Source organism: Anastrepha ludens, chromosome 3 (assembly GCF_028408465.1).
Source record: "Anastrepha ludens isolate Willacy chromosome 3, idAnaLude1.1, whole genome shotgun sequence".
In the NCBI taxonomy this organism is placed as follows: Eukaryota; Metazoa; Arthropoda; class Insecta; order Diptera; family Tephritidae; genus Anastrepha; species Anastrepha ludens.
This window is the reverse complement of record NC_071499.1, coordinates 108,303,837-108,375,925: the sequence shown is the minus strand read 5'-3', so window position 1 is coordinate 108,375,925 and position 72,089 is coordinate 108,303,837. Positions and strand designations below refer to the sequence as shown.

At 37.7% G+C, this 72,089-nt stretch overlaps 1 protein-coding gene across 1 annotated transcript; it reads left to right on the top strand.

Moving 5' to 3' along the window:
- Nucleotides 1–15,519: 15,519 nt before the first annotated feature.
- Nucleotides 15,520–52,183, top strand: LOC128857652 (uncharacterized). The gene is made up of 3 exons (XM_054093399.1): nucleotides 15,520–15,600; nucleotides 15,684–16,247; nucleotides 52,082–52,183. Exons 1-3 carry the CDS (start codon nucleotides 15,592–15,594, stop codon nucleotides 52,181–52,183), a joined length of 675 nt encoding a protein of 224 aa, XP_053949374.1. The 5' UTR covers nucleotides 15,520–15,591.
- Nucleotides 52,184–72,089: the final 19,906 nt, after the last annotated feature.

Sequence of the window (72,089 nt, the reverse complement as noted above, 5' to 3'; positions counted from 1 at the left end):
GAATATACCGTTGAATCGGAAGGATATTCCCAGTAAAGCCTAAAAAATTTAAATATCGGTTTTCATTTTTTTATTGTAAAAAAAACTTCTGAAAATACCCTAACTTTTCGAGCTCTAGACCACCGGGACCCCTACTCTTAAGAAGCCATTTTGAAGATTTTTTTAACAGTGGATCTAAAAAATGTATTGAAATTAGTGATGATTATGTGAAGAAGATAAAAAATTATGAAGATTAGAAACAAAAATGTATCCTTTTTCAATGCAATTTACCGAACGTTTGGTGTTTCCCCCATATAGTTCATTCCATAACATAACCCACATAGATCATAGTTTAAAACTTTCAAAAAAAATTCTAGAAAATTTAACGAATTAAACAATCGCCGTATCCATTTTTCCCCTATACCGGAAACTCAAAATGTTTTTATATGGGCCCAATACCGTGAGCAAAAAAAATTCTAAAAAACGAACGCGATAGACTCGCCCTAAAATAAAAAAGAACAAATTCCCTACATTTTCAGAGCCACTATTGCCAATATTAAAAGGCGGAGCAGGCAGCCAAACAAATCTGTGCACTTTATGGACCCAACAAAGTATCGAGTGCGACAGCATAGCGTTGATTCCAATAATTCCGTTCTAGAAATATGGACATTGGAAGACGAGGACTTGCTTCAGGGCCCCACAGAAATTGATGCAAAATAACCTTTTGAAGCGAAAAAAGGTCTGCGATTCTTTGCTGAAATCTAACTAAGTTGACCAGTTTTTAAAGCGAATGATACTGACGGCGAAAAATAAGCCACATACTAGAGCAACATCCGAAAAAGATCGTGGTCAAATCGCGGTCAGTCGGCCAAAACGATCATCAAGCCCAGATTAATAGTCACGGAGGTTTTGTTGTGTTTTTGATGAGATTGAAAGCGAATTATCATTTGTAAGCTGTTCTATTTAATTGAGTCAATCACTCAATTCGGACTACTGCTGTCGACAAATCATCAGATTCGGATGTGGTTGCAAATAGATAATAGTAAGACCAATTAAATCGATTACGAGCTATCGGAACGAGCCGGATTTATATCTGGCTAAGGACTGTCGCTCCATAAGCACTCACCACACATTCATGGGGAATGTTTATGTTACAACAACAAGAGCATTTACAATAGCATCATTTACAACAACAATAATAATAATAATAATGCTACGCGCCAGAAACTTCGAGATCTTGGTTGTAAGGTTTTATGGCATCCGCCATGTCAATTCCAATTCCATCGCCCAAATAAAGCGAATAAACGCACAAAATTTTTTAATTGACTTAATATCAATAAAGCCAAATATAGTGTACCCTGACTCTAATTCAAACTTAAATAAATTAAATGATTTTTACTTCATTTTTTATTTTAGAAAAACAAGGAATGCCTACTCAAGTCCCCACGTAATGTTTTTAGTCCAGCGAAGCCATTAGACTTGTTCCAATTCGCAGTGCAACTTTTTTATATTTGCCTACATCTGACGGGATCTTTTATCTATTTTCCACTTCGAGCGACTTTCTGTGATTGCGCATAATTTTCGTCCCACTCGTTTTCGCCAGCTATGCGTTAAATTTTACTCTAAAGTAACTTTAAGTTTAAAGCTTAAACTAATTGCATGCATCTATTTTAACACCCTATATCACGCAAACCAATCAAATGTGTGCAATCCGAGCACGTGACTCTTAATTAAAATGCATGCACTGACAATTAAGGAATTTTTTTAAAGGGTTCGCTGATTGTATTGTATAAGTTAGCATATGTAGATATGGTTTTATGTATATAGATATGCATTCATACAAACAAAAACAAATGAAAAGTACCAGTTGTAGCAATACTCATACGAGTATACCGCCACCACTTGCTGCAATGACAGCCGGAACATTTTGATATCGTCACGTTGACAAGTGAACGCTGCACAACAATTTATCATGTGGTGAATAGTAGGGGAGAGGGCAACAAAAAAAAAACACCATCACAAACATTTACATAACCTGGGAGAGTTGCGGAATTTCTCAGTATTGTAAGGAGTCGCAATTGTTTCTATTTATTTCTGTATGGAAGGCTAAAACCCTTCCAAGTAAAAGCAAAGGCAATCGTAGTAATCGTAGCAACTGAAGTAGTTCTTCTTAGACAAAAGTAATGACAAAAGAGTTAGGTCTTAAGGCGGTACAAAACAAGATAGACAGAGAGAGAGCGCCGAATGAAAAAGCATTGTGAGTTATTAAGGAAAATGCAAAATAAGGCAGGCTTATCTCAGCGATTTGTTTTGCGAAAGCAGTGTACATTTTTTTACTAAACTGGAGATACAACTAAGCAAAATGTGGGGAATATTTCTGTAAAAAAAAACAAAGCTTTGAAGGGGATAATTGAAAATTTAATTTGATGCAACTTTTAAGCTGTAAATTAAACTACATCTGCATCTGTGTTATAGTCGGTCGTATGAAGTTGAGCGCGTCCGCATCTAACATAAACAGCTGCTTTGAGTATTCGGCTCCTGTCTTAGCTTTGATTTTGCTGTTACCATCTATTTTGTCGCTGTTCTTCTCCTTATTTGTAATGCTATAATTTTATCTTTTTTATTTTCTTATTTTCCACTTTTTTGCTATTGTATTTGCCCATTTCTCACGTAAATGTCGTTGCGTCACGTACGTGCGTCTGTTTTTAAACTTCCTCATTCGACTTCTTTTATTTGCAAGGGACTTAATAATCAACTGGTTATCAATTTGATCAAGTTCAAAAACACAAATTTCTTTTTTTTATAGTTCAGGTACAAATTTATGTTGTATGCGAATGCGGAAATTTTGCTGTTCGCTTTAAATTTTTCAACACTTAAAAGTTTAATTCGTGGAAAGTCATGCAGCCAAATTGTTGGGACTTTTATTACTGTTGCAATTTTAAAAGATTTATGTTACTTATGAGCATGCAATTTCCTTACTCGACTTCAATGCAGATAGAAAGAAGATGAAAGAAATAATTGCAAATAGTTTAAATGAAAAAAAAAGAAAAATAAAATATTAAGCAGAAATTACAAAAAAGCTGAAAATTCAAGGAAATAAAAAATATAACATATAACCGCAGTGAAGTAAAAAAAGAAATGTTATTAAATAAAGCAAAGTTAAAATATATAAAATGAAATAAGCTAAAAATAAATAAAACAAAAATAAACTAAAATAGATTAATTTAATAAAAACCAAATAAACAAGCTGGTACGAAAAAAACATAACTAAATAAATAAAAAAAGAGAAAAAAAACACAAAATTTAAAACATTAACTCTAAATAAAAGCCTCAAAAAATGAATATAAAAAAACTAAAATATAAATAAGCAAAAAATTAGAAACAAAAAAAATTATATTAAAATATAAATAAACAAATATAGAAACGAAAATAAATAAAACTAAAACAAATTAAACTAAAAAAGATTAATAAAATTAAATTAAAATTAAACTTAAAATGAGTAAAATTGAAAAAAAAAACAAATAATGAAATAAAAATAGGATTTATAAACATAGAAATAAAGCAAAAAAAAAAAATTAAATAAATTAAATTTAAAATATATAAAATGACATAAACTTAAAATAAATCAAACCAAAAATAAACTAAAATAAAATAATTTAATAAAAACCAAATAAACACGCTGCTATGAAAGAAAAAAACAATAAATAAAAAAATAATAATAACCAAATAAAATATCATACAAATTTAAAACAAAAAAAATTAAATAAAATATAAATAAATAATATGGAAATGAAAATAAACAAAATAAACAAAATTAAAATGTAAAAATTTAAAAATTAAAAAAATTTTATAAAATAAATTTAATTTAAAATATACATCTATACTAATATTATAAAGAGGAAAACTTTGTTTGTTTGTTTGTTTGTTTGCTTGTTTGTTTGTAACGAATAGGCTCAAAAACTACTGGACCGATTTTAAAAATTCTTTCACCATTCGAAAGCTACATCATCCTCGAGTAACACGGATTACATTTTATTTTGGAAAAAATAGGGTTCCGTAAGATATTTGGATTTTTCGGACACAAACTGAAAAAAATCTTATATATAAAATAAAGTCAACTTTTTGTGTGTGTTCGCTAACCGGCCGCGTCTGCACCGAATTAAACCAAACTTACCCACATTGTTAAGAAGGTATTGAAGATGGTTTCCGTATAGTTTGGATACCTATTGGTGGATAGGGCTCGAGATATAGGTCAAAACGTGGACCCGGGTAACCTTCGGATGTGTATGTACAATATGGGTATCAAATTGAATCTGTTGGTGAATGCTTTAGTACAGAGTATTTTTCATGCCGCTCCGTGACTAGGGTCTCGAGATAGAGACCAAAACGTGGACCCTAGAATGTGTTTGTACAATATGGATATCAAATTGAAGCTGTTGGCGAATGCTTTAGTACAGAGTATTTTTCATACCGGTCCGTGACTGGGGTCTCGAGATATAGGTCAAAACATGGACCCGGGTAACCTTTGGTTGTGTATGTACAATATGGGTATCAAATGAAAGCTGTTGATAAGTTCTTTAATACGGGGTAATTTTCATACCTATTGATGACTAGGGTCTCAAAATATATGCCAAAACGTGGACCCGCCGTGTCTTTGAACCGAATTAAACCAAACTTACACACATTGTTAAGTAGGTAATGAAGATGATTTCCGTATAGTTTGAATACCTATTGGTAGATAGGGTATCGAGATATAGGTCAAAACGTGGGCCCGGGTAACCTTCGGACGGGTATGTACAATATGGGTATCAAATGGAAGCTGTTGGTGAATGCTTTAGTACAGAGTATTTTTCATGCCGCTCCGTGACTAGGGTCTCGAGATAGAGACCAAAACGTGGACCCTAGAATATGTTTGTACAATATGGATATCAAATTGAAGCTGTTGGCGAATGCTTTAGTACGGAGTATTTTTCATACCGGTCCGTGACTGGGGTCTCGAGGTATAGGTCAAAACGTGGACCCGGGTAACCTTTGGTTGTGTATGTACAATATGGGTATCAAATGAAAGCTGTTGATAAGTTCTTTAATACGGGGTAATTTCCATACCTATTGATGACTAGGGTCTCAAAATATATGCCAAAACGTGGACCCGCCGTGTCTTTGAACCGAATTAAACCAAACTTACACACATTGTTAAGTAGGTAATGAAGATGATTTCCGTATAGTTTGAATACCTATTGGTAGATAGGGTCTCGAGATATAGGTCAAAACGTGGACCCGGGTAACCTTCGGATGTGTATGTACAATATGGGTATCAAATGGAAGCTGTTGGTGAATGCTTTAGTACAGAGTATTTTTCATGCCGCTCCGTGACTAGGGTCTCGAGATAGAGACCAAAACGTGGACCCTAGAATGTTTTTGTACAATATGGATATCAAATTGAAGCTGTTGGCGAATGCTTTAGTACAGAGTATTTTTCATACCGGTCCGTGACTGGGGTCTCGAGATATAGGTCAAAACGTGGACCCGGGTAACCTTTGGTTGTGTATGTACAATATGGGTATCAAATGAAAGCTGTTGATAAGTTCTTTAATACGGCGTAATTTTCACACCTATTGATGACTAGGGTCTGGAAATATATGCCAAAACGTGGACCCGCCGTGTCTTTGCACCGAATTAAACCAAACTTACACACATTGTTAAGTAAGTATTGAAAATGGGTTTCGTAAAGTTTGATTGGAGCACTGGCAACGGGTACAGCGTTCTTTTGAACCAGCCATAATGTCGCTTACTTTTTTAACGCTTGGGGCGGAACTGAACTGTCAAATTGACAGTGTGAGTTACAATGGGTCAATATTTCTTTCTGATTTGGATGCCATAAGGAAAAAACGTAAGTGCAACATGTAAAAATTGTTTGTGAATTTTTTTGGAGTGGATTTTGGAACAGTGAATAATTTCTTACGAAATTTGAGAATTTAATGTGAAATCCGAATGAAATTATGTGTTCGTGAAAAAAAAATTTTTTTCGTTTTTTTTTTTTGAAAAATATAAATGGATAATGGTTAAAAAAGCTCCAATGCTTAATAAAACATATAAATTGAAACGAAAAATTCATGGATGATCAGGAAAAAAGACGATTGTTTATTCATATGCGTTGATTTGAAATTTAAAAACAATCTTCTTTTTTCCTGATTTTCAATTTATATTTTATATTTACTCAAAAACAAATAGAAAAACAAAAAATATTGTTTATGCCAAAGCGCTTGAATAAAGAATAAAGAAATAAATAATACGAAAATCATATATTTTCTGTTCTAAACCATATCTATTCTATTTTAGTGTGCCCAGCGAAGGGGGCCGGGTTTGCTAGTATTGTATAAAGTAAAATAAGCTAGAAATAAACAAAATTAAAAACAGAAAATATAAAGTAAAATAAAATCTTCTATATATAAGGTTGTCAAAAAAGTCTTCCGGTATTTCGCATCGGTTCACGCTAGAGCTTTTTGGAAAGCTCTTTTCATGTGCTAACACGTGTTTGATTAATTGTTGTTTGCTGTCGTCGAGAATTGCCATAAAATCATCAAACCGTTATAAACCATTTGAAGAAGCTTGGATTCAAAAGGAAGCTCGAAGTATGGGTGCCACACAACTTGACGCAAAAAAACATTTTTGCCCGTATGGATGCATGCGAATCGCTTCTGAATCGCAACAAAATCGATCCGTTTTTGAAGCGGATGGTGACTGGCGATGAAAAGTGGGTCACTTACGACAACGTGAAGCGCAAACGGTCGTGGTCGAAAAGCGGTGAAGCTGCCCAGATGGTGGCCAAGCCTGGATTGACGGCCAGGAAGGTTCTTCTGTGTGTTTGGTGGGATTGGCAGGGAATCATCCACTATGAGCCGCTCCCCTATGGCCAAACGCTCAATTCGGACCTGTACTGCCAACAACTGGACCGCTTGAATGCAGCACTCATGCAGAAGAGGCCATCTTTGATCAACAGAGGCCGAATTGTCTTCCATCAGGACAACGCCAGGCCACACACATCTTTGGTGACGCGCCAAAAGCTCCGGGAGCTTTTGCATCCACCGTATAGTCCGGATCTCGCACCAAGTGATTACCACTTATTTCTGTCTATGGCGAACGAGCTTGGTAGTCCGAAGTTGTCCACAAGAGAGTCCTGTGAAAATTGGCACTCCGAGTTTTTTGACAATAGGGAAGCGAGCTTCTATAAGAGGGGCATTATGAAGTTGGCATCTCGTTGCGAACTCGTCATCGAACAAAACGGCGCATATTTGACTTAAATCGCATTATTATAACCAATTTTCTGAACAATTGAAAATTCAATAAAAATACCGCAAGCCTTTTTGGTATAAAAATAAAATAAGCTTAAAAAAGAAGAGAAAAATAAGTAAAAACTAAAAATACAAAAACTGACAAAAATTATTTTGCTCAGAGAAAAAATAATAATAATTAAATAAAATAAGATAAAGTAAAAATGGTCGTGAGTAAAACAAAATAGTTTTTATAGTAATATACATAATTTAAATTTGATTTCGCATATGTTAAAATTCTGCTTTTAAAATTCCCAAACAATTAAAGAAACAATTTTAAATGTGAAAAAATTTCGAACTTGAAAAAATTTCGAGTTCGAAATTATTTCGAATTTGTCAACTCTGGCCACAGATTTTCATTTAGCACATCACCAACAAACCATAATAAATATTTACAATTTTTTCTAATCTGTTTGTTTAGAGTTTGTGGAGCCGTTAAAGGGTTAAAAAGTGTTCGCTAACGCAGTTTTAACCACATCACACTAAGGTAAATTCATTCAGAATTTGGTCAAATCACATTGTAGTTACAATTTGCTAGATTAGTATAAAAAAAATACAAAAACACTAACCATCTCGACTGCAGTTCTTTCTTCTCAGTGTAGAACTGAGTGCTTCCGCAGCAACAACGGGCAACGAAGAAAAAGGCAGTCATTTACGAATAAATAATTTAAATTTTATCAACGCCAATTACGAAATGCGACATAATTAAGCAACTAAATACGTCATTTTCGAGCACACATAATCCCAGGGATCAAGTAAATACTGGAAAATACGACGCGCATGCGCAATTGCACAATGTTCGCAGCATATAGCACAACAACCAAGAGGTAAAGAAAACTGAAGTAATTTGAGGCAATTTGAAATGCGCCAAGTAATGGGCGCTGCCCACTTAAGGCTATTTGTTGCGTTTTTTTTGTTTTTGTATGTTTTGATGGCTCACATTACAAACGTAAATGGACTGAAGTGACTTTGTCGCACGCTGGCAGTGGTGAAGCGACTTTAGTTTTATAAGACAGATATGAGTATGTGTATGTGTGCGTGTACGTGTACGTAAACTTGAGCGCACACTTGGGCGTATGAGTGATTCAATTTGTGTTGTATTTTTTGTGATTTTCACCCTTTTTTAATTACCAGCACAGCCTTTAATCGCCTCCCAAGGAACGTGCTCTGCCATCTTGCTTGCTCGTTTATGCAAATGCAGCCAAGCAAAAACAAAAACAAAATCAAACAAAGCAAAAAATTACTTTATTACCTTGTTACAATGGCACTTAATCCGGTGGCAGCAGCGTGGCGCGTTGACATGTTGTCACTAATCGGTTCGACATGCCGTGCGCATGCGCATATGGCATGCGGCATGCGGTATGCATTTGTAAGCATATGCACAATGGTATGTATATAAGTATGTAATAAAAATTCCAAAATAAAAAATGTGCATATAAAATATTTTTATGTTTTAGTGGGAATGCGCAAATAAAGTTATGTAGAAGCCTAAGTATGTTTATATGTAAAAATTCAGCCACATGAATGCCAATTGACGCCGATAACACCTTATCGCCATTGCAATGTGCAGCTGCTTGCTCAGTTCGAATATAAAATATTTTTCGTGTGAAACTATTGAAGGCCCCTGTTTCGCAATATAGAGAACACCTGGCAACATCGACGATTTATTTAATAGATGAAGAAAATCGAGCTTTTACCATCAGCCGTGACTGTTGGACCAATGCTCGGCAATTTTTTGTTCTCAAAAGTTCGAATACCATAACTTTTATCAACGACAGAACTTCCTTTTCGGTAGGAAAGTGTCACAAGCCAACCTAGGAATTTCTCCACAAATGGAACAACCCGTATATCAGCCACCAAACTCAAGTGTTCTAGACATAGAAGAGTCACAGGACATGACGGTTAGGTTAAATGGCTGCTCACGCGAGAGGCCACGTGGACAAAGAATCAAAATTCGTCCATTTTGATGTCATGCAGAGGAAAAATAACCAAACAGGAGGAAAAAAGAAGTGGCTTTGGACTGAAGGTTAAAGACAAACGGTGGCTAACTACATTTGCATTAACCCCTTCAGGCTGCTGACGGAATTCACCAGCTGTATGATATTTAACCCTCCGGTGGACAGCTTCTTTCTTGCCCCTTCGTTTGGGCACGTGGGTCTGGCCTTGTTTCGTCCGCTTCGAGGATGCTTTTTAAAAGGATATATCCATAAATCGATGGAAAATTTAACTCCAGGAAGCTACCTTGAAGCTCAAGTCGTTAGCTTTAATAGAAATAAGTTAAATTCACGTCCAAAGACGAAAAGCCAGTCTGACCTGACCCGGGTGCGCACCGGAGGGTTAAACCTGTTATATCAGCAGCTGAAACAAAAAAGTTTAAGTCCAGAAGTCTGAATCTTAGCCCGACATGACCAGTGCAGCTGAGAAGAACGTGCTGGGATCTTTCTACTCATCTTCCAAACAGCTTCTGCAGAAGCGCGATTGAAGCAATCCCAAATCTCACCGCATGGATACCTAACGGACAATGCCCAGTAAGAACACCCACCAAATTTGAAAGCTTCGGCTTTGTTAGCTTTAGAAACTCCCTCGAGCGCACCCGATCTACCCGTGCCCACCAGGATCTCACGGCTCATCCTTTCGGAAGTAGACCAAGTATTCTGAAGGGAATCAAAATCCTCTCATTTCGCGTTGAAACACATGGCGGTGTATCGACAAGTCATGAACAACTGCGCGAAAGCCAACATCGGAGACCACCTTTGATAGTTTGCTATCCTTCTCGGCGCCCACAACCGCAATTAGTACTAAGATCCAAAATCGCAACAAGGTCCTCAAACCGCTAGCCGGCAGCACTACGGCCGGTCGGTTCTGAATTAAGCTGCGCCCATTTGTCAGCTGTCAGAACAAGGCAGGCTATCAGGACAGCCACGCTGCAGGCACATGCTGGAGGGCGAGCTACCTCCTAGGCGACTCTGGAAACATCGCTTTAACTACACTGACGAGATCCAGGATCAAACACAACTACAACCTCTGGACCACACAAGCATTAAACGACATTCATTGGGAGTCTCTTACGACCTGCCAAAGCTACCGACCTCTCCGAGTGCAGTCATAGGAGAGCAACCACCACCCAACGCAGACGAAGAACTGCAGCTGCCTCGTGAGACCCGCGCAACTTTGACTCAATTACGTTCACGTTAAACTCGACCTCGATACTCGATAGATCCGGCATGTGAAGGTACTCCCCACGATACTAACCATCTATTCACAGTATCAACAACCATAAGCACCATTTACCAACTCTCAACAATTGACCTAAACAGTGGATGGCAACAAGCAAATGCTACTTTTGACATATTGCATCAGGATAGTAACGAACGTCGAGTCAGTGCTCAAACCGTTTCCCGACGAAATACTTAAAGGTAGGGGATCGGTACTTTGACGGTAGATGGTTTAGTTCCGGTTAAATGCCCACACTGGCGGGGTTAGGCTTTCGATGCTTCCTCTTTAAAAAAAACCACCTATTGCAGGCGGTCTGAGTGCTGCTAAGTGACCTCTAGCGTTACACTGAACTCGAAGTCAAAGGACTTATTTTTCCTCACTAAATTAATAACAGCTACAAAGGCATCTTATTTCAACTAAAAACTGAAAGAATTGCATAACTCTATTAAACAGTGGTAAATGAACCCTTGAGAATGCGATATAGCAACTATGAAAAGGAAGAGCTGCAGAGTATTAGACCACCTACCACTTTGTCCCTAAACGTCGCCACCCCTTACGAGAATACTCAGGATCAAGCTTCCGCAGAAAGGTAGAAAAATGAACGCTTACCAGTGAACGACCTACGATTTGGTGACATATTGGGATGCTCGGAGCATCTAAGATGGTAATGAAACAAATAAACTGACTGTGAGTTAGCATTTTGATATGCTTTCGAGAGAAACTTCCTTACTTAAGATACTTTGCTGGTATTTAACGACCAACTCTCCACCCGAGAAAGATCACTGTTTTATGGTAGATGACAGGTTGGTAACACACTACCAACTCTCTATGCGAGAAATGGCCTCAGAGACCATAAAAGTGTCATCCAAAGATGCTTGAGCTCTCCGAAGATCACAGTGATGTAACGTTATAACAATATTTCCACGATACTCACCTAATTCTCATCACTTGTCTCACTACTCAGATCTTGCTTCGACGTTAATATATCAGAGCTCGATCAAAAATCTCGAACGAGCACCATTCTGCGTTGTTTGAGATGTTGTAGCGGCTTTAAAAAGTACTTGAGCCCACTACTCCAGGTATCTTCAGGTTCTTCAACCTTGACTACCGAAGTCGTCATGGATCATATCAAGTACGTCGATATTTTGCTGGCTCAGGGCTCACAACTTCGCTAATTTGTTGCAAGAGCCCTACGCATCCAATCTGATTAACACTCTAAGACAGTTGATTCCTCATAGAAATTGAAATGCTTTGCGGTCAGCCATCCTTCTTCAGGATGCATCAGATCTTCAACGCAGCTCCTTTCTTCGGGCTATCGGTGTATTTTTTACGGCGGAATGAGAATTTTAGTTTGTACTGTTTGCGAATATGCTCAACAACAATGGAAAGTGTGAATTTCCAAGTGTATGAAAGATGCTCCTCACAACCGCTCCATTGCATCATTGCAAGTGTCATTCCTCTTCATGAACATCTAACAAAACCAGCGGGAAAACAAAAAGAAAAAACCTTTTTCGCTGCATTTTTGGCATATTTTCAAAAGCCATTCCATTTTATTTGTTTGGTGACTTGAATAACTCCATTGAATTGTCCACAAATAAACCACCGGATGGATTTCCTGTTGATTATTTCGGTGCGCCAACAAATCGGACGTATTTCATAGAAAGTTTTACTACTAAAAATTCTTTGTTTGATGCCGCGCAGCGCACCACACCGCGCCACAGACCATTCAAATTCTTTTCGGCTAATTTACGCCTGACAACAGGCAAATTCAAATACACAAACAAAACAAAAAAAAGCACATGCGCCGGGCATTCAGATGTCCATCACAAACAAAGCAATGGAATTTCTGTTGTTAAACGCGACAGAGCCTTGGGCATTTGTAAGCTATGAGATGTACGCTCGCACTTATGCGACTATCACAACGCAGCCAGCGAAGAAATAATAAAGAAAGTGAAGTGGAGTGGAGTGGAGCGAAGAAAAGCGACAGATTTGTCAGCGCATTCGCATCGCGTATTCTGGATGCGCGTCTGCAAAGAAGCCAAGTCATATCTTAAAATATATGTTTGTAGTTATATCTGGAGCAGAAGTCGCGCTGATTGTGCGTGTCCATTGTGTGTAGCCGACAGTCCACAATTACTTACATTCATATCTGTGTATGGATATCCCATAGGCCGCCCGTGTACGCGCTGACGAGTCTGGCAGTATTTAGTGCCCGTATTGTTGAGATGCGTCGTACAGACCGGTCAGCGGTCGACGGTCGGTCAGCGACGATGCCATAAACACTATGCCAGTGCGCGCTGGAATTCGGGCAACGCCTCAAATACCGCAGAAAAGTACACACATGCTTACATAAAAACATATTTATGTAGACATGCATGCAAAACCCCAACTTAATGCACACACATACATACCTAGCGCACAGCTCACTCACTTATTTCTGTGCAAATGATTCTTTTATGCAATAATTCAGTAGCATTTTTTTTCAAATAGTTTTTATATTTTTTTCACTGCTGGCCCACTGCAAGCAAACACTGTAGCGTTGCTGAGCTGTGAAATTCCAGCGCAATTATTGAAATCGTGCGTGGCGCAGCAACAACGAGCGTATTGTTTGTGACTTATACTCGTTATTGATAAGAAGTTATAAATAAAATTCGCAAAGTTTTTATTTTCTTTCTTGCTGAAGTATACATGGTACAGTGTCTTTCGAGCGCGATTTTATTTTTTAGCAATGTTTGGTTTCGTCAGCCGTAATTTGTTGTGTTGCGCCTCTTTTGACTAAACTTAACTCGCGAAAAGTTGATTGATTGGTTAGTAGAGGTACTGTCTGAGTGATACATCCTAGACTCAATTAGTCCAAAAGGTGTCATTTAGGTACACCACTAGTAGAAAATATGCCACTGCAGTTATTTAGTCAAACCATCTTGATTTGACTATACCTGTAAATCTACCTATGTCATCTATTTTCTTTCCTGCTGACATTTACAAGGGGAGGCTTTCTCTCAAACCTTCGTCACATACAGCTGCTGATGGTCTTTCAGCTATTTCGCTTAAGAATTGTCCAGCGTTAGCAATTCCTCTTCTTCTTAGCTTCACAAGTGTTAGGGGTTAAGTGTGTTTTGGTTCTATTATAGAGGTAGGGCACACAGAGGCGACTGGCAGGAGCTGCCTAAAGCCTAAAGACCGACCATTGTGGTAATATTCCACTCCTGCACGAGGTGCCCCTGCTTTCGACCGAAAATGGCGGATCTAGAGAGGCAAACTCGAAAAAACCCGTAATCACAGGTGTTATTCGTACCGTGCCTAAGTGATGAATGACACTACGTCAATGTGTCTTTCAACGGTGACCTCCAGATACCGGGCGCCCTCTGGTTGTAATTAGCCTTACCGCAACACCGGGGCACTGTTGCGGCTCGACCTCCATTCCCCTTTACTCGTGGGATTCACTTATGTCTGAAACTAACGATAAAAACGAAAACAAAGAAAAGGCAACAATGCCTTCTACAAACCAGGTCAGCAGTGACCTTTCGGCAGCTACTGTCGAACAACAACAACTGCCGCAGGCAACAAAAGGCAGCGAATGCCCGACCTCTGCCATAGCGCAATTAGAGATGGAAGTAGACGAAATGGACCTAGGGCCCATCGGGAAAACTTCCGCTTTATCACCAGAGGAAGAGGAGAAACTCTTAACTTCTCCCTCAAAAAACACAAGTTCGGCTAAGAATGGAGCTGAAATGGAAGTGAAGCTGCGGCTCAGCGGTGCCGCCAGAAAGCGACTCAGGTACCACCTGGGTAAAGGTCACTCCATTGAAGAAGCGCGACAACTAGCACAGCAGCCAATGAACTTAAAGCGTCAGCGCTCCAGCAGCACCACCCCTAAGCAAAGATCTCCCAAAAGAGCTAACTTAGTGGAAAGGACAACTGACCCATCAGAAGCCGAAGGGCAAAGGCAGCAGTGCCTAACCTGGAGGTGAAAGAAGGGACGGCTAAAATGTCCTACAAAGATGCTGCATGTAGCACCAAGCTGGGTATCATACCACCTGATTATCCGGCAACGATATGGCCTACAGATAAACTAAAGGCCATTCAACACGCTATCCTGGACAGCATAAGGAAAAAGCAGACTGGTGGTGCCAAGCCAATCTTTAACAGCTGCACCTTCCGCGCAGGATACATAGTTGTCTCATGTGGCAACGATGAAACAACCGACTGGTTAAAGGCAGCAATGCCTAAACTTGAACCATGGAAAGATGCGCAAATTAAGATCGTTTTAGAAGAGGACATACCAAGGCCTTTGATCTTCACATGCCACTTTCCAGAACTGAACAGCACATCCACAGAGGACATCCTCAACCTCCTGGATGGGCAAAACTCTGGCCTGAACGTTCAGGCATGGCGGGTACTACGTAGAGTACAAAAGGGTAAGGTGACGGAGCTAACCATCGCAATCGACCCCATCTCCGCCATTGTGATCAAAAAACATCACTACTGGTTGAACTATGGGTTTAGCACAGTTCAACTTAGAACTAAGGCCAAAACCCCGGAGAAGGATGCTGAACCAGAAGCGCCCAAGCCTCCCGCATTGCAGCGGACCGAGGAACAACCCTGCACTTCGGCATCGGCGATCGCAGCAACCGCAGTGAGCGTAACGCAAACTGATGAGCAGCCATGTTGCTCTAAAGATGCGCCACACGCCACCAAGCCTGCACCAATGTCAAGTGCTCAAAGGGTAGAGGAAGGCATAAGAATGCGACCCCCGCTTCGTGCCGACAAGAAAAATAATGGTCCAAAGAGGACCAAAAAAGGCGAGCGTCACTCTGCTGAGGAAGCGGCCTTGCTGGGTAGCAACAGAGGCAAGAAAAAGGCAGCCAGTGCCAAAAAACAGAGGCGATAATGCCACACGCTATCCTAAGCAACAATAGAAGGCAACTCGGATGCCTTCAATTAAACCTCCACCATGCAAAGGCTGCCTCGGCTGAACTAGCAAGGAGGTTTAACAAACAAAACTTGGATATAGCTCTAATCCAAGAACCGTGGGTACGTGACAGAGTCATTGAGGGACTCCAAGATGTTAATGGTAAGTTAATCTATGCCAACAATGATCGCCCTAGAGCGGCAATCTTAATTAGCAATAATTTAACTTTCATTCCCATTTCGCAGTTCACTACCACCGATCTCGTTGCGATCTGGACCAAGGTGCCAACAGACAAAGGCGAGCACGAGGTAATCATTGCCTCTGCCTACCTTCCAGGAGATGAGGAAACTGCTCCAACAAGGGAACTTGTAGCCCTAGTCAACTACTGCAAGGAGAACCACCTACGCTGGATAATAGGATGCGATGCGAATGCCCATCATACGATATGGGGCAGCACAAACATCAATGCGAGAGGTGAGTGCCTTCTTGAATTCTTACTTAGATATAATGTATCAATAGTAAACCGAGGCAATGAACCAACATTTAGGAATGCAATAAGGGAGGAAGTACTTGATCTTACCCTATGCAGTCCAAATGTACTATCAGAAGTCTCAAATTGGCATGTGTCCGGGGAAGCATCAATGTCGGACCACAGTCTTATCAGGTTTGACTTAGGTGCTACCTTACCGCACATAACAATTTACAGAAATCCAAGGAATATAAATTGGAATGTCTTTCACTTTAACTTAGAACAAAGTGCTAACTACTCTAAGCATCACCTGGTGCTTAAATCTGAGCTTGAGATGGAGGCAAATGAACTCCACTCAAACATTACGTCTGCATTTCATGAGAGCTGTCAGGAAAAAGTGAAAAAACCACGAAGGGATGTCCCCTGGTGGAATAGTACGCTTTCAAGACTACGCCATGAAACCAGAGTATTATGGAATAGAGCTAAACAAACAGGGGACTGGGTCTCCTACTCAAGAACTCTAACCAACTTCAACAAAGAATTGAGGAAATCTAAGAGAGCTTCCTGGAGGGATCACTGTGATAAGATTTCAAATCTTCCTAATGCTATCCGCCTCCAGAAAGCCTTATCAAAGGATCACTCAAACGGCATATGTACCCTGAAAAAGCCAGATGGTAGCTACACTAAAAACCCAGAAGAAACTAGCCAACTTCTACTGGACACCCATTTCCCGGGATGCCATGCTTTACATGAGTCCACAATGTTGGTAGAACCTACCACTTATGCTGACAGGGAGGACCTAAAGCTGGCAAATAAGCTATTCCATGAAAATCGGGTACAATGGGCTATATCTACATTTAGCCCATACAAATCTCCTGGACCTGATGGGATATTCCCTTGCCTTCTGCAAAAGGGAAGCCAATACATTGTCCCTACTTTGTCCAGACTATATAAAGCAAGCCTATTGCTAGGTTATATTCCTACGAAATGGGCTGAGGTAAAGGTCGTATTCATTCCAAAGGTAGGGAAAAAACCCGAACAATTGCCTAAGTCATACAGACCGATTAGCCTTAGCTCATTTTTCCTAAAAACAATGGAAAAAATATTGGATCAGCACATACGGGAGAATAACTTGGTTAATTTCCCACTGCACCAACTTCAATTTGCCTACCAACAAGGTAAATCTACTGAGACTGCAATACACAGTCTGGTAACCATTATTGAAAAAGCTATTGAGTCAAAACAAATCGCACTTTGCGCTTTTATTGACATAACAGGAGCTTTCGATAATACGTCCTATGAGGCAATCAACAATGCCCTATCTCAAAAGGACGTACCTAAACCCATCAGACGATGGACTATATCGATGCTGAAATCCAGAACGATCAGTACAGAAGTAGGAGGAAGAATAAAGTCTATCAAGGCCACAAGAGGTTGCCCGCAAGGGGGAGTACTCTCTCCTCTTCTGTGGACACTAGTAATAGATGAACTTCTCCACAAACTGAACAACCTAGGATTCCACACCCAGGGCTATGCTGATGACCTGGTAGTATATATAGTGGGCTGGCATGAAGAGACCATCTCTAACCGCATGCAACAAGCCCTCAACATAATAAACAAATGGTGCACTGACAAAGGGCTCTCTATCAACCCATCTAAAACTGCGCTAGTGCCGTTCACCAGGAAAAGGAATATCAACATCAAATGTCCTGTCCTGAATGAATCGACTCTACAACTCTCCACAGAGGCGAACTACCTTGGTATCAACCTTGAAAAAGCGCTTACCTGGAACTCGCATCTTGAGAAAGTTACTGTAAAAGCCACAAGGGCATTCTATGCCTGCACAAGGCTTTTTGGTAAAACATGGGGGCTCAGCCCCAGAATGACCTACTGGACATTCACTACAGTTGTTAAGCCTATAGTCACTTATGCTTCCATAGCATGGTGGCCCAAAGTTAAGCAACGAAAGGCGGCAAGCGATCTCAACAAATTGTACCGCCTCATCTGCATCGGTATAACAGGAGCAATGAAAACATGCCCAACTGACGCTTTGGGCGTGCTCCTAGGTATACCACCGCTTCCCATCTTAATTGAAAAAGAAGCAAGATTGAGTGCCTTAAGACTAAAAGGCAACGCCGATCTTAAAAGTGGAGATATGAGAGGACATCTAAAGATCTTAGAAGACTTTCGACACACTCCTATACTACACAGGGTGGATACAATATCTCCCAAACCCATTCTCTACAGAAACTTCCGAATTATTATTAATGAACGAACAACTTGGAGAACTAATTCTATCAATTTCAAGCCTGGATCTCAATTATGGTTCACTGATGGGTCCAAGCTGGAAGATGGTAGAGCAGGGGCAGGAATCAATGGGCCTAAATTTAAAAAATCGATTCCGATGGGACTCTACCCAACAATATTCCAGGCAGAAATACATGCCATTGAAATATGTGTGAGAGAATGCCTTCGCAGGAAAATGAGAGGTACTCACATCTACATACTCTCAGATAGTCAAGCGGCTCTAAAAGCCCTTCTATCAACAACTATCACCTCTAAATTGGTAAATGATTGCCTAAACCTTCTCAACATGTTAGGAAACCTCAACACAGTAACTCTAGTCTGGATTCCGGGACATGAAGGGCATGAGGGGAATGAAATGGCTGATGACCTCGCAAAACAAGGAGCAAATATGCAACTTACTGGTCCTGAGCCTTTCTGTGGACTCACGAAAAGCCACATTAATGAATTCCTCAGGAAATGGGAAGAAAGGAAATTTGCTGCACACTGGCTAAATTGTGCCGGTCAGCGTCAAGCCAAACAATTTCTTAGTCCCAACAAAGGAATATCAGACAAGCTACTCTCACTAAACAGAGTAGATCTGCGTCTTTTAACAGGATACCTCACAGGTCACTGCAGCCTGAGGTATCATTTAAATAACATTGGTCTATCAGAGACCAATGTCTGCCGCTTTTGCGAAATGGATATAGAAAGCTCAGAACATGTGCTTTGTGAATGTCCTGCGCTGGGCAGACAAAGACTTCACCACCTTGGTGGTATCGTAGTATCTCCATGTAATCTTTGGAACAACAAACCCACAATAGTGCTAAAATTTATAAAAAGCCTTAAACTCTAGGGTTACAAAAATAGGTCTTGCACAATAGATCAACTCTGGTCGCAGTGCGTAATGGCCTTCTAATAATAATAATAATAATAGCTTCACAATCCGTGGTGAACCATAGCTTCATCAACAATTTTTCTCCACTTTATTCTATCCATGGCTACATTTCTCCAGTTGTGTACGTTCATTTGCTTAAGATCTGATTCGACGTCATCTAACCATCGCTTTCGTGGGCGTCCTCTTTCTCTTCCTCCAATGGGTGTTAAAATAAAAGCTTTCCTAGCATTTCGCTCTTTCGGCATGCGCAGTACGTGCCCAATCCATTTAATTCGTTGGGCTTTGATAAAACGTATTACATTTTGTCTTTGAACGATTTCTTCGATTTCATTGTTGTAGCGAATGCGGTAGCAATTCCTCTAGAGCTCATTTTTAATAAATTTTTATCTACGGGCACTTTTTTAAATGATTGGAAGTTTGCGATCATTGCACTTTCTTTTATAAGTGGAAGAAAAAATTATGTTCGTATTTATAGGCCGATATTTTTAAGTTATTAATCATCTCTAAGCTGTTTGAATGCATTGTAAAGGGCACAATTTATTTTACGGTTAAGTCAACATAGTTGTGTAACTGGCCGTTCTACAGCTACTACGCTTGCTGTTTTTAGCGAATTTTGTATTTCATCGTTTTCTAAAGGGCTCCAATATGATTCCGTCTGCACTGACTTCTCTAAGGCATTTGACAAAGTGTCGCATAAGATTTTAGTAAACAAGCTGGGCTTTCACTCCACCCTTCTCCAATGGCCTAAGTCATATTTGACGGTCAGACGGTATGTGGTAAAAATTGATGGAGCTTTCTCGAACCACTTTGTTGCTACATCAGGCGCCTCCCAAGGGAGCAGCTTAGGGCCACTTTTTTTTGTCATTTTTATGAATGACATAAGCAAATTTTTTTCTTTTTCTAATATAATTTCTTTCTCTTCGCGTATGATTTAAATGTCTTATCATCTGTTAAGGGCTCAGTGGATGTTCAGAAGCTTCAACTCGATTTGAACAATCTTCATCGTTGGTGCAAAAGATCGCGTCTGTGCTTAAATATTAAAAAAACATTTCCGAGGCGTCAGTGCATTTTTAGCACATCCTCCACCATTTCAAATGATGTACTACCAAGTGTGACAGAGTTTTAGGATCTTGGAGTATTATTCGATACAAAATTTTCCTTCAGAGGCCATATTTATTTTATTCTTTCAATATCGTATTCGGTTCTAGGCTTCATCCGTCGCAATACAACTGAATTTCCCGATCCGTATGCCTATAAACTCCTGTTCACGTCTCTTGTTCGTTCTCACCTAGAGTACGCTGTCATCATTTGGAGACCTTACGACCAACTCTCGATTAATAGAATAGAACGCGTTCAAAAAATTTTTCTTAAGGGGTTATATACCTTGTGTTTTTCAAAAAAATCAAAATAAATTTTATTTCTTTATCGTAAAGTACAATCCCTTGAGAACATTTTCCAAAAATTTCATAGAGATCTGAGCAATAGATCGAAAGTTACAGCGTTTTAAATTGTGCGTCGTCACGTCCTGAGCGTACGGCCTCATGCGGCGCTTGAAACTTTAAACGCGATTATCTCAAAAACGTGTTTTTCCAAAAATGCTTTTGCGATGGACGCGATTGCAAAAAAAGTATTCAACCGATTTTTATAATTTTTTTTTTTAAATTGTTCGTAATTGATGTCGCCTCTTAGTGAACGATCAACTTTTTATGTATAAATTTTTATTTTGCAGATATGAATTTTTTAATGCCAATTTTAGGACTGTAGAAGTGGAGTTTGACTTCTTTAACCTGATGTTGGAGAGCATCGTGCGAGCCGCAGAACTTAATCGCTCAGGCACAATTTTTTATAAGAGCGTATAATTGTTGGCGTATGCCGATGATATTGACATCATCGGCCTTAACAACCGCGCTGTTAGTTCTGCCTTCTCCAAATTGGATAAAGAGGCACAGCGAATGGGTCTGGTGGTGAACGAGGACAAAACGAAGTACCTCCTGTCTTCAAACAAACAGTCGGCGCACTCGCGTATCGGCACCCACGTCACTGTTGACAGTTATAATTTTGAGGTTGTAAAAGACTTCGTCTATTTAGGAACCAGCATTAACACCGATAACAATGTCAGCCTTGAAATCCAACGTAGAATCTCTCTTGCCAACAAGTGCTACTTTGGACTAAGTAGGCAACTGAGCAGTAAAGTCCTCTCTCGACGAACAAAACTAACACTCTACAAGACTCTCATCATGCCCGTCCTAACGTATGGCGCAGAAGCTTGGACGATGACAACATCCGATGAAGCGACGCTTGGAGTGTTCGAGAGAAAGATTCTGCGTAAGATTTTTGGACCTTTGCACGTTGGCAACAGCGAATATCGCAGACGATGGAACGATGAGCTGTATGAGCTTTACGACGACATAGACATAGCGCAGCGAATAAAGATCCAGCGGCTACGTTGGCTGGGTCATGTCGTCCGAATGGATACAAACGCTCCGGCTTTGAAAGTATTCGATGCGGTACCAGCTGGTGGTAGCAGAGGAAGAGGGCGGCCTCCTCTGCGTTGGAAAGATCAGGTGGAGAAGGACTTGGCTTCACTTGGTGTGTCCAACTGGCGCCGGTTAGCACGAGAAAGAAACGACTGGCGCGCTTTGTTAAACTCGGCCAAAATCGCGTAAGCGGTTATAGCGCCAATTAAGAAGAAGAAGAAGAAGAGAAGTGGAGTTTTTTAAAAACATGTTCCTATTTTCACAAAAATCAAAATATTTAATATATTGATCGTTCACTAAGAAGATATAACCCTATACTAATGAAATCTTTTCGATTTTTTGATTTCAGTTGACTTGGTGGACTTGAATCGCGTCCACCGCAAGCCTCTTCCAAAAAAAGGGTCTTGGGGGAAAACGCCATAACTCCGCCATTTTTAAATATTTTTACACAAACAAAGCCTTTTTTTTTCTTTAAACATTGTAATATCCAATAATAAAAACTTTTATACAATAAAATTATTGCTACATATCTTTAAAAAAAACCCAACTTTCGCTAATTTCACCGGACCACAAGGTATATAACCCCTTAAGCAAGCATTACGTTCCCTCCGATTTGAGTCACCTGTTCCATCCTATAATTCTCGACTAAAGCTAATATAATTAATCTAGAATCTCTTGAAAAGAAAAGGACTGTCCTTTCACTATCGTTTATTTTCAGTGTTGTTAATGGCATCGTATACTGTCCAGATCTACTTGAGCGGGTAACTTTAATGTTCCCCAAAGAAGTCTTCGAAATGTTTACCCTTTTCATGGGGAAAACTTTAAGATTAAATTTGGAAGTAATGCACCCCGATTCCCACGCAGAGTGGGGCACTCACACAAATAGTGGAAAGCTTTCTCCCTAGAATCAAAAATAAAACAATGAAAAATTTATGCAATACCGAAAATTTACGTGGTCTCGATAACCAAATAACCAAAATTAAGAAACTAGGAAAAATTTTGCAATTTTTTTCTTAAACCCAAAAACAAAAACAATTAAACATTTATGAAATGCCGAAAATTAATAGAGTCCCGAAAATATCTACAATTTAGAGATTAGGAAAATGTATGTAATTTTCTTTCTCAAAACAAAAAACCCAACTAGAAATTTATGAAATACCGAAAATTTACAGGGTCACGAAATAACTGAAATTAAGAAATTAGGAAGATTTATGCAATATTTTCTCAAAACCAAAAAAAAACCAATTAAAAATTAAAAAATCGTGATAACGAAAACATCTAAAATTAATAAATCATCTAAAATAATTAGGAAAATTTATGCAATACTTCCTTAAAACAAAAAAAAATATATCTAAAATTAAGAAATTAAGAAAACTCATGCAATTTTTCTGGAGCAAAAAAAAAGCAAATAAAGATTTACTGAATCCCGAAGAACTATGTGATCCCGAAAATAGACATAAAATAAAAAATAAACAATAATAAAGAAATAAACAAAAAGCACAACTAAAAATTTATTAAATCCCGAAAATATCTTCAAATAAGAAATTAGAAAAATGTATGTAATTTTTTCTTAAAACATCAAAAAAGCCACTAAAATTTTATTGCATCCAAAATTTCTCAAAACCAAAAAAAGAAACAATTAAAAATTTATTAAGACCCGAAAAATTACGGGGTACCGGTAATATAAAATAAAACCCCATATTTGCACCAGGAAACGAAGAACGTAAAGAAATTACAAGCTATATTTTTATGACACAAATATAATTCAGAACTTCCGAAACACCGGCACTAGAACCTTCCAGCAAAGCGCTTTTCATTATGACAACTCTTTCGCAGCTTTCGTATCGACTGATTGCTGATGTTATCGGCAAATTTTCCACTTCAAATGCAATAATCGACGATGCGCAAAATTACTCATTCCGTCCATCAAGCAGTTCAGCTATTCAATCAAATTGGCGCATAATATTAGCGAATTTATTAGCAACAACAAGTACAATACATGCAAATAAAAGTTGGAGAATGAAAAAATGAGACAATAAATTGAAGTGAAGTATGATCGGCACACAAAGTAAACAAAAAAACAAATGAGTCAAGAGGGAGTGCAATAGCAAATAGGCAATAAAGTGGAGAGCAAAGCCAATTGCGAAGAAAGAAGCAAATGAAAAAGTTAATAGTAGAAAATAAGAAGAAGAAACACGTAAACGGTGAGATACGCTCGTACTGAGACGGCGACGAGGCAAGCAAGCGAGCAACGCGTCATGGCAGAAAAACAGATTTTAAGGCTCATTACGAAATTACCAAAGCAGTTAATTTGGCATTATTTCACGGAGACGTGTTGCCGCGTTGTTTTTTTTTTTTTGTTTTGTGCGCCAAACTGATTTGCTTTGTTTTTGTGCCACATTTGATGTTTTTACTTGCTTTTTTTCTCGGAGCTTGGGCAATACCTGCACATGCATTTTTCTGCTTTGAATCTGTTTTTCGCTTTTCACATTTGCATTTACTGTTAATTTTTCTTCTTAATCTTTTTTTTAACAAAGTTGGTCCCTTTTAATGATTTATTTATTTTTTTTTGTTTTTTAGTTTTATTTTGGCCCACTATTCGTATTTTTGTTGTGTTGTGTATTTCTTTAGTTAATTTTATTGCCTGTGACATTTCGCTTCCTCCATTTGACACGGCAAAAAGTGACAAATGTGTGCAATGAATATAATTTAACAAAAACAACAACTGAAAAAGAGTGGAGCAAGCGACAGCATCTGTGGCGCTGTTGCTTTACATGCATAGATACATACATACGAGTACATAGATGCGCACACACACATACATATTACAGCACTTCGCTTTTTTCCCCTTGCGTGAAAAACAAAAACTTACAACCACTCAGCTTGAGAAATGTGCAAATTACGACTTTTGTGCTATATTTTCGAGGCAAAGCTGTTTTTTGTAGTTTTAGCAACAACAGCAATGCAAGCCGAGAGTGAGAGAGCGCCGGTGGAGTAGAGTAACAGTTTAATTGACTTGTTGCTGGTAATTTGTGTTCAATTGTAGTTGTTTATTTTTGCTAAGATTTTTTCTATTTAAAATCTGGTTAGTTCCGTAAGGCATGAAAATTGCATACCGGTCGGTAAGGGCCGTTTGTTGAAAGGGGTACGGGAAATTAATTGGAATTTAAGAATGTGAATTTGTTCGTGTATTGAGCCATAGAGCATCGTAATAATCTGAGAGACCAGCGAAGTAAGTGGTAATTTCTCTGCAACTAATAACATAAAGTCTCAAACTACGTTTGTGCTGTAATAACTTTTCACAAAATGCTTCGATTTGCACATTTTTTTTTTTATTATTTTGAAGCTTATCTTTCCTGGAAGGTTTTTTCCGTTATAAATTCCATAAACTTACAAAACAGGCTTGTATATGAGGCAAAATGTGTTAAAAAATTATAAAATTGGTTTTCCAACTGCAGCAAATCTAAAATTACTCAATCGATTGCAGTACTTTTGGTTTGCTATAAATATTCGAACTGTTTACTATCGCTTTGCATTAATAAAGTTTATGTAGTATACTTTTGTTGCTATTAAAAAAGAATTTTTTTTCAAAAAACTTGAATGTTTGTTGTATGTCAAACATCAGTGGAAATAGTAGGTAAAACAAAGATGAAAAATGTTGCAGAGTATAGATCCGGCAAACGTTGTCCTGTCGAAACGAAGGCTCGTCTGCTATTAACAATTTCACTAAATTTTTTTTATACATATGTCAAATTGTTATAAATAATCAGTAGACGACGTTTTTTCTATATCTGATAGGTTACATTATGTAACATGTTTGACTACGTCAATAAATCTTAACGCTAAAAGAAAGTATGTTTGGTTTTTATATTAATGCAAGCTGATTCATTCAACTTGATCAGCAAAGATTTGATCAAACAGGACTAAAGTAAAATCCACGTCAAAGTTACTTTTACTCGAAGCTATTATCTTCTAATTTCCCACTACATTGCTATCATCAGTTCAAAGCGATAATTTCTCAATATATACATAGAAGAGCTTTAAAACATGTGGGAAGCCATACATTGAGCCCCACGGACCACTTCTTTTGCTTGCCCCCGATGTGTATTCACAGTTCTTCGCAATAAACGACTACTCACCTGCAAAGATAAAGAAAATAAATATGAGATTAGAAACTAATATTTGTATTTATTTTGTCATATAATATATACAGGGTGGTTCATTTGGTACTTGAACTATTGATTTTTTGGACTTTGAAAGCTAATATATAATAAAATGTTATGTGTCAGAAACTTAGTTTATGATTAGGCATGTCCCCCAATTTTGACTTAAATTCAAAATATAGGGTGGCCCATTTAAATTTGAAATTTGAAATACTGATTTTGTGGACTTTGGGAGCTAAAGTAACATTTCAGGTGTCAGAAATTTAGTTTTTAATTAGACCTATTCCAAATTTTGACTTAAGTTCAAAATACAGGGTGGTACATCTAACTTTTAGAATTTGAACTTTAGATTTTTTGGACTTTGGGAGCTAAAATATCATTTATGATATGTTAGAAATTTAGTTTATGATTAGACGTTTTTCCAATTTTGTGTAAAATTCAAACTAAAGGGTGGCATTTTCAGCATTTGGAATTTGAGCTATCGATATTTTGGTCTCTGAAAGCTAAAATAATATTTGTGATGTCTCAGAAATTGAGTTTTTGATTAGATCTCGTCCAAATTTTGACTTCAATTCAAAGTACAGGGTGATGTATCCTGCATTTGGAACTTGAACTATCTTTTTCTTGAAGTTTAAAAGCCAAAATAACATTCACGGTGGGTAAAAAATTTATTTTACGAATAGATAATCGCAAAGTGGATCGCTTCTCGCTTGAAATAGAAATAAAGTTGAGAAATATTGAAACCGAATATCGAAAATTTAAAAACGAATAATCAGCCGCAATGAGACGGTTCTAGAGCTGAAACATGAAACCTAAGTTGCTATTGGTGAGATAAATGCAGAAATTCGGGAAAATGTAATACAAATTTTGGTCGACTCTGATGAAAATTGGCTACTGTAACACCAATCGTGGAAGTCATTTCAATAAAATTGTATTCGACCGTTAACAGCCAGGTTTACTTTTACCATTAAAAGTAAAAAATAATAAAATCATTAAATCAATTTCCAAATGCAAGATGGGCCACCCTGTGCATGAGTATATGTACGTTTGTTTATTTGCATTTAGGCAATAATGTGGTTATATAATCGGCCGGTTCGGAGTGCCAAGTCAAAGTAATAAACAATTCCCAGAAATTATTACGCTGGGAACAAAAGCAAAAAAAACTTCAGCAATTTCCAAAAAAAAATATTTAAACATAAAACAGACTTTTAGATAAAAAACAAAAACGAAAAATTGCAAAAAAACCAAATCAGCGAACAAGATAAACAAACACGAAAAAATACCCACACACACACACACACGTGGTAAGTTAAATTGTATATCCAAAAAAACAACAAAGAAAAAATTAAATAAATAAAAATAACCAAAAAACGGCAATAAATCCGCAAAACCAAACATTAAGCGGCGTCATCGATGGTTTTATTATTGTTTGTGTAATACTCTAAAATGTGTAAACCATGGGCCTCAAAGCAAGGTGAAATGCTGTATACAGGTAGCGAGCACTGTGGGAACAGAGGATGGGGAACATGATACGGTACATAAGTACAGGGTCTGTGAAGTTCGCGTTTATTTTAATTTTTTTAATTCAATTTGAAGAAATATTTTGGGTGGGAGTTCATTATCTGTTTATTGAAACAAGTAGGTACATATAGGTGGGTTCTTATTAAGAACGCACGAGCTTTAAATCTTTAAGCGGCTGGTTTTATTCTTTATTATTAAGGGGACCCGGTGGTTTAGAAATTTCAAAAAATCGATTTTGTTTCGATATTTCGAAAGTATCTTAAGAATATACTGTGAAATTTTCATGCGGAAATTTCCAATATTATAGCTTCTACAGCCCATTAGCTAGGTAGAGAACGGTCTGCGCGCTCCTGTACCTCAAATTTTAAACTCATTCATCACGAAACGACTTTTTTCGGCACGGCGGGGACGAAACAAAAATTCAACCGAATCACTTGAAATTTGAATATGTTGTTCACAACATGTATAGCTATCGTTGGAACTAGAATTATAATTTATTTTAATTATTTCCTATTTTTTACACTAAAAAAACGAATGAAAGAATACCCGATTTTATAAACTTTTTTTTCAATTTTTAATTTTTTCGATTTGTTCTGGTTCCGACTATAACAGCACTCTTTCTGATTAAGAATCTTCTTGAATTTTGTGTTTCAGATGAGTAAAAGTCTCGAAATCATCTACGCCGTCCGCAGCTTCTGAGCCTCTACGAAGAAATAAGAGCCAATAGTTTCACTGTACCAAAATCTACTCAAAACAATGACTTTTTCTAAGTATAGAGAGCCACCAGTAGAATCTTCTTTTAGTTTTCATGGCGCAAAATCCGACATTTGGTTTGTTTACCAAGCGACTTAACCAGAAATGAAACTCATCACTAAAGATGATTTGCTAAAGTATTTAGCGAACACACCACCGATATTGACAATAAATTTTAAGTTTCCAGGCTTTGTTGACTCTTGTAGAGTTCCATTGTTAGATATCAAGTTTAGATAGGTGTTCCCTCAAAATTGGGCAGCTGTAGCTTTACGAAGATGGCAGCTATGGAACGACAACTGAATTCCAGTTGTGTCGGCCGCTTCATGCTATCTATGGCTAATGCATTCCCACGACCGTCGGTTCAACGTTACCATAACGATCCGGATTAGTACCCGATCGAGGACTTTCACTACGTGCATGTGTAAGGAATACTTACACATATGCTACAACAACAACTGATAGCTTATACCAAGGCCCACTATATAAGCAGGCGTAGCGAAGCAGTGAAAGAGCAGTGCCCTAAATTTTAGACCCGTAGTGCAGGAAAGGACAGCCAAGAAGAAGCTGCTAAGATGATTCCACCTCATCCTCCAAACAGCTGGCGCAAAAAGGACTCAAAGTAATCCCGAATGTTGCATCATGCATATTTCGCGAACATTATCCTTTAAGAGCACTGACCCACCCAAAGAGCGAAAGCTTTGTTAACCTTACAAGCTCGCCCGAACCACTTGTGGCCAGAAGAAAGTTGCAAATTGTAATTTGGCGCTCGCTGAGATGACATGAAGTTCATGTTTCCAGGAGCAGACTACAGGTAGTCAAAGGGATCGCAATCCTGTCATTTCGCGGAGAAACTACTTTACAGGTCCTCTGTTTAGCCAGCTCATCCGAGTCGCAGTTCCTGTAATAAGCTATAAAACTAAATACCAAAATTTTCCAGAAATTCTAATTAAAAATCGTGAAATTGTGACGAAAAGTTTGCAGAACTTTGTGTACAGTAAACTTTTAATTTTCTAAACAAATTTCTATGGTTTTTGTTAGACAATAACTTTACTTTCATACAAAAATAATAAACAAAAAAGGAAAGAAGAAGGAACTATTTTTTACGTTAGTCAAGCTGCAATCAAGGCCCTGTCGTCTCCATGTTGGAGCTCTCTTTAGTCAACTCCTGCAAGTAGAAGAAATCAAACGTCTCGAATATGCAAGAAACATTTCTCTTATCTCTGTTCCTGGATAGAGGGAAATCAAATTTCCGATGAGCTAGCCAGGAAAGGGTCGACAGAACCGGTTTCACCTCTACGCATCTGACATCGGTGGGTGTCCCCATGACCGTTGTTAAAGGGAAATTGCACAATTTCTTTCTTAAAAAAGCGCAGGCAGATGGAATACTCTCTTATTAGGCGCTATCTCAAAAACACTTTGGTCTCAGTACGACAGAGTAAGACATTTAAAGTACTCGGGATCCCGCGTCACTCGGTTTCCCAGCTCATAGCGGTGTTCCACGTTCACTGGGTGATCGAAACTCATGCGGAGAAGCTTGGACTTTCGCATAATCCCCATTGCAGGGGCTGTGGGGATCCGGCACAGAAAGAGATCATTAAACACTTTCTTTGCAAATTTCCGGATTTGGCGGCTAGGCATTTGAGGTTCCTTATTGTGCCCTTTGGGTATAGTCTGAGGCCGTTTTTTCTGCTTAGATCCCTTTTCTCTCCTCCACTACATCAGCAGCACTAAATGGTTGTAGATGTTTTTTCTTCCTATAAGTTTTGTAATTTTCGCAGGTAGTGGTCTACATTATGGGATCAACACAGCGCTCTAGAGTGCTACTTGTAGTGTGCCCGTGGTATACTTGCAATCTAACCTACCTACCTACCTGCTTTTCTACTTAATATCTTACAAAAGAGAAGTCGTGCAATTGCAACAACTGTCAAACAGAAACAATGCTAAGAAAATATACTCTAGCTTGAAATACCTTGTACCTATGTTATTTTATGATTATAAATATGAATATGGCGCGCAAGTGGCTCAAGCGACTAATTTCAAAGTCAGAGGTCAACGTGGGACGCACAGTTTTATTACCGAGTGTATTAATGGGAAATTAAAGAGCAAAATATAAACAATAAAAAACGCACACGAAAATTGAATAGAAGGAAGAGAAGTACATAAAAAATTAAAAACATATAAAATAGCTTTAAAATTTATGAATTATAAAAGTTGCTAGACCAAAAAAAAAATTTCGCTTCGTGCCTGTATGGCACCTCTCTATGTGTGTGTGTGTGGGTGTTTGTAGAAATGTGTTCATTTGAGGTGTGTGCGGCAATGTGTGACGAGTGCTTTGACAAACCGGTGCAGTCTTCCATGAAATGTTTTTGCACACTGTTTCACTTTTCTCGACTACTTTTGGGGTTTAATAAGTTTGAATTTATTTTAAATTATTTTTTTTTTTTTTCTTCCCTCAACTTTATTCACTCAGCTGGCGTATGGCGAACACCGATGATATTGACATTATCGACCTTAACAACCGCTTTTGGAGCCTTTTCTGCCTTTTCCGAAGTTGATAAAGAGGTGCAAATGGGTCTGGAGGTACTTCAAACAAACAGTCGGCACCCACGTCACTGTTGGCAATTATGATTACGAGGTTGTTTCATTTACCTAGGAACCAGCATTAACACTAATAATAATGTCAGCCTTGAACTCCAATCGAGAATCTCTCTTGCCCACAAGTGCTACTTTGAACTAAGTAGACAATTGAGTTCTAAAGACCTCTCTCGACGAAAAAAAACTAACACTCAACAAGGCTCTGACCATGCCCATCCTATCGTATTGGGCACAAGCTTGGACGAGACAACATTCGATGAGGCGTTCGTTGGAGTGTTTTGAGAAAAAGATTCTGCGGAAGCCGTCCGAAACTTTACACGTTCGCGGATGCGAGTTTTGCAGGCGATGGAAAGATGGGCTGTACGAGCTTTACGACGACATGTTTTGGGTCATGCCATCCGAATGGAAACAAACAAACGCCCCCGGCTCTGAAAGTATTCGATGTGGTACCAGCGGGTGGTAGCAGAGTTGAAGAAAGACCGGTGGAAAGATTTGGTGGAGGAATTGGCTTTATGAAACTAGCGCCGCTTAGAATGACGAAGAAACGACCGGCGTGCTTCGTTAAACTCAGCCATAATCGCTTAAACAGTTATTACACCAATCAAGAAGAAGACGATTTTACATACATTAAGAGCTTTAGAGCGTGCGTTCAAAGTACTTGGGACACTGCTCTAGAGGAAAAATGTCGGAAAGTTCTACCAGGAGATTCAGCGGCAAACAGAAGAATGATTGTAAAAATAAGGACAACGACCTCTCGACCTAAGCCCAGCCCATGCATAAATTATGAATAGAATACTTTTAGAATTTGCTGAATGGTGAGATCGGCAGGAATAATAGCGCAGATGAAAACTACGATCGTAAAATCGTCGACAGTGGCATTAACGTCTAGGATGAAAAAAGTTTAGCTTATGACGGCGATGAGCTGCTGAGGTGTGTGCAGAATTTAGTGGGACAAACGCATACCTGTCGAGTTAAATTTAAGTGTGCTCTAGCCAAACCACAGCAGAGTGAGCCCATCACGCGGCAGTCCGTTTTACATTACCGGAACAATCCGAATTTGTATCCGATCAAGACTGTCACTTCAGCAACAATGTTATGGTGGTTGCTACTCTCCATTAGGCTGTAGAGGGGCCCACTTATGCCTGGAGGCCAATTTTGATACTTACTAGCACATCCAATCTGCATCAAATAGCAGGTCATCAGTATTTTTACTGCGTACAAGGTTCTACCAAGAACTTTCTAAAGAACATCAAAGCTGTGAAATCCCAAGTACTGCCGGCTGACCTATTCAAGTATTCTTGGAGCATATAAGATTCCATCAGGCGTTTTGGGTGAAATACTAAAACTCACTGTCAATCAACTGATCTGACCTTATCAATGAGGCATCAGAGGTGACAAATTCACAATAAGTCAAGTATTCACAAATACACTAAATCATGGAGAAGTTTCGAGAACATAAAATATACATCTCATATCTGTTTTCCCATTTCATCACAGTGGCCAGAAACCACGATCTATAAATTTGATATTTCCGCCTCTGAAAAATTACCATTCAGCAGTACACAAGTTCCATCAGAATTTAAAAATAACCACTCAGAATTACTTTACAGCCAACAAGGTCTCACATAAGGCGACACCCTGCTGTGGTAACTTATTTTATATCAAACAGGCATAGATTGTTTGGGCTTTAGAAATAAATTGCTGGTAGCATCCATTTTGTTATCATCGGATTCGAGAACCGCACAGTTAATTCGGCCTTTTGGAATGCAACGAAACGAGGTTATGGAGGTGATAGAAGACAACATGAAGATCTTCTGCCAAATATATCTGTCCACTCCGCACTTTGGTTCCATGACTATTTGCCTATTGCTAGAGCTGATTTAGAGCACTATTTGCACGAAGTTAATCCAGTGGAACTTAATGACGAATGTGTCGCTATGTATTCCGGATAAGTAAGATGTTAACCTTTTACAATATGTAGAAAGTTCTAATGCTACTGGAACTCGCGTTTTTTAAGGCAACTCGGTGCCAGCCTTTGCATCACTTGTGGGCTGATGACTTTCACAAGTTTACTGGAGCTGCAGCCTTTGATCGGGAACAACACGTGTCTTACCGGTACGTTGAACCGAGGAAATGATGTACGTTGTGGATATATACCAGTTTAAACTCCTACATATCCAGAATCGACCACGATATACTCAATATATGTGCGACACATGAAGGTACGTCTCTAACACACTTACCTAGCATTCCTCTCCTTCTGGACCCGAGCTTGAGATGACGATCAGTCTACTTCTACAGCAACAATAACACGATTTACAAACTTAGATCACAAAAGATCGATTACTAGAAATGCTGTGGGATATTTGTGAGAGGCCGTAGAAGTGACAATCATTGGTCGGATATAAATCAGAATTGTTCAGGAAATGTCGAGCGAAAGTCTTGGGAACAGCATTTTCAAATGAGACAATAAGTCGTCGCCACAAAAGCTGCAACACATTTATGGCACTCGACAAGCTCGTGTGGAGTTTTCGATTCTCAGAAGCGAGCATTTTTTTGTTAATATTGTGCCTTTTCGGAAAAATTATTTTCCGAACTGCTTTAAGCCAAAAGTGTCAGCAACGAGGATGGCAACTCAGTGAGGAAGTGGACCACGCAGGCGAATAGGCTGAATTCTTTGTGCAAACTACCGATCAGCTGGCACTAACCGAGCTGTTGTAGATGCAAATAATACGGAAGCGTGTGGCTCCGACCTTAAAAGCGCATAAGCAGCAGTAAAGTTCAAGTATTGAGTTGTTGAGATCGTCAAAGAGGATTACGATTCTTGTCTATTAGCCTAAGTTACTCCACAAACTCTTTGTACAACATATTTAAATAAAAATTATATTGTTTCATTATATCAATTATTTCATGCAACTTTCATTTATGGTGAGAATAAAAAATTATGTCAATGAGTGCCTACAACAATTGACATTGGTTTAGTTTGTCACAGTCCAGCGCCGTTGGCAACAAATTACACTCGTATCAACCAGTATAATTTTAAACATTACTGGCGTTGAAGAGAAAGTACAAAAACCACCCAAGCAATTTGAAGAAAACCCAAAAACGCCACAGACATGAACAAAATGACAAAAGAGGTTGAAAGGTTTTATGGGCAACTTGCTGGCATTTGTATATTTTTAGACAATATAAGCTTTAGCAGCAGTAATTCACGCCCTACGTAGGCAGTAGAGGTGAAAATTGTACGATGAAAAATTATACAGAAAATAGTAAACAAAGTTGAAAGTAAAAGTGTCAAAGGCACAAAAAGAAAACCGGAAGAAAAGCGTTTCAACGGTATCAAAAGTGTGGAAAGAAAAGCGGAAAATTTGGCAATTAAAAAAATTAAATACCTACAGCGAATCAAACGGCAGATGGCCTTAAATTGAGTGTTAGTCGGAGACAACAAAAGTTAAAGAGTTGTTTTTACAGACGGAACGCATACACACACATATATTTTATACGGCACTGTAAAGTAGCTAAGGAATAAATGAAGCTATTTAAAATCAGTGCGTAGAGAAAAATTGAGAGATAATTTAATCAGAGTGTTTAAGTTTTTAAAAGTTGAAAGAGAGTGGGTAATTATGGCCATGGCAACAATAATAAATGCTTTTATCTTGTTTTTTTATTTTATTTTTTTTTTTAATTTTTTTTAATTCTCGTTATTTGTACGCAAGACACTTCAGGCTACTGAGGAACCAGCAGAAACCACATAAGAAACCAATGCCAGTAAGGATTTCAAGGAGCGAATGAATGAACTTTTCCCATAGGTAATACGAGGGTCGTTAAATATATATTTTTTTGTCGGGACAGACTAGCAAATACAACGCCCAGACACAATTAAATCCATCGTACTGCATTCGGGTTCCCTTTTTAATTTTCTTTAAATCTACCCGACCTCCGAACAAATCTGACTAGGCCTTGTGGTGCAAAGGAGCCAAGGTGGTCGCTTCTTAACACATCAGTGTCAAAGGCCAAAGACCACAAGCCTGATTCGCGCAAAGACCGGGCAGACGTACAGAAAGTGGCCCGTCGTCTCATCCTCTTCTCGTCGTTACATACATAAGTCTAAGAAAAAAACACACACAATAAATTGTGTAAGAGATTTTTTTTCTATACAATCTATTTTTAAGTCCATAAAAAAAAATACTTGGCGCATAAACTTTAGTTAGGTGTTTGGCCGAGCTCCTCCCCCTATTTGTGGTGTGCGTCTAGGTGCTGTTAAACAAATGGAGGGACCTAAAGTTTTAAGCTGACTCCGAACGGCAAATGTTTACTCGAAGGTTTGCCATTGCCTGCAGAGGAGCGACATTTATTCGAAAACAATTTTTCTATCATTTGGTATTTCACGCAAGAAGATTTGAACCTGTACTTTTCCGATTGGTAGTCGTGCACCAACTTACTCGGTTACAGCCGCCGCGAGCTCTTTGCTAATAGAACATTTAAGTTTCAGTAAGATATCTCCATGGAAGCATTAGGGGCAATCGCGAGGAATATTCCCAGGAAGATCAATGGCCTTCTCTGCAAAGGTGGCAAGTACCGAAAAAACACAAACTCTACAAGTCTCTAGCCATAATCAGAAGACATTGAATAGGAGCAGACGAGAGAAATATGGCTATAGCCACAAACCGTAGCTACTCAACCAGAATGGAGTGGTTAGCGACTTTAATTAATTTAATTAAACCTGAATACCTAAGGTACTCGTATAAGGGGCAGAACGAATACGAGTTTCTAAATAATAAGTTATTTTGACAGTTTCCATATATTTTGACACATTTCCAGTCAAAGAATCACAGTTGTGTTCGCTAGGTGGTAGGTAGAAGGTTCGAAGCAGGTGGAACGACGAACTCTACAAGTGGTAAGGTACAGTGTACTAGACAGACTCTTGAAGCCCTCCTACTCCCATTCTAAACGGAACATCTGGCACCAGCCTCACATCAGCATGGCTTCCGTAGAGTGCGCAGTACCACCACAGCACTTAGTGCTATAAATAAATCGTGGGCTTAACTAAAACCGCCCCTGCTAGAGGACTGTCCAAATCTCTAAACAGAGGTAGATAAAGCAGGGTGTTCCGCAGGGTGGTGTCCTTACACCCTTGCTTTTCAACTTCTATATATCGAAGCTCCCCTATCCACCAGAGGTAGCTGACGATTGCACGATAATGTCGTCGGGCAATGGCATTGATGAGCTGTGCGCCAAAGTGAACGATTACCCCACCAATTTTTCTTGCTTTTTCACTGCGAGAAATCTACAACTTTCCCGAACAAAGTCCACGGCGACCCTCTTTACCACCTGGACAATGGAGATCAAACTGCAGCTCAAGGTCAAAGTCGATGACACACCAATTCCGATTATTGGGAGTAGCCTTCGACAGTTTGCTCTCCTTCCCTGCGCATACAACCGCAATTGCCACTAAAGTCCAAATCCAAAGTACAAAGTCCTCAAATCGCTAGCCGGCAGTACTTGGGACAAAAACAAATAAATGTTGCTGTCGACATTCAAGGCAATTCGCCGCCGGTTCTGAACTACGCTATGCCTGTCTGGACGCCTGGAACAAGTGACACCCCGTGGACAAAGCTTTAGACATGCCGAAACACTGCTATTCGGACAACGCCGGGATGCTTCCTGATGTCCGCTCTACAGCACCTACATAATGAGGCATAGATGCTTCCTGTAAAGGAGCACAACAAATTACTCAGCAAACACCTGCTTGAGCTTAAGACGCCTCCCAGACACGTCAGGAGGCACCTCTTCAACTACGCCGACGAGATCCAGGACAAAACGAATCGACAACTACTGGACCGGACAGTGTTTAAATAGACAATAAGCGATATTTATCGGGAGACCCTTATCGCCTTCTTAGCTCCTGACTCCCGAATACCGTAATCGGAGTCCAACCACCACCCACAGCAGATGAAGAGCTCCAGCTACCCCGAGGTACCCGCCTAACCTCGGCATAATTACGTTATGTTGTAGCAGGTTAAACTCCTACCAATCCGGAATTGATCTCGACATACCAAACATATATTCAACATGTGAAGGCGATACTAACCACCTTTTCACATGCCCCATCAAACCCACACATCTAACACCCCTCTCCCTCTGCACCAAACCATTCGGAACAGCATCCCGGCCTACCGTTAAATGAGCTAGACTATTGCACTGGCAAGGTTGCAAGGTAGTAGGTATCTACAACAACAACAACAAAGAACTCTTTAACGAAAAGGGTCTTATAAAGAGCATGGAAAACGTAGTACAATGACTTTGATGATTTGGCTTGTTCAGGTCGTGCTCCCTTGTGCGAACGATGACCCCGTGAAAATACTCTTTAATTTAGCCCACATCGATGATCTCGGCTTGGTTACTTACCTCAACAGTTGTGAAGCCACATGAAGTGCAGAATAATATATATTAATAAAACCAAATTTTGGTAGTTTTTCGCAGTTTTTCTTAATTTGAAAGTGTACGTTTTGATTTCGCCTATAATTGAAGGATTCGGCAATTGTGTAAAACCCAGGAGTGGCGAATACTTCAAATTTTTTTTTACTTACATGGCATCAGCATTCCCTATAAATGTATGCGGAACAACAACAACATTTTTCACTTAGTTTCAACTAAGAAAAACTATCCCTAGCACTGTTTGCTTCTCAATTGGCAATAGAAATGCACTCGAAAACAAATCGTAAGCAGTTGAGCAGCGGTTGCTATTAAGACAACTTGCATTCCATTTACCATTTTGATGTTTCCTGCCCAAATTAGGTATCGAATCTACGATCTTCAGGGTTCCAGCCCATATTTAATGAACAAATACACTCAACTGTGCGGTGCCAGTAAAAATAAGACATTACTCAAAGAAAGAGGAACAACAAATGTGCGTTCAAAAACGAATGTCCAAGATTTCCGGGAAAATGAAAGAACTGTAATTTTAGCACCTAACAAAAACAAACGAAGAGGATTTTAGCTACGGAAATGTAATACTTTTCCTAAGTGCCAAACATTAGCACCTAATTTACTAAATAGTGCACACCAGTAGCCAGCAAAAAGCCCTAAGAGTAAAAAACAAAAGAAAAAGAAACAAAAAAAAAAACCAACACGATTTTAGTTGTGTTTACAATTTATGTTGAATTTGATAATGCGCCTCTCAAAACCCTTCACCTTTCCATTAAAAGCAAATGTTAAACAAATCTTCAGCGCCACATAGCGCTTATACAGGGTGGTTTATATAGTATTTGGCAATTATTGTTTGTTTTTGTTATTTTTTTCTTTAGTTTCATTATCCTCTCATGTTTTTAATATTTTTTTTTGTTCCTTTATTTTATTACTTTTGTATTTTTTTTTTTTTTTCAATTACACCGCGTTACACACATTCTGTCCTATGAACCAAATATACTTTTTCGGAAAGGGGATAAAAAATAAAAATACACGTGTATCGGCGATTTTCATGTACGCGTCACAATTTTTTTTTTTCTATTTTATAACTTTAAACGAATTCTTGTATGCATATCTGTACAGCCACACGATCTCAGGATTAGCTTAACGGATTTTAATGAAATTGGGCACACAGATAGTGTATCACATTTCTAGACTTTTCACCTAGGTGTTGCCACTGACAATGTTTCACAGGGTTGCCACCTGTTCGAAATTAAAAAAAAAATATTCCGTGAGATATGCCGATGTGGGCATCAAAAGAAAGGTATTTCACTCCGCATTACACTAGAGATATAAAACCCCAAATTTTTTTATTAATTTTATTATATTGAAATTAAAAATTGTTACATTAAAAATTTTGATGCTTTTAAAGAAACTTAGGCCTTTTATTTTTGTGTTTGTAAGCATTTGTGTCAGTATCGCGACAAATAGACCAACAGTATTCGCCAAGTATATGCGTAATGTCTTGTCCTTTAAGCGCTTTTCAATAGCCGCAATGTCGTGATGGAACCTTTCGCCATGTTCATCGCTGCAAGCTCCTAAATCACCAGGGAAACAATCTAAATGATTGTGAAGGAAATGGATCTTTAGCGACATTAATATGCCCATTTCGCCATATGCCGAAATCATTTCTGCAACAATATCTTTATAATTGTCAGCTCGTTTGTTGCCAAGAAACTGCTCAATAACGGCAACTGTGCCTTTCCATGCACGTTGTTCCATAGCATTCAATTTTGATGAAAATTCATAACTTGCAACTATTTTTTTTATCTGCGGACCACTGAAAACACCTTAAGTTATACACATCATTAAAACAATAAAGTTACTAAAAGCCTTCGTAAAAAAAATACCCGCATGAATCTTTGCGCCGCTCAGTTTCGGAAAAATATTGCGCAAACTTGCAATCGCCTCGCCCTCACGATCCAGTTTTTTAACAAAATTTGATACGACACCGAGCTAAATGTGTAGTGATGGCAAAATGATTTGTGATGGCTGCACTAATGGTAGATTTTCTATACTTTCTACGCCTGTAGCATGTTCGCATGTTTAGAAAAAAAAAATTCAAGAAAATCTGAGAATTGATAAAATTTTTTTTTTTTTTAATTTTACATAATAAAAACATTTCCACGAGTCTGCCTGCAGAAATTCAGCGCGATTGGATCACGGAAAAGGGGTTAAAATTGATCCAAAGTTTTTCACACAAGCGGACTACGAGCTCTATATTTTATACATAAAAAACAAAAATTCTGACGTGTACATGAAAATCGCCGATACACGTGTATTTTATTTTTTCTCCCCTTTCCGAAAAAGTATATTTGGTTCATAGGACAGAAAAAAGTTCGTTTTTGTAACGCAGTGTTATTATTATTATTATTATTATTATTTTTTTTTTTTTTTAATTTTTGTATCTATTTACGTATTTCTTTTTTGTATGTTGACATCTAAAAAGATTATTTGTTATGTGTCAGAAATTTTTTGTATTGTTAAACATTTATAAAACAGGTCCCTTTTCGCTTAAACAAATATGCGTAAAAATGCCAAAATTTTCGTCGAGTGTCTTGTGTGGACCCTTTATGTCGAAAATGAGCAAGAAAAAAATGTTGTGTTTTGACTAGTTTGCTTTATTTTTATTTTTTAAATTCATTATTTTTTATATTGAGAAAATCAGCAACACGTTCAAGGAAGAAAATTATTAAAAATCAACGGAAGTTTTTAGCAACTTTAAACCTGCAATTTGTTATACTAAAATTTAATAAACAATAAAACTGCATACCAAAACTTGTTCTAGAAACTCCCAATTACGACGAAAATAATGTGGAATTTCGCTAGTTTTTCTATAAAGTTTAAAAATTGGACTCATATGATTAGGCTATAATTTAGTTTCTGTAGTGTGCGCAAAGGCCAAATGGCCTTAATGATCTTTTATGTCCTCCAATGAGCTATACTTTTGTAAAAAAAACATTAATGAAAATTCAGTAAAACAAATAAAATAATTGTCAAAACTGTTCAAATGTTGACGTGCTACATTTCGTCACGAGCTGTTAATTAAATTCCCACCGCTATAGATGTACCACCCTGTACACACCTCAGCACGCAGATACTCCCCGCGTTTCGCCAGTCAAACCCACCTTTCCACAACCAACGTCAAAAAACGCAGAACGCTTGCCGCAGTGCTCACAAGCAACATCAACAGTTATCCCCCCCACACACACACACTAATATACGTCGGCAAACTTTGAGGCGCGTCTGCCACTTGCCTGCTTCTTAGCGTAAACCATTTGGGATCGTTGTACTCGCACTCAGCACAAATCTCCAATGTTTATTTAAGCAGCTAACTTAGAAAAGGCAACAGCTAAACTAAAATATTTTTTTGAAGCAGAAAAAATAAAATAAACTACAAAATACCATACTTTAGAAAGAACTTTTTACGCGATGTGCGCGCGTTAACCGTCAAAATAATGACAACAAAAACCAAGTTATGAAGTTGATGAAAAAAGCGCCAGCCAAATTTTAAGTTAGTCTACAATTTACCGGCTTCTCTAAGTTTTTTCCCCACAAAAAAGTAGAAAAACGAAGCTGTTTGAAGGCAAAAAACATCTCTCGTTTCGCTTGTCAGCCAGTGGGCGCAAAACAAGTAATTATTTGGCGCTTGACGGTTGACGTCTCCATTTCAAATCCAAATAGTGATGTCACAGCGCTTGCGTTGTGGGCTGTATTTACTTGGCTGTATTGAGACAATTTTTTTGTGTAAGAAAAACTTATTAAAATTTCCTAAAACGGGGCAGATCAGAAGTATAATTATTTGCTTTGGAATATACAGTAGGCGGAACAATTATTTGAATCATAAAAAAAATATATTTTTTAAGTCAATTTTATTATTTACTAGAGCGTCAGCAGAGGGCGCAGAGTTCCGACATCACTGAAATATTTTCTGTGGTCAGGCATCACGGAAATAGCTGCAGGCTACCGGAGGGGTTACAGATTGCGGATGGTGAAGGAACTCTAGATTTAGCGGTGCGCTGCGACTAAGTTAGTAATAACAAATAAGCAGTCCCAGACAAGCAGCGGCTGCCTTATCACACTGTAGTGGAGGTGTGAGGTGAGCTCTACACTCCGCTCTGCACTGAAAGGTCGTAAACAGCAACGACAAGACGAGAAAATACCGGCTTCAAAATGATATGCAGCAAACCCAAAAACCTTCTTAAGTGGCTGTTCCATAGTGGGCGGCTGCAAACAGCGTCTGCTTTGTAGGACGTGGCTACTTTCTAAATGCTGCTCCCTCCAGCTGAATCAAAGATAACAGCTCCATTGAGTGGATTGGAACCCGGGGCTAACAACCCATCGCATCTGAAACCGATTGATTGTTACTGAAACTGAATTACCAATGTTTTCCATAAATGGAGCATTATTTTTAAACAAAATTGTTTTATTTCTTTTCATCCTACGTTAAGACCCTCATTTGAAATGGTGTTTTTTTGGGTGTTACTTTAAAATCGTGTAAAACGGAAACGAAATAAGATTTTTTATTTTTGTTTTGAGTATTTTATTTTTTGATCCATTATGAAAAATTAAAAACAAAAAAAATATTTTTGGCCATACGAGGTTCGTTCTGCCTTCAAAACATGGCCTTCACATGGGCAATGGACACAGATATTGCCGGTTCTACAAAACCGATTTGTATGAAATAAAATTTAAACGACGTAGAATGGATGTCGTTATGCCAACTACTATGATTCGGGAAAACAATTTTTTTAGTATTTATTTCGGACGTTTATAGTAAAAACCAAAGGATCAAAACACGATTTTTCATCTTTGAACGTCCGCCATTCTGTCAATATTTTTTTTTTGTTTTAGGTCGTAGTTCACACGATAACGGCATTCACACTGAACAAGAACCTTTTTGGTAATCCGACATACCTTTTATCTCAAATGAGTACAATAATTCGGCCAATTGCTGTATGAACATATGGGCTCGTGTATGTATGTATGTATGTTTACCATACGAAAGCGAAATCGACCGAGTGTAAAGCTTTGTAATGAGGCACCAAATTTGGCAGGTTTAGAAACTAAAATTGGTATGACGATGGCGTCACTATATAAATCAGCTTTTAGAAGGGACTCGGCATTATTCAGGCAATTAGTTTTGTGCGTCGTTACTGCAGAGATATTTGAAATACGTTGGTTGGTAATGTGACCAATGCAACCAATAGTGCTTTTAACTTTCGAACAAACAAACAAAGAAATCGATATTTGGAACAAATCTATAAGTGATATTTTTTCTTTAGAGGTTTTTCCTTTTGTAGAGGTTTTTTCTTATTACTAAAAACAAGGGATTAAAACAACCCGCACGAGTAAGGGTGGATTAAAATTTCACGTGAAATTAAAGAGGATTATGAAAGATGAAAATAATTAAGCCGAAAAGAAGATGCTCGATGTGTGGGCGCCGCATTAATTGACACAAAATCACATTTTGGACCGAAGTAAGATCTGCGATTGAGATGCATTCACTATCAGCAGATCCCATCGACACAAACCCTAAATGCAAGCAAAACTTACCACACTGAAGTAGGCTATAGATCAGAATCGATCGGAATTGGCGAATAAAATGGGTTTTGCATTCCATCATGAGAATAGCAGAATGGAAATATGGCGCTAGAAGTACCGAGAGCTTTGAAGGAAGGCTTTGTCACATAAGGAAGCTTTATAGGTTCGACCTGGCGTCAAGCACCCGGTCTACGCCGTGCCTACTAGCAGATCGGTGCCAATGTGTTAGGTAGTACAATACTTTTATGTGTATAGATTTATAACACATACTGAGATTACAATTATTAATTGATATACAACTTCTTTTTAAAAATTTACCGTTATAAAAATTTTCAAAATTTTCTAGTCCGCCACTTAGAATTAAAATTTTTTTCAGATTTAAACAATCGTAATTCATGTGAAAGCGACAAGTCTACTCTTTACTAAATTCTTTGTTTTCTGTTTTTCAGACACTCTAAACTTGTCTAGCGGTAACTTCAAGCAGCCGTCCAGTCGGATTTAATATCAAAACAAAAAATAATAATTCAGTCGTTTTAAACGGAGTAACTTTAAAGCAGTCGTACCAGAAATAAATAAAAAATGTATTTTAAAAAAGCTAAGTAAAACAAATAAATTTAAAAAATATATAAAAATATATATAAAAACAATTAAAAAACATAATAAAAAATAATCATAAAAAATTTAAATAAAAAATATATATATTTTCAGTAATACTCGTATTTGATGTCAATATTTATGTATAGAAAGTTTAAATCAACAAAAAAAAATTTAATGTGAAAAAAAATTAAAAAATATTCTTGAGAAAAAGTGAAAATTTTCGCACCTACTCTTTTCATTATCGAATACGTTTAGAGCGAAAAACCAGTCAGAACTTTATACTTGACCTAATATCTGCTTTAGCCGCTCACCTTTCAGTCCCATAAAAAATAAAAAAAATTAAATCTCACTAGTAATACCGATCGTTAGATATTGCTTTTAAAAGCTAACCGAACTGCAAAGTATGAAAGCAGCGCCATTAATGCTCTTCTAAAATACGATGACAAGGTGGCCTAATTTAACTGCTACTAACTTAGAATCGGCATAACTTTCGAACCGCTGGCAAAGCGGAGCTCATACATCGTTGAATGACAGCTGATTTTATGGTTCTGGAAAACAATTCCGCCACTCTGGAATTGGAGTATTCTATTACTACGACCGAAATAAAAAAAAAAATCTCATTTCCATTAGACGAAACATCCATAAAGTAAGGTAATCAACCATTACAGAGGTGTACAATTATTTCTATCAAAACTTCACACTCATTGGTGTTTCATGAATGGCAACTAATTGATTTGCATTCAACATTTGTGCGGTACAAAAAAGTACAAATAAAAAGAAAAAAAGAAAGAAAAAAAGTTGAAATATTAAAAAATAAAAAAAAAACATACATTCTTGTGTAATAAATGCACAACTAAAAGCGACTCATGCGAATAATCAGCACATCGCATGCAACGCTGGTGTGCGACGGTGAAGAGTGCGATGAGGAAGCAACAAGCACATCTGTGATTAATGTGCAACAGCACGCTTCAGACGACGGCCGAATGCGATGCGCCAACTACTACAGTCAGCAAAAATAGCGAATAACCACAACAGTTGAAAGCCATTGCGACCTTTGTGCTACCGGTTCGACTCGTCACAGATGAGAATGAGACTGAATTTATTGTGTTGTGACGTTGTTGGCGTTTAAGTCCCCAGAGTTGCAAGATGACACGCAGCCAAAGTGTTAGCAGAGCATTAAGGCGTTCATAAAGCGATTAGTGTTGAGCGGGGGAGTGTCTTATTTCGGCAATGCGCAGGTTTGCTATACAGGGTGATACAATAAGGGGTTGGAATTTGTACTAACGAGATTTTTTTTTTTACTTTAATATTGCATTCTTTATAGGTTCTTTGGCCGGGCTACTAATGTAGAAGATTTGTCGTATGCGTTTTGATGATACGAATCGGCCTACAGTTTTATGACGCCATACCTTTTCATGAGGAGCTTTTTCATGGCAGAAATACACTCCAAGGCTTGCCATTGTCCACCGAGGAGCGACTGCTATTAGAAAAAACTTTTCCTATCCTTTGGCTTTTCATGTGCGGGGTTTCGAACTTGGCCACTACCGATTCGGCAACAGTAGTAATTTAAAAGCTAAAATTTAACCGTGACGTGTGAGAAATTGGTTTTTGGAAATCGGTGTTTGCTTGAAAGAAGATGGGGAAATATTAACACTAATGGACTGGAGAAGAACGCTTGGTTCATGATGAGCATTTTAAAAAACTCATGAATTTGAAAAGGTCGAGCCAAGGAGCACCAGGAGATTTGGTGGCTCCTAAAACACTCAGGCTAAAGAGTCCATTGTATTTAAAGCTCTGGAAAGGGGGTAGATAGTCAAGGAGGAAGGGAAAAAAGTAAAAAACTCATACTATCAGATGAAGCTCTGAGAAAAAACTGAATTGTCGCATTTGGCGATCGGAAAAAAACACAAGTCGTTATGGAGAAGCCGACGTACAAGTGGCTGTTTGGTGCAAATTTTAACCAAACGGGAAGAGTTCGACTTCTTTTGGATTTAGGAACTGGGTAAGAAGCACAGTTCTTACAATAAATTACCAGGTTAATCAATTTTTAGTTTGCCCAAGTTGCAGAGGATGACCTATGCCGTCCTCTAAAGGACATAACAATCCACATTGCCAAGGTCAGGTTAGGTTAAATGGCTGCCCAAGCGAAGGTACCACTTGGATAAAAATTCTACATTTTTCCGTTGGAGAAGGGAAGGAATCAGACAGGTGAAAGAAGAGGAACAAGAGGCTTTTGATTAGAGGATGACAAGGATGACAGTGGCGATTTACGTTCGTATTAACCGCTTCAAGCTACTGATGAATTTCCACACGTGTGTGATGATTAAACCCGCAATATCCGTAGGTGTAGCGAAAAAGTGAGAGCCCAGATGTCTAAAACCTTTGCCCGACGAGAGCAGGGTAGCTGAGAAGGTGTTGAGATAATTCCACCTCATCCTCCAGACAGCTTCTGCAGAAAGGACTTGAGGCAATCCCAAACCTCACCGCATGGACACCTAACGGACGAAGCGGCTTTGTTAGCCTTAGAAATCCTCTTCTCTCCCCTATCTATACGTTACCACTAGAATCTCGCGACTTTGCACGTTCGCGCACTAGCCCAGCACTCACTGAGTTGACGAGAGGAAAGATTTCCAGTAGCAGACCACAAATTCTCAAGGGAACGCAATCCTCTCTCACATTGAAAACCTTCATTTAAATTTTATTTCAAAAACCGAAACATCAGCTGAAACTGCCACTACAGTTGGTTATCTATAAGCTGCGCTGTTGTACCATTTTTATGTGGAGCTGATAAGAAGAAATCGTACGCCAAACCCACAGAGATGACTCAAGAAATGAAACATGAAATCTAAGTAAAAACAGTGCCGAAACTAGCGAAAATGTATTGAAGAATTGATTTGAGTGTTTCTGGCTTGGGTTACTGTAAGCCCATGCATAGCTTCTATTTGCATGGCTTTGCTCGCCCTAAGTCCCACGTGGGTGCTTAATCAAAACTGCTCATTTTGTATTTATTTTCTCGTTTTCAGGGCTGTTGAGAGCCACTAAGGGAGAGTCGTGTGTGTTTCTCACTAGCCTGATGTCATCCAGGAAAACAAAAACTGGCGAGTTTGCGAAAACTGTCAAATTGAGTTGTGAGCTATTGAAAATAACAGAAAACAATGACAAATACTAGATTGTTCAATAAGTTTTGCGGTTTTTAAGTGTCTAATTTGGGTTTTTTTTTTGTTTTTTTTGGTTATATTGGTACAATCTGTAAATTCATTTTTTGTTTATAAGCCATTTAGTATCGTCGTGTCACAGTATTTTCTATAATGGAAAAAATCAAACATCCTGCAGTCATTGAATTTTTTATTTTTGGAAGGTTTAAAAGCAAAGAAAATTCATGAACGGATGTTGAAAGTGTATAAGGACTTTTCGCTGAATTTAAAAGCGGTCGAACAAGCGTTGAAGACGACTCATGTCAAGGACGTCAAAACACAAGAACACCAGAAATCTTAGACAAAAAAAGGATATCGTATTGGAAAATCGTCGAGTGACTAAAAGATGTAAGTAGAAGCACTAGGCAACTCATTGGGCAGTGTAAGCAATATTTGGACTGATATATTGGGTTTTAGAAAGCTGTGGGCCGCATTCGCTAACAATGGAACCAAAAAAACATTCGAATGCGATTTTTTCTGCGAAATTCAGACCATTTCAGTAAGGATAAAGTGGATTTGTGAATCGATTCATCACTACGGATAAGACTTGCGTCTATCACCATGATCCTAAATAAAAACAAGAGGCTAAAGAGTGGTGTGAAACTGTTTATTTGGCTCCGAAACGAGTTCGTGTCCAGAAATCGGCCAAGAATCAGTTAGTTAGCAACAGTTTTTTGAGATCCGAAAGAAATTTTGTTTATGGATTACTTGCAAAGTGGTAACACAATAAATTCCGAATAGTTTTGTAACCTTCTAGACCAACTGAAGGAAAAGCTTCGTGAAAAAATGCTCAGTTCGCAAAAGAAAAATATTATTTTTCCTCAAGACAATGCACCGTGTGACAAGAGCATTTTTACAAAGGCTAAAATCCACGAATTAGAGTTCGAATTGTTGGAGCAACCACCGAATTCACCAGATTTTACCCCAGTGACTTCTATCTCTCCAGACCTAAAGCTAATGCATGCGTGGAAACCTTTTTTCGTCAAATGATGAGGTCATAACAGCTGTGGACCCGAATTTTACAGCCCTTCAGATTCCCACTCCAGGAAATACATTCATAAATTCAAATCTCTTTGGAACAACTATATTGATCTTCAAGGAGGCTATACTTAATGATGAAGTGTATTTCAAACCATAAAATTGTGGTTTTCTTATCGAATTGCAAACCTAGCATTGGATCACCAAACGCTAGACGGTAGCACCCTGTAACACGGTGCAATATTTTGTTCAACTGGAAAACTACCCAGATGGTGTGTGTGTCTAAATATTTTAATTGCAGGGGTGGCACAGAAGAGCGGAATTGCTAGAGCCGCTACATCATAAATCTCGCCTTTGAGCACCCACCTATGCCCTTTTCGTGTGCAAAGCCTTTATCTGCTTTATGCTTTTTTTTTTTTTTTTTAATTTCAATCATTTCAAGTAATAAAACAGTTTGTTTTTCGTTTCTATCTTTTTTTTAATTTTTTTTTTTAAGGGAAGTGAAATGTGATCGCAATAACTTCAAGTGGCAAAAGTATAGCGGTTACAAGTAGTCAAAGTAAAGTTACCTTATCCACTTGAACGCTACTGAGCATTACGACGAGTATACCTGTATCTTCCGTAATTTCGCTGATAAAGAAGAAAAGTAGCATTGACATAAAATTTAGTTAAGTGTTTTCATTTGGTATTTACTTTATTTACCTTACATACACGAGCAATGGTTTTCTCAATTGATGGCGGCATTTTTTCTTTTCATTTCATTTATTTTCAAGTCAATGGACTCTAATGTAGAATTTTATTTCGACTTACTTTATTTACTTGAATACGAGTAGTACACATTTTTGTTGGGTACTATTTTTTCGTATCTATATAAACTTTATGTGTATCATTATTGCCTTTGCTTTCTTTGGGTGATTTTTATTATATCGCACAACACATTTATGACATCCGGCGTTCGAGTTGTCCGTTCATTGCTGCCACTATCAAAATGCGCGTTATTTCAATTGTTATTGCTGTTACTATTATTACCGTTTTTACGATAACAATAATAGAATTTACTGCAATGAACAAATTTTAATTAAAAGTTTAATTGTATTTGATTTAAATCTAGAATCTGATATATACTAAAACATATACGAGTTCTCGTATAGCTGGCCTACGAAGTCATGCACGAATTACGCCTTTGATAGTTTTGCTTTTTTTTTTTCAATACATTCAAATTTAGTTCATGGCTTTTTTGCTAAAATTGATTGCCTCATAACCACGAGCTTGTATCTGGAGGTCCACTTCTAGTTACGTGTGTAGAACTGCGGAAGGTCCTTTTCAATTCCAAGTGCAGATACGAAGAATATTGCAGAGACATCAGGAATCACGGCACCTTTGGGATAATAAGAAGTCTATTTTGATAAAGTTCGATTGCAGAGGCACAGTCCAGTTCGTATCACTTGATTAGGGACAATAATTTTTATGGAAGAAACTGATTATTAAAGCAACCGTATTCGATGTACAGGGTCCGTCCCTCGAAGTGTAACCAACCTCAGACCGCTCGCGCAGCTGATGCCCCTGCATCAGTAGTATTTTGCCGAGACTTAACCCGAAAAAATAAAATCAGTAATGGATTTCAAATGTAATAGTGCGATTGCATTATATTTGGCTGGAAAATCACAATCAGCGATTGTTCGTGAGATCGAGCACCTTAAAGTAAATAATTTTTTTTTTTCGCACCATTACTCGTCATCAAAAGACTGCAACGTCACGTGAAGTGGTTCACAAAATGAAGAAGCGACTTGAGCGAAATCCCCGACGAATTGCCAATCAAATGGCGAAAGTACTGAAAATATCTGACCGTAGCATCCGCCGCATTCTGAAAAATTATCTCAAAGTCAAGTCTTACAAGATCTAAAAGGCGCATGATCTCACACCAAAACAGCAACAAGTCAGACTTGAGAGAACGAAGGAGTTGCTTCGCTTGGCCGAAAGCGGTAAATTTTCGAACATTGTGTTTTCTGATGAGAAATTTTCTCAAATTGAACAATTTGTAAGTCAATTTGAGAGAGAATTTGAGTCATCGATTAGCCACCAGGAGGCAGCATCCGCAATAGTTAATGGTTTGGACCGCTGTATCCGCAGATGGACACTCTCCAATGGTTTTCATCGAGCCCGGCGTCAAGTTAAATGAGAAATATTATCGGAAAAGTATTTTGGAGGTTGCTTTGAAGCCGTGGACAGACAAACATTTCAGACCATGGACTTTTCAACAGAACTCGGCACCGTCTCACAAAGCTCGAGTGAACCAAGAAGGGCTAAAAACAACGTACCGAGCTTCATAATATCCACACAATGGCTCTCAAATTCACCAGACGAGAGAGAATCCGATGGATTATTCTTTTTGGGCCATTTTGGAGAGCAAAATTCGAACTCTAAGATTCACCAGTCTCTCCCCGCGAGTGGGCCAAAATACCTGTAAGTCACTTGCGATTCGTTTCTGAACCGTAGTCAAGGCAAAAGGTGGTCACATCGAACAAAAGTAAATTGATTCTTAATTTTCCATTATTTTAGCACATTTGAATAAAAGTAATTTTCCAGACTAACTTTATGGCCTTTTTAATTGGCTACACTTCAAGTGCCGGACCCTGAGCTCAACGAAAATAACAAAAAAAAGTCGCCTTCAAATTGCTTCTCAGCATCTCGCCCGCCATCGAGTCATAAGCAGCGCTTTTTGAACCGAATCGTCACGGGAGATGGGAAATGATGCCTGCACAACAATATGAAGCACAGAAAGGAATGCCTGGCTCCAGGAGATACGCCAAAGCCGAGAGTCAAGTCGGATATTCAACCAAAGATTGGTGGGACTGGGAGGGCATGGTGCACTGGGAAAGCTCGAAAATACCGCCACAGTCAACCCGGAGCTATACATTGCTCAGCTACGCCGCATGAATGAGGGTATTCGACCGAAGAGACCTAATAGACCAGGTCAAACCATTCTCCTTCACGACAGCGGCAAGCCCCATGTTGCAGAAGTCGTGAAAGCCGCACTCCAAAAGCTCGAATGGGAGGTCCTTCAGCTTCCGCCGAATTCTCCCGACTTTGCACAAACCGTTTACCATCTTTTCCGCTCCCTGTCAAACCATATGAAAAGCGTTACCTTCGATAACAAAGAGGTCCTTAAAAACTGGCTCAACCACTTCCTTGACACCAGACCAGGTGATTTTTGGCAGAACGGCAGCATCAATTGGTGGTGAGGCGGGAAGAGGTTGTAAACAGCAACGGCGAATATATAATTGATTAACTTTTTGATATAATTATTGTTTTTAGTTTAAGTAACAGTATTCGGTAAAAACGCTACGAACTTATTCTCCAACCTAATAGTTCTGATATAGAAATTGTTTCAGAACATCAAACTCTTTGTGCAATCGATTGTACGTTTCATAAAGTTCTGTGTTCTTTTAAGATTTCCGGTATAGTTCATATGGGTTGGAGTCTTTATGGAGGGACCTACAGTTTTATGCCGCCTCCGAATAGCAGATGGGTTTTATAAGGAAATTTTTCGGAGGTTTGCCATTGCCTGCCGAGAGGCGACCGCTATAAGAAAACTTTTTCTATCATTCATGTCCGGAATTTCACGGTACTCATGGCGGGCACGCAACAACCCATTCGGCTACGACTGCTGTAATTAGCGACTTCAAACACACACAAAAATGCAAAATTTGAAATAGTATTTCCATTTTTCATCAAGAAACGGATTACTGCGCACGGGCTCAAATGAAAATTTCTTTAATATATTTGCTTTAAAAATGCAGCAGAAAGTTTATATCAAACTTAAACTTAAACTACCATTGGGTTTACAGATATCTGACTTCAGTAGGAATAATTTGCCTCGTGGGAGGCAGGCCAACGTCCATCACTGCATTTAGCCAAAATAGAATAGTACGCCTAATTTAGCTTTAAAGCCACGAAAACTTGTCGCCCCCATCCAAGCATAATTTAGTCCTAATTCCTCTAGAATGCCAGCAGTAAATTTCCGCATTCATCTTCGAACCATAATTTTGCTGCTTAGCCTCGACTATCAAGTCCCGTATGAGTGCTTTAAGTTTACAAAGATTTCTAATAATCACACCAGCCACATGTGGATACCTGATGCCATCAAGTATGCATTTTATAAATTAAAATATTTAGTGCACTTTATATGCATTGCCAGCCCCAAACAGGGTCGTAAGTCACACTAAGCCGATGGCTGGGAAAAACCACGCCGAGAACGCGTTGACTTTGGCAGAGTGTCACCGCATAGTTAACACATTTTTTATCATTAATTTAACCAAAAGTAGCTTAACGTAATAAACATGGCTTATTGCATGGCATAGCATAGCATTGCATGGCTCGCCAGCTAACAGTGGCTAACTGATTGCTCGACTGAGCAGCTGACTGCTGACTAGTCGTTGGTTAGACGGCTGACTAGTAGCGTGCGCGCACACACCAGTTGAGTAGAAGGTAATCGTTGACGCGGTGCGGTGGTTGGCACTTAGATCGAGCTTAAAATTAGTACCAAGGACGTTTAGTTCTACAATATACAAAGCGTTACTTTGTCAAGTTGCGGTGTAGAATGGCAGCCGCAGCCAAGAGGCGATAAGAATGCCGTGAAAAGACGCTGTCTGCCAAATGTCGCTATGTCTAAGTGACTTAACTGACTTTGTCGACCGATTTAGCGACGGTTGGCTGGCGGTTCAGTAATGAATGACTTGTCAGGCGGTGCTGCAGGCGGTGCTGCTACTGCTGCCGGTGGTTGTGGTGGCTTACTTTTCAATTAAATTTGCGGCTGCTAGCTAATAGTTTCACCGCCGCGAACCTGTTGGTAAGTAATTATGCAGCGTGCAGTGGCTAATGCCGGCAAAGTCGAAAGACAAAGTACAGACTATTCTGCGTTACAAATGCAGGCCACTAATGTATAGAGTAACGATTGAAATTAATTAAACTGAAGTAGTTCACAAGTCAACAGGCTGGCAAATGGATGGACGTAAGCAAAAAACGAAATAAAAAGAAAAACAAAAATAAAGAAATAAAAATGAAAAAATAAAATTAAGTAAAAATACAAAGAAAAAATATGTACTTTGCGCACAAAAACAAAGTCAAGCAGCAAAGGTAAGTAAGTCGCAGGCAAAACCAAAGCCAAAGTACATTTGCTACTAGGTTAGTCGCGCATTTAACCCAATTCAACTTTGGATTTTTGCGCTTTGTATTTCGTTTTCTTGCGGTTGCGTGAGATTCTCTGAAAGAATGCGAATTTATTTCTTTGGAAAAACAAAAATACATAAAAATCAGTCATTTAGTACGAAAGTTTATTGCTCAGTGCGCATAGGCACAAAAGGAATGACTTGTAAGCTGCTTGGGATCAGAAAAACAAAAACAACTATTCACAGGAAATAACGGGAGTGGATAAGACTGTTTGCCCCACATGAGAGAATCTTAAAGAAGGCGAAAAACTGATAATGGTTTACGGCTTCAGATGCGATTTCATTGATTGAATCCTACAAGATTGGATTAGAGGCTAGGAGAACTCTGGTAGACAAACTGTTTTATTTTTTATTTATTTATTTGTTCTAATTATCATTATTTTTATTATTATTTTGTTACCAATATTTTTATAATTATTTTTCATTTTATTGTTTTTACTATTTTTATGTTTATTGTTATTGTGTTTATAATTAATTTTATTAATTTAATTTTTTTATTTTTTATTATAATGGGTTTTTGTCAATAATTTTGAAATTCGTATAATTTTTCTCATTTTCTATCTGTATTCTTATTTTGTTTTTTTTTTTTTTGTATTATATTTTGTAATATTTTTTTTATTTTTTATTATTATTACTGGGTAGTCTGATAAAGGTAGCTGTAAAACACAAACTAACTGACGCAGCACGTTCAAATTTTGGCAGGAGTCAACTGACAGATGCCTGTAAAGAGGTCAGAAATACAAAAAGTCACGGACTTATTGACCCGCTCTCGTATTAACTAGTATCATTCATTTTGTTATAATTTTTTACGTTTATTTTTATAATTATTTTTTATATTACTGTTTTTTCTATTTTCATGATTATTATTTTTTTGTTATTTTAATTTTAATTATTTTTACTATTTAATTTTTTTTTTTTAATTATCATTATAATGTTTTTTGTCAATATTTTTTAAATTGTTATTATTAATTTTATTTTTGTCATTTTTTATCATTATTCTTATTTTGTTTATAATTTGTTAAATGTTTTTTTTTTATATTATTATTTTTATTTTTGTTATTATTTTTTACAATTATGAGTTATCGCTATTTTTATTTTTGATTTCATTTTTATTTTTACTTTTCTTTAATAAATTTTTTTTTTTTTAATTACACGTTTTTTATATTTAAAATTTTTATTATTTTTTTTTTATTTTACATTTTTTTATATTTAATATTTTTTTTAACTTTTCTGTATTTTAGATTTTTTTATATTTAAAATTTTTATTTTGTTTTTATTTTTTATTTATATTTTTTATCGTTTGCTATTTTTTACTAAATTTTAAATAATTTTTATAGCTTTTATATAGGTATATTTGTTATTTTACTATTTTTGCTTTTATTTGAATTAGTACTATAATTACAATATATTATTGTAAGTTTATCAATTTTGTATCAATTATTTTTATTCGTATTGTTATTATTTGTTATCATCATTTTTAGTGCTAATTATTTTTATTAGTATAATTTTTAAGAAATAAAAATATTAATCACCACGAACTAACAGATGGCAGAGTAAAACTACAATAAGAATTTTCCTTTAAATAAAGGTGTATTTACGTACCTGGTACGAGGGCCACTATTTTCATAATGAGCCTATAAACAAAAAACGCATAAAAGCCTATAGCCGACTATTTGCTGTAGATGTCAGCTTTAAAAGCTTAACTAAGATTCTTATTATGTTTACATGAGCCTTTGACTATAAGCAGCACCATAGATATAGGAAAAAAATGCGGAGCTAAAGCAAATGGATAATAAGGCAATAAAAGTCACACTTTTCTGATACCAAATGAATAAGAAGGATAATTCCGAAAAATTGAATATAATTGAAGATTTGTGAGCAGGGGAGCACCGCCCTGTTGAATCTAGAAGTGATCTATGCCATTTTCAATATTCAGGATTTTAAAGGATCAATACTCATAACCCGGTACTTTAGCTAATTGACAGATTCGGTTTGCCCAAATTTATATAGTAATCAATGAGAACAGCTCGATATCCATATCAACACACACACTGATACCCAATAACTTGCTGATCCTGGGCATGAATCTCATTCATAACTTCATTGGAATCAGTTTCATCGAAATAGAAAATTGTTCATGAGGTAAGTAGCTTGAAGTAGTTGAGAATAACGGCACAGTCCTAGTGTCACTCCACAATTTAGATTTATTTGCCATTTGCTGAACCATCGTGAGGAGCCTCATGAAAATCATCAGGCATCATCAACAATAAACGCCGCCTACTCTCTCAGAGTACAGGACGTTTACATAGATGATGAAGAATGCTCGTATTGAGAAGGCACACAAGCCTTTCTAAACACCCTTCTTTTACAGATATATCCCCACGACATATTCCTGGGTATCCAATAAGTCGTACCATCCTCCTATTTCTCATCAGCTTAAAGAGAAAATCACCTAGCAAAGTAGCACTTTGCATACGGCATACTAATACCCGAACAAAAAATCTGTTTGGTCATACCTTGCCTCGCAAATTCATGCGCTGTGCTATCGCTTCTTTGTCCCAATGCCCTGAGGTCCAGCTTACGATGAACGGCTATTGCAAAATTCTCACATTGCCATATCGAAAAAATCAAACCGAATATGACAGTTTCTTTCATTCTCTCACTTTTGTACGACTTTCATATTCTAAATCTTTAACGAAATTTGCTTGCTAACATACTTCCCCATTAACCAACAAATTTTGCGGAAAATGATTTTAAGGTTAAACGCCTTTAACACCAAATTTTACTGCTACGCTTCATTTATCCATCCACAAAGCAGTCTTTTTGCTTGGACTATAAAAAATTAGAAAATTTTCAAATTAAAAGAGTTATTAAATTTCTAGATGTGTATGTACCTATGTATGTATGCGTATAAAAATTCTAGTGCCTTTATTAATAACTTTTTACATAATAGGAGTGTAATTGGTACTAAAAATTTTACGACAATCTAAGAGCAAGCCGGAAATTTATAATATAAAATATTCATGGAATAATAGCGTAACTTCAGAGTAATTGGCGGATTGGTGCGATACTAATATTACTCTATATGCGATTTGTTATGAAAATTAACAATAATAAAATATACAAATGGCAAAAAGTATTCGGGTTAAGCATTTCAAATTGGATATTTTTTATTTTTCTTTTTTGTGTTGATTAAAACACGAAATTCAGCATATAAATACATTTTGTTGCTATAAAGGATAAAAATTTTAAGATTTTTAATTTTTCTGAGAACGAGATTTGATGTCATAATGTATGTGCTTGATATTATACAGAGTTTTAAACGAAAAACGTCATTAGGTTCTACGTTAACGGTACAACCCGGATTTATATCCGGCTCAGGACTGTAATTTAAACAGCATTCCCCGTACATGTTTGGGAAATTTGTATGCTGCTAAAACAACAGCAACCATAACAAGTAGAACTGTAACAATATCAACAACAAAAAACAATACAGCAACAACAAGTGTAACTATTAACAGAACAACGGCTATAACAACAACAGTAACTATTACCACAAAAGCAGCTACAACAACAACAAAATAACAACTGTAACAATAATAACAACTGCAACGAAAGACCAGTATCTATTATCAAAACAACAACAATAATAACAACTGCAACGAAACACCAGTATCTATTGTCACAACAACAACCAAAACAACAGCAACAAACTACAACAAAAACAATAACGAATGTAGCTATTGGCACAACAACAACAACAATACACATTACTATAACAACAGACGATACTACAACAACAACAAGGGAAAAAATCAATGAAAGTCGGTTTGATCTGAGGAAATCGTCGAGAAAATAACGAAAAAACTTAACACCAAAAAAAAATTGCTAAACTAATGTTCTGAGAGCAAGTAATTTCACAATACCCTACCATGCACTCGGGAAAGGTTATGATTATTGAGAGCCAAGCAAACATAGACCAAACTTTTCCCAAGGCACTATGTGGGAGATTGCAACAGCACTTTTTTAAAGCATTTGCATTCAAATCTATTATTTCCCAATATAAACTGTATAAACTACTTAAAAATAAAATTATTAATCTTTTCGTCCCCAGACCTACTCGGCAGACTCACCACTGTCTGATCTCATTGCGATCTTATTTAGTTCAACAGGATTTTAAAGTTAGTTTGCGAGTGGAAAAGACCACCCGATCACCAGGCTGTATTCCTCCTCACTAAATGTTTCAGTTTTAATTTGCCAAGTTGAATTCCACGTATACAAAGATACTAACAAAGTTGTCTATAAATAACTGACATATTCATGGACTTGAAATCTGTTTGCACTCATATACTATAACTGCCGCTAATTTTTATATAAATTTTAAGCCTGTAAATGCACTTCCTTCAAGTTTTAATCAAACGAATGCTCGATCTTTTCTTCTTTTTTTGGTATATGGAAGAAAAGGCACAACAGCGAAAAAAAAAATTTCAAAAATCAACGCGAGTTTTGAGCCACTTGAAATGCCACTGTATACCAGGACTGTTTTTGTTTGTTTTTTGTAATTCTCACTAAAAAAATCTTAAATTTTGATTAAGATTTGCCGAATTTTTATAAATTTTGTAGTACAAAGTTTCAAACTTTCACACGACAATGGATGGATTTCTACATTCCCCTATAGTAAAAATAATTTAATCGAACAAAAGCTGAGAAACACTCCTTAAATACCGAAAGATCACACTTTCGCAATACACTTTTTAAAAAATCTATTTTTTACCGGATTTCGTGAAAGCGCCAGGGAGGTCACAGACAGCTTTTTTTCCTCTACTCTCTTCTAAAACGAAAACTGTACGTTACCACCGCACGTGCGTCCTATTTAATATTGAAATGTATATGATTTCAGCTTCCTTTTGTAAAATCAGTGGAGAAAGTGACAGCCTACGGTACGGAACAAATGAAAAGTTCACTATGTTCATCTGTTTTATCTGGTTGTCAGGGGAAGACCCTGCTGCTTTTTCTAAAAGTTACCAAATTACTTACATCCAATCGCAGTTATCCACATACATTTTTTTTAACTAACTATCGGCATCTAACTTTGCGGGTCTGCGGCTGGCATAGTCGAATAGACCCGGGCTCAAGAGCCATTGTGTGCTCGTTCCCACGGCAGTCCGTTCTATGTTGCCGATACGACATGCATGGGGAGTATTTAAGAAAAGATTTTTTTTAATAAAAGTCGTCCCTCGGCAAGCGAAACCATGAAAAAGGTTTTCATAAAACAACTATTTGCCGTTCGGAGTAAAAACTGCAGGTCCCACCATTTATGGAACAACATTAAGACGCACCCCACAAATTAGAAGAGGAGCTCCGCCAAACACCCGACAAAGGATGGTTTGGATAATTTCACCATTTTCACTATTGCTGCAACTACGAGGGAGATGGTTACCCAAGTCACAAATATGGGATTCCAATGTATAACAACAGAAAGAAAAAATCGAGATGCGAGTTAATATATGTAACTCAACGGTAGTACATCTGCATTTTTAGTTTTTCATTATCACGTCAGGATTTTTCTTTAAGCTTCGTTAAAACAGTTCTAGCAATACCAGAGCGCGTGCTATGGCGATAAGATTTGACTATAGCGATAGAAGTGTCAGATGACTACGTTTAATGAAGCTCGCAAACTGTGAGCTGGGTCTTCGCCTGCTGCAGGATATGTCTCCAATTGTCTTGGTTTCGTGCCTGCGTCCCCCAAAATCCCATAAAAACTACGCCTTTATCTACACCGTCAATTGATCTGGACGGCGAGCGGCCCCTTGTTCTATGTCTGTGGCTCTTTCCAAAGAGTATTTGTTGGCATGGTAAAACAGTATTAGATCCTAATATGTGACCTGCTCATCTTATTATTGTGGTTAATACAGACGGGTACAGGTACAGTTTTTCGAGTTCATGATTGTAGCCCTTACGCCATTCGTCTTTATCTCATATCGCGCCTAAGAATTTTCGCAGAACTCTCCGTTCAAAGATCAGCAGCTTCTGCTTATGCGCATTCTCTGAGTGACCAGGTTTCACTAGCGTATAGCAAGGTGAGAATAATAAAGGATTTTCCCAATAACAGGTGCTACTTTGAATAGCCCACTATTTCGGTAGATGTCACTTTTGAAGCTGTCATTTTTTGATATTTGACAAGTAGAAACTACGCCATTAATAAAAATGGAACGATACCCGCTAAGACAATACATTGAAATTATTAAAATTTACTATAAAAATGGTGAAAATTTGGCAGAGACTGTTCGTAAAACTCGAACATTTTTGGATCATCGTGAAGCACCTTGTCGGACCGCAATACAGAAATTGGTGACACAATTCGAGCTGTTGGGACAAGTTAGTGATGTGAAGAATAAAAACCGTGCACGTCGCTCAAGAACAGCCGAAAATATTGCTGTTGTAGCCGAAAGGGTTGAAGACAACCCAGGTTTGTCCATTCCTCGTCGGTCTTTGGAATTAGGCATTCCACAAAAGTCATTACACCGAATTTTGAAAAAGATTTGGGTCTTAATGCTTATAAAGTCCAGTTAACACATGAACAACGTCGTGTCTTTCTTCATTGGGTCGTTGAAATGCATGAAAATGATCCGGAACTCCATCGAAAAATCATCTTGAGTGATGAGGCCCATTGCCACCTCGGTGGCACCTTCGTCAACAAGCAAACTTCTCGGATCTGGGGCTCAGAAAACACAAGAGTTATTGTTGAAAAGCCTCTCTATCCTCAACGTGTGACTGTTTGGTGCGGTTTATGGTCCGGCAGAGTGATTGGACCTTACTTTTTCGAAAATGAAGCTAGAGCAACAGTTACGGTGAATGGATTGCGGAATTGTTATTATACGTCATCCATATTTGACATTTGTCAACTGGACAGCACCAGTACACAAACAGACAAGCAATGGAGCGCACTCAAAATAATTTTTTTTTTAATTTAGTAAAAGAAGTTAAAAAAAAATAGATGATTAATTTTGCGCCACTTTGTACATGTTTGCAAACATCATACATCATTCAAAATCATTCTTTATTTAGTAAAAAAGTTTTTCAAACCCAATATTGGGTGATTATTATATGTGTACAAAATCATCCATCACTCAAAATATTTTTTTATTGAGTACAATTTTTTTCAAAAACAAAATTGGATGATTAATTTTGCGCCACTTTATATGGATCATCTATAATTTCACGCCGCTTTGTGTATATCATCCATCACTCAAAATCATTTTTTCTATTAAGTAAAAAAGTTTTCCAAAAACAAAATTGGATGATTAATTTTGCGGCAGTTTGTATGGATCATCCATTACTCAAAATCATTTTTTCATTAAGTAAAGAAATTAAAAAAAAACAAATCAGATGATTAATTTTGCCCCCCTTTGCGCATATCATCCATCACTCATAATCATTTTTTTTATCAATTAAAAAAGAATAAAATTTTTTTTGGATGATTAATTTTGCACCCCTTTGCGCATATCATCCATCACTCATAATCATTTTTTTTAATAAGTAAAAAAATAAAAAATAAAAAATTTTTTTGGATGATTAATTTTGCACCACTTTGTATATATCATCCATCACTCAAAATCATTTTTTGATAAATTTTGCGCCACCTTGTTGGTGTAAGCTTACAATAACATGTATTGATTTGGACAACGTTTATTTTCAACAAGACGGCGCTACGTGGCACACAAGCAACGAAACCATTGATCTTTTACGGGAATAACACCTTTTATTGGAAAAGTGTAGTATACTTATACATCGTCTGAGACGAGTTTTTGCCTAGCATTACCTGTGCCTCTGCGGAAGATTTTAGTCGTATCGCCTTAAATAAGTGATCTTTAGTCGAAAAATGCAGTATTCTTAGGCCGAGTCTCGTCATCGCCTCGAATAATATCTTTTAAAGCTTGATTATGTGTAGCAAAACACTCCAGAGTTTCCATCAAATAATACAAAGTAGTGCTTCTTCTTCACTTTTTAACTCTTTTACCGCAAATATTTCATATTTTATTACTACCTTTCCATAGTCAATTGTTTGGAAACACTTCACTTCACTTAACCGCAATTTTCACTTTTAGCCAAACGATCAACCAACCGGCATATATCGGCAAACTTAAATGCAAGTATCATGAAGTGGCGCCTCAAATGTCAACTAGGTACGAGTATGTATGTATGTACATATCTGGCAAACTGTCATTGAACGCTATAACCGCGATGACGTTGACATTTAATTACTTTAGCTTCACTTAATTATGTCATTAACCCTATCGCGCTTCATATTTTCATGCAAATTCATGGCACCGTTGCGGTGGTGGTTGTTATTGTTGGCTTTACAAGCTACATATGTATAGTAAATACATAGATATGCGCCGGTAAGCCAACATCCTTGTGAGCTCGCATGAGCTTCGATTTCTAATAAAATAAATTTCTTAATAAATTTTAATCACGTTTTTCCATTAACGTAAATATCGTAGCGCTGTTGACAAAATGGACCGGAACGCAGCTTGTTGCTCAGCTGGATGGGATGAGTACATAGTGGCGTCTTTGTTTTGCATGAGTGTGAATGCCGAATGGTCGATACGTGAGATTATGCGCAGAGTTGTTATATGCAAATGCGAATGTCGATATATTTGTACTTAAATAAATTGATTAAAATAAATGAAATAAGTTACAAATATTCCGTTTTTTTTTTTAAATAACAAATAAAGTGCATCCAACTCTAAACTGTGAAAAAATGGATTCTTGCCCGAAGCAAAGCTGTGCGAAATGATTAACCCTAACTTTGACTAAAAAAAAGACATGCAAACTATACAACTCTCTCTGTGGAGCTATCTTACTAGGTACTTCAAAGTCCATAGGTTCGCCTCTAAACCCATCTTCTTCAAAAGTCTTAGATTAGGTCAAGTAAAACGAAGAACTGAACCCAATTAGTAAGAATCTTGGCCAGTTCATTTTCATGAGCCACACCTGAGGCCAGATGTATACCATCATGGTGTTTGCAAATGTGTAATGCCGCATAATCTTGAAACCTAGCTTTCAGAGCTACTTTCGCGTCGTTAAAGATGTGTACGGTCTGGTGTTGCCTTGGTGGAACACAACGTCACTCCCTTCCTATTCACCAATTTGGCCGTTCTGGTTGATCGCCTACTTCAATTTGGGTAGTTAATGACAGTAGAGGTCCGAATTGCGTCATTAGATGACCAGGTCCCAAGTCAACAACAAAATCTCCCAGGCCGTTACTCCGGGTTTGGCACCTTTTGGAACACCTCGATTCCACCACGATCTTTTTCGATTTCCCCCACATTGTTATATTCACTTTCACTTAGGGAGGCATAGTAAACTGGAAACTGTGAAGCCGTTTTCCTCAACATTTTGCTTTTTTTAATTATGACATTCGTGCACCTATGCAATCTAGAACGAATGAAATCTGCTCAGTTTAACTGGAAGTCTCCCACTGCTATGAAGTAATGCTCTGTGTTTGCCCCGGAACCCCAGTGAGGTAGAGTTCATTCTGTTGCCAGTTCCAGTATAGACAGATGGCGGCTCAGATTATGTATATGAAATTTAAGACTTAAGAGCTGAGAACTCTAATTTCAGTTTGACTACGACTAAAGATGCGATCAGCAACTGCTCCTACTACTACTTCACGGCTACTTAAATTGAAATTGAAATAAGACAAATTGGGTAACCTAAAAGTGTTGAAACGAGGTGGTCAGAAATGAGTTCCGCGAGGAGACATGCTTTCCTATTTTCCCATCAAGCTTTGTAAATGTCTGTACTGTACCAGATGGAATAAAGCAACCGTGAGTCCAATGCCCCATACTTAGAATTCGTGTGTCTGGAACTGAGATCAGAGCTGCTTAGAAGATAGATAAGCTCTTCAATCAAATCAAAAATTTAAAATGGCTTTCCGACAGAAGACCTCAGTCACATTGCTCACACAGAGTGGCTTCCTAATATGAAAATATGATTATGAGGAAAATCTCAATTGAAATGAGAGTCATTGACGGGCCGAAGACGTGTTTCGGTTCGTTCTTGTTGTGGTTGCTTTACTTTGTCTTTCCTAGGAAGACTTCCTCCCTAAATATTACCATCAAGATCATCTAATGGTAGACTCAAGGAATGTGCAGTATTTAGTCAAGAGTCGAACCATAGGGAAAGCGGCGTTAGACGAGTCGTTTTGAGTCGGCATGTGAAAAGGTCGTTTTTAGCTTGTTGCAATATTCAGAATGTAGTTCGGTTAGTGTTATGCACTGGTGCTTTACCAAATCAGTCTACGTATTCCTCGATATAACACTGTTTAGATAAAGGAAGCTCTCCTAGGCTTGTCGCTGAATCTGGTTAGGTCATAGAAATTAAGAAACCCACACTTTTATGTCGCCTTCGACCGGCAGATATCAGTTCTGTGGAGCTTTCATGCCAGAAATACACTCGAAGGTTTGGCTTTGTCCGCTGAGGAGCGACCGATATTCGAAAAACTATTCCACAGAATGTTTCGCAGAAAGGCCCTACAGATTGGCAGCCGCGCGCAAGCCCATGCTGAAAATAATTCAGAAGATGTGGCTAATTTCAGACCATTAACCGGCTGTCAGCGAATTTGAAAGTTGGTCGACGTAGGAGGGCAGAACTCTGCTGCCAAATACCTGCTGATGTATCAGCCGAAGTTACTCGCTCAATTTTGTTTTTCACCATAGGTAACAACGTAATTTATTGTCTTTGGCGCAAACCCACTCGGCTACTAAAGTCGCCAGTAATAAGTAGTGGCTATTAGTCTCAGTATTAAAATCCCTTCTGGGCCCTCTTAGAAAGTTACCTTTTTTTGATTAGCCATTTAGATGTAGTTGGACCAAATCTGTTTTGACCCATTTGATTTCTGCTTCATTTTAAATGCAAGCGTACTTCTTTCTTGATTACTCTAAGTTGACAGTACAGTGCCTCTGTCTCGGATTCATCATCTCTCGGTCAGCTCCTTGAGAATTCCACAATTTGGCATTATGAACGACATGAGAGCAAACAGGCTCATTACTCCTACTTCAGGTACTTATTGAATGGACCTCGTAAATTTATATACAAACTCGTGAAAGAAGAATAAAACTCAGTGTTATTAGCAAGAAAAGTCAAAATTATGGTTAAAAAACAGGTTTGTGATAAACAGTTAATAAAATATAAATATTTTTCAGTGAAGTGTAGGAGATGCAGACCACCACATATGGTGGCGCTCAAGGCACGCGGAGTGGAACAAAAAAGCGTAAAAATGGTAAGAAACAAAGAGTACTGGTTGGTGTGAGTCATGCCACCAATCAAGACAGCTTTGGTTTGGGTAACAAATAGAGGAAACGAGTGAAGTCACATCAAAAACAAAACTTCCTACTAATTTGGCAAGAAATGGACGAGAAAGGTGAGGCAAGACATATAAATTTAATGGCCATGCAGCTAATTGAAAAGTGATTGAAAGACGTTAATGTTACTCAGAGTATGAGTAGGAGATGAAAAATATAATGCAATATATTAAACTACGAGAATAACAAAATCACAGAATTACTGACTAAAATTACAACAAGAAGAAAACAACGACTCACAGAAAAATTATGAATCATGCAAAGTCTGCGAGAAATGAGGAAAACCGAATGAGATAAAAGTGAATAGAAATAAAAATATATAAAATAAAAAAATAAAAATAAAATTATAAAAATAAATAAATATATTACAGTTATTTACGACATACATACAAAAATGTTTGCTAAATGTTGGTGCGTACAAAACAGGCTGGCGAGACAAAAATACGCTGAAAACAAACAATAACAATAAATAATGAACGAAAAAAAAAGTTGGAATTAAACCAGCAAAACAGGCAGTTGATAAAAATAAGTAAAACCCACTGCTCAAAGAGAAGTTATTAATACACGCACACATACATATAGAGTGCCGGTTAACACTAAAATACGCATCGTAAGGAGTATTAAGCTATTTTTACTTAAGAAAGAATTAATGCGAGATTGAGTAGCTGGAAATGGAAAAATTAGTGTAAATTACAGTGGTGGTAGATGCGGTGAGTGAGAGTGCTAAAAAGAGTGATGGAATAGTCAGCTTTACAATGAAAAGTTAGGTTAGGTTTATATAAACAAAAAAGACTGTCCATCTTCGCTATTCTTTCAAGCGTGACTTTTATTATTATTCACCATTAGAAGCAACCTTGTCGATGTTGAGGTTTTTGCTAGGTACGTCTTCTCTCTTCTAAACTGAGCTATTCAGGGGTCTTGGGTACTAAACGAAGGTGCGTGACTATTATTTGGAAGTGCACGCGGTTCGAAACCTCGGGCACGAACTATCAAATGATTGAACAACTTTTTCTAATAGCGCTCTCTCCTCAGCAAGCACTGACAAACCGCCGAAAACATTTCTGTCGCGAAAAGGCTTCCTATAAAAAACCATCTGCCAATCGGAGACGGCATAAACCGGTAAGTTTCTCAATTTGCGGAACAACATCAAGATGCATACCACAAATTGGAGGATGAGCTCAGCCAATTAAGGATGTAAGGGCAAATTATCTATATATATATAAATTAAGCCGAAAAAAAGTGTGCATTTGTGCGGGGTAATCTCAGCAATGCGTGTAACGAAAACAATGAAAGTTTCACACATTGTTGGTGTTGCTTTGGCAAAGGTTTCTGTGAAGTTTGGTTGGAATCCGATAACGAGTGTGTGTGCGGTGCGTCGGTTAAGTGAGTGTGTTTTTGCTGCTGAGTGCTTTAATACAGAGTATTTTTTAGATCTCTGAGTGACCAGGGTTTGAGATATAGCCGAAAAGGTGGACCAAGGTACCCTTGGATGCGTTTGTACAATATGGGTATCAGATGGAAGCTGTTGATGAAAGCTTTTAAGTGAAGTAATTTTTACTGCCCGTTTCCGGGATAAAGAAAGGAGATGGAGCTGGAGATGGAAGAGGAAGACCACTTATTATTAAAAATAAAAAAAAAATTCTAAAAAAAAATTTAAAATGTTACATATACGCTTATTTTATAAACGTTAATCTGAAGTCAGTTATAGTGAAAAATTCATTGCATCATTGCCGGCGTGATTGGTGATCGTTTCCTTAATTTTTTGCAGAAAGCTTATGCTAATATGAGATATTACCTATATCATTCATATATTTACTTATTACCTGTGTACTCACAAATATACGGTTGATGCAAATACATGTCAGTTTTTTTACTTCGCCTGGAAAAGTTTATATAAATTTAAGAAGAGTAAATAGAACTTATTTTATATCAGACTTCACGCAAAAAAGTCATTTGCACCTGTACACATAGCATAGGGATGAGTGCACGATGGCACATAAAAAGTCACTGGAAGCGATTGATAGGACATTACGAGATTTACCTAGTAAAAATGAAATGTTTGGTCGTGCCTTAGTGCTGCTGGCAGGTGATTTTAGACAACACTGCCTGTTATTCCTCGAGCAACTGTAGCAGATGAATTGGCTGCATGTTTGAAATCATCATATTTGTGGAGACATGTTCAAACACTCAAACTAACTACAAATGTACGTGTTCTTATGCAAAATGATCCATCAGCTGCTGAATTTTCACAGCAATTATTTGATATTGGAAATGGCAAAGTTCCTGTCGATAATTTAACTGGCTTAATAATTTTACAACCAAACTTTTGTCAAATAAGTCAAACGAAAGAACAGTTAATTCAAAGTATTTTCCCAAATTTGCCTCAAAATTACAAAAATTATGATTGGCTTAGTGAACGAGCCATCATGGCTGGCAAAAATAAAGATGTGAATGAAATGAATGCGGCTATTTTGGCTAACATACCAAGTCCACAACAAACATATCGATCCGTTGGCACTGTTACAAATCAAGATGATATTGTAAATTATCCCACTGAATTTTTGAATTCCCTTGATTTACCTGGATTACCGCCACACATGCTAAACTTGAAAATAGGAGCACCGATTATTATGTTGAGAAACATAAATCAACCACGACTATGTAATGGCACTCGATTAACAGTTAAGAGATTGATGCATAACGTCATTGAAACAACAATTTTGAATGGAAAATACTCTGGTGAAGACGTTTTAATACCGCGAATACCAATGATACCATCGGATATGCCGTTTGAATTCAAACGTCTTCAATTTGCTGTTCGTCTTGCATTCGCGATTACTATTAATAAGTCACAAGCCAAAATTTTATCAATTTGTGGTATTGATTTAGAATACCCATGTTTTTCTCATGGCCAACTTTATGTTTCATGCTCAAGAGTTGGTAAGCCATCGGTATTGTTTATTTATTCAACAACGCATGGAAAAACGAAGAATACCTATTGTATACCAAAGAGCATTACAATAAAAAAAGTAATAAAGTAAATCATATCAAACGTTTTTTGATTGCTACTACTATTTAAAACTTCTTTCATTACTATTCATGCGCGAGAATTTTTATAAAATACACACAGTATTTTTCGGCTTAATTTAATTAATTAATCTAGATTTTTTTAAAGACGACCAGCGGAACGGGCGGGTTTTCGCTAGTTTATATATAAAATGTCTTTGACAATTTGATGTTTTGTGAACTTACGTCCCCAAATGGAAGTAAAAACAGAAACTTCGATCGACCAGAAGCGGAGTAGGGGGATGCATGTGTTCCATCAAGACGCACACTTGCTTACTTGCACAAGGCTGGGATGTTCTATTGCATTTCCAGGATTACAAGTTCAAGCATTTGGAAAACTTGTAATTAGTAAAAAAAAATAGTTGGTGTTGTTGTTGTTGCAGCAGTTTATCAAGCTCTATCCAGGACAGTGTTGTCAATGTTGCTGTTGTAGCATTTTCCCCATACATACACGGGGAATGTTGCTGAAGTGACAGTCCTTAACCGGATATAAGTCCGGGTCGTTCCAAAGTGGACAAAACTTATCGAACATATTGGATCTAACTTAAGCAATTTTAACAAGAAATTATTAGATGATCTTTTGTCTTGATCAGAAAGCTTTCAAAAAATTAAAAATAAAAAACAATAAGAACAATAAGTTATAGCCACCTATATTGGAACTCCCCCCGCAAGTAGTGCTTTGCGGTAACCATCATAACTTTGTACCGGTTCACTCAAAATCCATCAAAAATGAAATGTCTAAAGCAAGGGGTTTTTCTTTCATTTAAAAACGTGGTGGTTTCTAAAAGCTTATACCCGCACTTTCAAGTAAAAAAAAACATAATTTATTGTTCAAAAACTCGAAGTTTCTAAAAATAAATTTATAAGTTTTCAAAAATAAAATAATTTTATAAGCTCCCAATAAGCTGATTTATTTCAATATGTTCATTGTGGTATTCCTCTCCGTTTCATGTCGCAAGTCAGTCGAACTCGCCGCAACGGACAAAGCGAACGCATTCTAGCGAGGCTATAAATTCAACCCAGGCGATAAATCCACACTTTTACACCTTCAATAGATATGATAAAAAACTTTGTTAAAACAAAAATGTCACATGGAGACCGCGAATTTCCACTATAAAGACTTCTCTGTTTTGCCGAACATCTTAACATAGCCGTCTAAACCGAACTATCGTTTTGTAGTTTGGCAATTCAAGAGCTCAACGAATGGTTTGCATTTTGAAAATGCAATTCTAAGACGGCAAGCAGAACAAAATTAAGATACGAAAATTACAAATGTTAAGACGCGAATGATGAAAGTTGTAGACATGGGTAAGGGAACAAAACTCATTGCAGTGTGTGTAAAAGACTGGTTTTTCGGTAAAAAAAAATAATTTTAGATTGTCCGAAGATCAGTCCACAGCCTTTTGAAAGTTTCTAAGCAAATATAGATCGCGAAATTCAAAATGAGATCAAATATGTTCCTGCCAACGCATAAATAAATGGAGCCTAGAAAACCAGTCGAATTTCAGGTAATTTTACTAAGTCAAAGCCCGCAGCCATAATCTGATAATTAAGTAATATTACTTTTCATACGCAATTGCCTTAAGCCGACAATTGTTTTTTGTTTGGTAACCTTTAACAAATTCACTGACAAGTTTTTGGTTACTTCTTTGTTGTTAAATCATTTTTAAAAGAAAACTAGTTAAGTTAGTTCCGGTTATCGGCCAATTAACAAGAAATAGAATTTAAGTTAGTTAGCGGTTTCTTTAGAAAATTTATCGAGTTGAAAACCAAAAAAGGAAAACTATACGCTTTATTGCCGGCCACCACTGTGTACTCTCACGCATCCACATGAGTGGAAAGTGATAAAAGTGTTGCAGTAAAACTAAGTAATACGGAATAATAATAATCGCAATATAACAACAAATCAACGTCAAATGCAACAACTATTACAGAAAAAATGCAGACACGTAATGCGTGGAAAACTCGGGTGTAACTTCCTCAACATTACAAGTTTATTACAAAAATTTATAGCCAGCCAACGCACTGTGTTTCGTGTAGAGCAACTGAGGTGGAGAAAATTCTTTTTTTTTCAAATTTTCATAGTTGTGCGAACAAAGATGGTATAATCTTTGCATCGGAAGGGACCTAAAGTTTTAAGCCAGTTTTTAAGTTAAGTTTTTTTAGGAGTTTTTTCATGGCTGAAATACAAATATGCCATAGCCTGCCGAGGCGCGACCGCTATTAAGAAAAACTTCTTTCTATCATTTTTCAATAAAGCAATAAAGTTTTTCAATAACAGCAAATAAATCATCAGTGAGCTGACAGAGGGCTTAGGGATCCGTTCAGGACATGGCAGTTAATAATTTGGGTCTTCACCGTGTTGCCGCAAAGTTGGTGCCAAAGGGCCTGAATTTCATGCAAAAAAGGGACCGCGTTGATATCGGCAAATATATGATTTCCTCCATTACTGGAGACGAGATGTGGGCTTATGAGTACAATACACAGTCCAGACACCAAGCGAGTGAATGAACCAAGACCAAGAAAGCCTGTATCTGTAGAATTGGGACAATCTTGGGCATTAGCTCCATCTGTCACCAAGATTTATTCGCGTTAAATGCCAAATGATTTAGCAAAAGTTCAAAAAGATGAACGGCTAAACGAGTCGATTACGCTAAACAAAATTTAGTCTAGTTAATTCAAACTACGTCTATAATATCGTGTAATTTCCACTATTGAAGTCTTATGATATACGGAGATCTTCCAGAAGATAATGTTTCTAATAAAGGAAAATAGGTTGCTTGACAAGCGCAACCAGTCTTCAGTGTTGTAGGTACTAAATACAGCTGTGTTTCTAGCATGTACTTATGTGGACATGAAAATCATCAACTTCTTATTAGAACTTCTTCCCAATTAAGAATACAGCTCATTTCATTTTCACAGAACCGTTCCTGGATTGCAAATCTAACTTCTGTCTGTCTTCTTAACTTCTCTCTCATTAATCTGGGATCTATGTAACAATACTGGTAAGCATGTTGGACCTCATTCCTAGAAAAACTTGTCTTCCTTCCTCGAAAATTTCAAATATCACTGCAATCTACGAATCACCTCGTCATCCTGGTAGGTAGGTGGAATTTAAACCAAAACTTAGACCGTTGTCGGGCCATTGTGATACCACAGCAGCAAATTACGTGCTAATCCTCGTTAAACCATTTTGTTTCAAGTGCAAACCCATTGATCTGGCTGACACTTATATCCCTAAAGTCGTCAGTATCATTCAAGAACGATGAGTCAGCGAGCTAATGGCATGCCACGCGGGAGACAGAGAAGACGTCCTGCAACTAACATAGGGACGTTTTTCCTTGACCGATTAAGTAACGCCTTTGCGCGCCTGACGTCCCATTCTGACCAAATTCTTTTTATAGCATCACATGTCAGACTATCAACCCATCTTGTGTTGGCTGAAGTGACAATGCTACTTGCACCACGGAGTTTGTAGGTTGAAAGGGGTTTACCTACAATTTCCATATCGAGAGGGAAGTGTTCTAAAAACTGAAGAAGCAGACGATTGAGCGTGGAAAGCTGAGACAAGTTCTGGGGAATGGCGTCCAAGCATATATTACCTTCTGGCTTTCCTCTTTTTACAAGGAAAAGGATATAGCAATTACCAGGGATGCCTTTTATATTTCGGGATTTGGCAACCCTGGTGTTGCAATCTGGCAACTGACAGCTGTATCGCAAAGTTTGACATTTTGTGGTTTTTACGTACTCAGAACGTTTTGAAATACCAGCGCTATTTGTGTTGTTTACAGTAACTTAAAAGATTCATCTCGGTCCAAAAATGGAATTAAATCGTGAACATTTTTGTGCGATTATTTTTTACAACTTTCGCCGTGGATTAACTCAGCAACATTGCATGGATGAACTTCGAAGCTTCGAAGCACGTCTATGACATCGTGACAGGTGATGAATCATGGATTTACGCGTATGAGCCCGAAAGTAAACAGCAGTCGACTGTATGGGTGTTTCAAGATGAGCCAAATCCAACAAAAGTTGTTCGCGCACGAAGCACTTCCAAGCAAATGGTCGCCTGTTTTTTCTGAAAAACTGGACATGTCGCAACCGTACCACTAGAACAACGCAGAACAGTAAATTCTGAGTGGTACACAACTATTTGTTTGCCAGTTGTCTTCCAAGAAATTAGGAAAACCAATCGCCAAAGACGGATCACTCTTCACCAGGACAATGCGAACTCTCACGCATCGGCTCAAGCAACTGCATTTTTGAGCACCCAAAACATCGAATTAATGGGTCATCCGCCGTATAGTCCTGACTTGGCACCGAATGACTTCTTTTTATTCCCGTACGTAAAAAACAAACTGAGAGGTCAACGTTTTTCGACACCTGAAGAAGCGGTTGCGGCATTCAGAATGCATGTTTTGGAGGTACCTCATTCAGAGTGTCAAAAGTGCTTCGACAATTTGTTCAAACGCATGCAAAAGTGTATAGATCTTCATGGAGAATATTTTGAAAAACAATAAAGTGATTTTCGATGATTAAAATTTGTTTTTGTTCTCTAATCCCGACATATAAAAGGCACCCCTCGTAACACTCGATTAATGAAGAACAGGCAACTTAGTGAGGCTCCCAAGATCAATTTACGAAATCCATAATGGCCATTTAGGTTCAGTAAGAGCTTTCAGTAAGAGCTTTAGGTATGATGTATAGTTCTTTCAGCACTGCCTGTAAGAAACCCCTGCACTTCAAAGAATGCGTTTCAGATTACTGGAGGGTGACTTATTCGGCGACTTGAACTGTTAATGTGCACTTACGCTGGAAGAGGTGATTGAATTCATGAAAATAACGGCACAGTTTTGGAACAAGTAAGCATATGACTTCTTTGGAAGAAAATCTGGGCATCCCAAAATAAATTTCAGCACGCCCATAAAATCTATTTAAGTACAGTCCGCCCAACCAAAACTAACTCGCCACAGCACTAATTTATTTGCCTGCAAATATCAAAGAATAGTTGGTAAATTTATATTACAAAAAACCCACTGTATAGGAAA

Bases quoted from the DNA above. Each gene is read 5' to 3' on its own strand.
- LOC128857652 (XM_054093399.1), top strand. The intron at 16,248-52,081 runs GCAAATGAACTC...CGACCGATTTAG, and splicing joins AATCTGAGCTTGAGATGGAG to CGACGGTTGGCTGGCGGTTC.